A 60948-nucleotide genomic window follows, 5' to 3' on the forward strand; every position below is an offset into this window, starting at 1 on the left:
TGCTTAATGGCTCGCTTTTACCTCTGGTCTCCAGGCAACTTTATTTATTAACATACAAACAGAATCACATTTCAGCACAAATAAAATATCACCATATCAGGTCATTTTATATTACCAACCATTTGGATGTTCAGTTATTCTGCTATTCAAATATATTCTTCTGGATGCACTTCTGGCTATTTTCTGACTTATTGTAGCCTAGATTGTGCTATTTTGACCAGGCTGGCCTCAAACTCACAGAAACACATCTACTTCTGTTTCCAGAGTTCTGTGATTAAAGGTATGCACCATTGTGCCTGGCCCAAAATTTTTTGGTTTGTTTGTTTGTTTGTTTGTTTGTTTCTTAAAAAAACACCCTATAATTATTTTCATCCATTTGATTCCATCCATTGCAGTGACTGTGGCCACGTGGCATTCACCTCATTGAGTGCCCTCCTGGTTCTCCTTCCAATGCCATCTGTTTTATACACCTGAGTGGGGTGTTTGTGTAACACAGCCCTCTCCAAATTGAGTGACTTTTGGGTCCTTAGGATGAGAAGACCTGAGAAGATCCTCCCAAAACACTCCTAGCAAGATGAGGGAGTACAGACCATTCTGGTGTTTTGATGGCTCCACAGCTTTGAAGGCAGAGTCACTTCTAAGAACCATTTCCTGGGCCTGAATTGGAGCACCGTTTCCCTCATCGGTAGGCTCCAGCCTGTTGCCTCACCCTGTAGGGTGAAGATTCTCATTTAGGTCTTCCCTGGTGATTCCGGAAGTTGGGGGCTGCCTTGACTTACAATCTAGAAAGGAATCTGGAAGGGAGTTGTAAACACACTGAAAGAGCCCACTTTCCAGACATGAGGATTCCATGGCTCAAGAGGGCCAAATATCTGGGGACACACTCCATGCAGAGTAAGTCTAACATGAGCAAGGCCCTAGGCTCCATCCACACTGCCGAGTGAGAGAACAGTGGGCAGCTGAGAAGGAAGACCTCCAGTTTGAAGTCAGTGGGGCAGAAGGAGCCTCTGTTGTTGCTAAGCAATTGCCTGCAGGGGATTAGGGGAAGTTGGTGTTGGCAACAGAAATTTTATTCAAGTATTTTTTTTTTCCTTTTTACTACCCACATCATTCGTCAGATAACTATGGAGGATGTAATGTAACCAGGAGATGGAAGCGAAAATGAAAGACCATTCAAGCCTGCTTGTTTACAACTTACCTTCGGCATGCATGAGACAATGGCACACAGATACAGCTGCTGCAGAACCCTAAGTGCTGAGCTTGCTCTTCAGAGGCGTCTTCCTCTCAGTGTAGATCGGTGTCAAAAGCCACACTCCTCTTTTATCTCTGCCTTCCACAGCAGCAACTGCCCCAACAGTTCAGCATTTGAATATATTTAATCAGGTAAATAAAGTACAAACGTGTGTGCACGGACATGTGCAGTCTTATCTTGTTCCTGAGATAAATAAAATAATTATGTACATACTGTGCTGTCGCTTTCTCACTTAGGGCTAGCAACACTTCTCCATCAGGAAAGAAGACAGATCGGGTACTAACCATTGCCTCAGTATTGTGTAGCGTGTACTATTCCTCTTAACAACTTTGCCAGTGAACAATCCATATTATAAACAATATTTCAATAAATATTCTTATGCATGACCAGTTGTTCCCAACATTTGACATTATGACATGTTGTCGTCTACAAATTTCATGCTCAAGAGCCACACAATTAAGTCACTAAAGAAAGAAAGAAAAATCACAGAAGAATCGCATGTTTTTTTTTCTTTCTCTTATTTAAAATAGTTTTTTTTTTCAATGTGGTATGTTCTGATTATGGTTTCTCTGCCCCTAGCTCCTCAGATATTCCCACCACCTTCCCTCCCACTTGGAGTCACACCTTTTCTTTCACTCGTTAGAAAACAAACAGGAATCTCATAATGTTTTATGTTTATGATTTTGTGTTGGGCCACATTCATAGCTGTCCTTAGCTACATATGGGTTGGCGCACCTGTGGATTGTGTGTGTGTGTGCTTGTGTGTGTGTGTGTGTGTGTTAGTCATGACAAAATTCTACAGAATTAACTCCTGAGAGAAGAATTGCTAAATCAAAGAAAATGCATATGTTTAGTACTTGTTATGTAGAATATTCAAATTATCACACATAGCTTCTAAAAATTCCCTACTGATTCACATTCCCAGTTGCAGTATTGTGCCCTGTCCTCATCCTCCCACAGTGTTAAGTAATTCTGTTCAAGGGTCCCAGTGAGGGGAAAATTTCTAAAACCACTAAGTCAAAGCATTTCATTTCCTATCAGTCAAGCAAACTGACTATGCTAGCAAAGGCATTTCTGACTTAACTTCCAGAGACTGACTCGCAGGCTCCACGTGCCCACCTTCCCTGTGGGCACTGCAGCGTAGCGAGGGGTCATGTATCACAGCTCCCACAGGAAAAGGTCTTCATTTGATTATGTGTTATTGTTGCTTTGCCATCATAGTGCCGCTTCATTTTGTGCTGGTTTCCAATGTGAAAAATCAATTTGTTGATTTGTGCAAATAGACTCTGCTTGTTATAGATATTCAACAAGTATCAGTTCGAGCTGATGTTACCACCCAGATTCATAGCAAAGATATGTAAACTGTTTTGATTTAAAAGACGTATTTATGCACAGAAAGAATGAGGTGTGAATGACAAGTTACAGCACACAAACGTGAGGAGTGTCTGGTACAGCCACACCTCCTTCCCTTCTTTGTGACAACTGAGGCCATTTAATAAGGTCTCTCTTATTTTTGGAAGAGGATAAAAAATGTCAAGGCTGCTCATCAGAGCTTATCAATAGTGGGTATCTGGGTAATGGGATCAATGCTGGGCATCTTGGTGGTGGAAGCAGCAGGTAGAGCTAAAGATGCCGGTTCTGCCAGGCATGCTCACCCTCTTATGTTCACCCTCCTACTGGTATGCTGTATGCACCCTGGGACGACTAGAAATGGGACTTAAAACATTATAAGGTGGATATTTTGTGATTTTTTTAATTGCATTTTGTAGTTCCCAAGTGTGACCTCTACAGATGACAACACCGTGTTGCAATATAGAAAGGTTGGACACGATGTAGGCCAAGCCACCTACAGTTCTGGCCCTAGATTTGCAATAGAAACAACAGCATTTTGGGTAAAGGCTGTTTCTGAGCCACAACTGTGAAACTATTGAAGGAGTAATGGGAGGGAAAGGCAAATACTGCTTCATATGAGCAGCACTGTGAAATGCTGAGGTGCAGAAGAGCAGACACTGAGACAGAGAGGCAAAAACATGGCAGTGGTTTGACTCCTGGTCAGAGGCAAATACAAAGTAATATGATTTTCAAAGACATAAAGACAGGAATCCTTCTGCTTAAAGAGAGAATGAGAAATTATGAACTATGCTAGCCTCTTGGAGCATAACTAATGGCATGTGTGTATAATTAATGTATGACTCCTATTTCATGCCCTATGTTACCCACCAGATCCTGGCATGCACTTTACTTATTCATCGTGAGGCTTACAAAAAAAAAAAAAAAAAAAAAAACTATGTGGGGCAAGGTGCGGCCAGGAACATACTCCACTGCAATGCTCCATGGCTTATCTTCCAGCCTGCAGCCTCCCTCCAGCACTAGGGGAGCTTTTCAGTAAATAATTTCATCTTCAAATGTGAAAAGAAGTTTTAGCGATAAATGAGGGTCACTGACATTGGAGAAACTGATTAAAAAGGATTTTATCTATTTATTATTATTATTATTATTGTACACGTGGTGCCTTGTAGAGGGCAAAGGACAAGTTTGTGGGTTCTGTTCCCTCCATGGATTAAACTCGGTCATCAGGCTTGTGCAGCACATACCTTACCCACTGAACCATACCTCCAGCCTCCAAAACAAAACAAATTTTAGCCACGTATAGTTCAAGATTTTATTCATTCATAACAAGTTGATGATAAGGCAATTTAAAATAAAACACAAAGGGAAAGCATGGCAAGTGCCCATAAACCAGTAAATGGGTAAACAAAATGGAGTCTATCTGAAGATGTAAAATAATTCATCATTGAGAGGAATGAATGCTGGTGCATGGTGCAACAAGAATGAGCCTTTAATACGCTCTGCCATGTGGAAACGAGGCACAAAAGCCATGTGAGTTATGACTCCATTTCTTTAAAATATCCACTTTCTTCCTTATTGCTCAACAAATCACCTCTTCACTACAGTGGGTAAATCCATAAATGACAAAAACAGATTAGTATTTGCTGAAGTTGGTAGAACAAAAAATGGAGAGTAATCACTAACGGTGATGCTACTTTTGTGAGGGTGATCACCAACGTTACACAGCATTTGGAGAGATGATCACAGTGGCTGCGTAACTTGGTGAATATACTACATTTTAAAAGAATGAATGGTATGGTATGCCAACAATATCTTTAAAATGCTTTTATTTTAAAAATATCTTCTGAAAAGTATCTGGTACTGAAGACAGAATTAATGCAAAGATAACAAACATAAAAATGTTACCCAGCTTCTTACATGAATAAATCCACATCTGAACTTACACCATCAGTGAACAGAAAATCTGAAAACTGTCACTTGCAAGAGATAAGTTGTCTATACAAAGATAAAAGATGGGTAGACTTCACGATCAGCACCAGATGTAATGTGAGAGAAGACTGGAAACTGCCTTTTAAGGGAAAGGGCACGGGATAAGTGAAGAAGGGCAGCCAGTCAAAACAAGTCAGACAGCCACATAAACCAGTACTTAACAGTCTAGAATGGACACATTGTGAGCAACACAAATATTAAGAAAATAAACCCTTTTTGGAAGCCATAGTAAAGTAATAATTCAGCACAAAAATTGTGACTAGGGAAGAGAAGGGATGAGAGGAAAGAAAGAAGATAAATCAGAAGCAAGAAAACAAACAACAAAAAATTACAATCAATCAGCCTAAGACTCTAGAATATAACTATCCTGTTCCAGAAGCATCAATATAAATATGCACTGACTGTTCTAAAAATTTTTCATATTTTAAATAAAAATCCTATATGAAAATAATAAGGGAAACAGGCAATTTGTGGGTGCTAGAGGCAAGGCTGTTTTTAAGAGCCTGGAGGGTGTGAAACTAGGTTTTCTTTATGAGGCTACTGAAAATTGAAGCTGCTTTATTGGAGTGGGACTGTCAAATGATAACTTGCATGATGAATATTTTGATGAGTTTTTAGTGCATTCAACTGTGTAAATATAATCACAACCAGACTAGTGAACTTAACCGTATTAGTTTTCTAGCAACACTTTGCAATGCAACCTTTCTTTCCCGACCTTGCCTTCCCACATCCACTGCTTCATCCATAATGCTGCAAGTATCAATCATTCGTCGATTTGAATGGGTACACCACAATTTGTTTCTCCACGTAGCTTTTGGATAATTTATTTGTTTCCAGGTTGGAGCTCTTACAAGAAAGTGCACATGGACACTGTGTGCAGGTCATTATAGAGATGTGCTTTCATGTCTCAAGGCAACGCCAAGCAGAAGAATTGTGAGGTGTGGAAAGTATTCAACTCTCCTGCCAGCCCTTCCACATGCTCACTGTTTTGCACATTTAGTTCCGGTGCCTCTTTTTGTATGTTTTTGTGTGGACAATGTCATCTGTGAACAGGTCACTGGATTCTCCTTTCAAATCTGTGTGCACATTATTTCATTTCCTTGCTTTAGTGCACTGGTTGCACTCTATACAAGTGATGACAGTAGTAAGTGAAGAGAAGTGATGTGAGGACACAGCCTTGTGTGACTTCAGACCTCAGCACAAATTATTCTGATAGCAATGTTTTCCAAAGTTACACTTAATGTGTTGAAAACGTTTCCTTCTATTTTTCATTTGCCATACATTTTAAGAAGGAGGAATGCTGCATTTTATTGACATGCTCACTGTGTATACTGAAAGTTTAGTATGGACTTTTCCTTTAGCCTGTTGATGTGGTAAGTTACATTTATTTATTTGTTTGTTTATTAGTGTGTTTGCACATATGCACACCAGTTTGTGTGCCTGTGAGCACATGCATGCCATACCACGTATGTGGAACTCAGATAACTCAGATGGTCATTTATCTCCTTCCATCGTGGGTTCTGGGGGTTGAAATCATATAGTTGGACTTGTGCAGCAAGTACTTTTATCCACTGAGCCATCTCACAGGCCCTTATGTTGCTTCTTGTTAAACTAGTTTTTCATTACTGGAATAAAATAAAAAAGCAAAACCCATGATGCATGATAAATTCTGAGAGTGGATATGAGCCTCTAGCTATGATTGAATTTGCCTATTCTCCTTTCAGTGTAACTGAGCTTTGCATCATTTGTGTCAGTAAGCATCTGTAGTGGCTGTAACGTCTTGATTAATCAGCAATTTTATTATTGTGAGCTGATCCTCACTGTTGCTTGTTCAGGCACCAACTCTGTCTCATGTTAATATGGTGATTCTCACTTCTAAACTGACGGTCAGGGTAACCTGTCTCGTTCCGCCTTTTTTGCCCCTGTGTCATTTCATCTGAGTTGTGTTCATTTAAAGTGAGATTTTCATACATATAACATGCAGCAGGGCTTTGTGTTTCTTTCTCCAACATGATGGTCCCTGACTTTTTAAATTGAGAAGTCTAGATCCTCAGAGTTTAGATAACTATGTATGCAGAAGAATTTGTGTTTTCCTGTTTCGAGTTGCAATGTGATTGTCTCAATTTGCTCTTTGTTCTCTGCCTTTGAGATAACTGAATATTTTTAATTGTTCTTTTGTTTCTTTTACTAGATTATTAGTAAATCTGTTTCCTTTTTCTGACTTTTCTTAAGCTTCTCGCAATATAGCTTCAAGCAACATTGCATTACTTTATGTATAATGCAGGACCTTTCAACACACACCCTCATTGCCTTTCTGTTGTTACACATTTTGCTTTTACACATGATATAAACCCTATAATATATTGTCATTTTTTCTACCTTAAAGGATCGATCATCTTTTATTGAACGTTAAAAATGCTTGTCTTCTATTCCAAATTGTTTTTGTTGTTGTTTGTTTGAGACACCCAGTGTGTGACACTTTACTATGGCAGCTAAAACCAAACATCATCAACAATATATCAATGCAATTTTCATTTCAAAAATCTATGGATATTTACTCAAGAAAGTTGCAGCAGTTTATAAAACTGGAGAACTTACAAGTTCTTACAAGTGACAGCCATATGCAATTTGTGATCTTAACATCCTGGTATCTTTATCACAAGATACTAGTCAAATACATATTCCGCTGTCTTTGGTACCCAGTGGAAACCAAAATTCTATTCATACATTAGAATCATATTGAAGCTGCAGACTAATCTATATAGAATAAACAATATTAGAACATGGATATTCCCACAAATGAGAAAGTATCTTTACATTTAGGCTCATGATAATGTCTTATAATGTTTTACAAACACCTCTATAAAGATTTTTTATAATGTTTGTGCTTAGGTAGCTATTGCTTTGCTGAATTATCTGTTGTTAAATTTCTTGTTTATCCCTTATGCTTATAAAGTCAAGCTAATTTTTCTACTTGATTGTAGCCAGCAAAATTGTGTGTCTTTTCTTAAACATAAAAAAGTTCAAATTGAGTTACCCTATAACAAAGCAACAATATCTTTAGTAGATATCAGAGACTAACAAATAAGCCCAGTGCCATGAATGGTTTACCTCTTTTGGAGTTATCAGACAATAAGGTCTTATAGATCTCCAAACATTACAGGCAATTGCCAATGCTTTTGTTTGATCTTTTTGCTGACTAGATGACATATTTAAGTCATAAAAAGAACACAGAGAAATCAAGCTGGTACTCACCTAGAAGCTTTATACCTAGCTTTCATATTGTTGGAAGGTATTATAGATATTACCAGAATAGAAAAATAATCATCAAGCATACTCATCTGTAAATCCTGAAAGCTTCAATAATGATCAGCCTGGCAAGGCATGCCCATGGGTGTAATAGTGGCACAAACATCAAGGGAGTAACCAACCAGTTCATGCCTGGATTTAAGGCCTTGTTTGCAAAATGAAACCTATATTATTGGGCCAAGAATTTATGGCTAGACAGACAATAGGCCATTAGGAAAGAAGCTACTACTATTACTCTGTCAAATGGACTTAACACCAAACCAATTCCTAATGACTTATCTTCATACTCATACAGAAATGCAGCTGTCAATCCTCCTCCAACAAACAGTAGATGGTGGTTAACACAATGTCACACAACTGGCCAGGGTACAGCAAATAAGAGACTTAAGAATCCTCAGTCCTAAATGGAAGACATATGCCACATTCCTGCTTCCAAGGCTCAGGTGTCACTGTGGAACAGGGGGCAAAAAGAATGTAAGAGTCAGAGGCAGCAGATGACGACAAGGACATGGTGTCTTCTGGACACAATAGGACAGCTGCATGTATGAACTCAGAGTGGTTGCTACAACATGCACAAAACAAGGGCAAGACCAAGACAGACCAAATCTCATAATAAAGATGGGAGCCAAACATGAAATCCCACCCTAGATGTGGAGATACTCCTGATTGTTAGCTTCTGGGAGAGGGAGAGACAAATATGTATTTTTGAAATCATGATTTCAAAGTATAAATAAAAAATGACTCTTACAGGCTAAATATTATAAAAACATCTATAAGAATAAAGAAAGCACTTACTAATAAAAAATTTCAATATTTCTTTGTTAATATGCAGCAGAGCAAAGATATACACTGTTATCAGTTCTATATAAAAGTGTGCAAACACTTAATGAAATAAGACAACACCAATAACATAAAAATGGAAAAGAAATAAATTAATTCTGCCATATCAATAGATGCTATGATTGCTGATGTGGACTAATTTCTTTTTTAATAAATATTTTTATTTTATAATTAATTTAATTTTACTTATCAGCCATGAATTTCCCTGTCCTCCCTCCTCCCACCCCCAGCCTTACCCCTCAACCCACCCTCCATCCCCACTTCCTCCAAGGCAAGGTCTCCCCTGGGGATTCAGCCCAGCCTGGTAGATTCAGTTGAGGCAGGTCCAGTCCCCTCCTCCCTGCACCAAGGCTGAGCAAAGTGTCTCACCATGGGCCCTAGCTCATGCACCAAGGACAGGTCCCAGTCCCACTGCCTGGGGGCCTCCTAAACAGTTCAAGCTCATCAACGGTCTCACTTATCCAGAGGGCCTGATCCAGTCGGGGGCTCCTCAGCTATTGGTTCACAGTTCATGTGTTTCCACTAGTTTGGCTATTTGTCTCTGTGCTTTTTCCAATCATGGTCTTGATATCTCTTGCTCATATAATCCCTCCTCTCTCTTGCTGGTTGGACTCCTGGAGCTCCACCTGGGGTTTGGCCATGGATCTCTGCATCTGCTTCCACCACTCACTGGATGAGAGTTCCATCATGACAGTTAGAGTGTTCAGTCATCCAATCACCAGAGTAGGTCAGCTAAGGCACTCTCTTGACTATTGTTAGTAGTCTATTGTGGAGGTATCTTTGTGGATTTATGGGGACCTCTCTAGCACTCTGCTTCTCCCTATTCCCGTGGTGTCTTCATTTATCATGGTCTCTTTCCTTGTTCTCCCACTCTGTTCCTGATCCATCTGGGACCTTCCGCTCCTCTAAGCTCGCTTTCCACCAACCCTTGCCCTCCATTACCCCCCTCACTCCCAGTTTGCTCATGTAGATCTCATCAATTTCTCTGTTGCTGGGTGATCCCTGTGTCTTTCTTAGGGTCCTCTTTACTAGGTAGCCTCCCTGGAGTTGTGAGTTGCAGTCTGATTTTCCTTTGCTTTATATCTAGTATCCACTTATGAGTGAGTACATACCATGTTTGTCTTTCTGAGTCTGGGTTATCTCACTCAGGATGATATTTTCTAGTTTCATCCATTTGCCTGCAAACATCATGATGCCATTGTTTTTCTCTGCTGATTAGTACTCCATTGTGTATATTACCACATTTTATTTATCCATTCTTCAGTTGAAGGGCATCTAGGTTGTTTCCAGGTTCTGGCTATTACAAACAATGCTGCTATGAACATAGCTGAGCAAGTGTCCTTGTGGTATGATTGAGCATTCCTTGGGTATATGCCCAAGAGTGGTATAGCTGGATCTTGAGGGAGGTTGATTCCCAATTTTCTAAGAAAGCACTGTATTGATTTCCAAAGTGGCTATACAAGTTTGCATTCTCACCAACAGTGTAGGAGTGTTCCCCCTTACTCCATGTCCTTTCCAACAAAAACTATCTTCAGTGTTTTTTATCACAGTCATTCTGACAAGTATAAGATGGTATCTAGGAGTCGTTTTGATTTGCATTTCCCTGATGACTAAGGATGTTGAGCAATTCCTTAAATGTCTTTCAGCAATTTAAGATTCTTCTGTTGAGAATTCTGTTAAGCTCTGTAGCCCATTTTTTAATTGGATTGTTCAGTATTTTGATGTCTAGTTTCTTGAGTTCTTTATATATTTTGGAGATGAGCCCCCTGTCAGATGTGGGGTTGGTGAAGGTATATCCCATTCTGTAGGCTGTCATTTTGTCTTATTGGCCATGTCCATTGCCCTACAAAAGCTTCTCAGTTTCAGGAGGTCCCATTTATTAATTGTTGCTCTTAATGTCTGTGCTATTGATGTTATATTTAGGAAGTGGTCTCCTGTGCCAATGCGTTCAAGATTACTTCCTACTTTCTCTTCTATCAGGTTTAGAGTAACTGGATTTATGTTGAGGTCCTTGAGTTGACTGATTTCTTTTTCATAGCTTTTCTGTTTCCTGAAGGGCTGCCTTTTGGATTCTTTACTAATTTATTTAGTAGTAAGAAATTCTCTCACTTTTGTATTTCGAAAAAAATGTTTACATTGTTTTTGTCTTTGAAAATATCTTATCTGGGTATATATATCCAGTGTGATGGGGTTTTATGATATTTTCTTCTGTACTTTAGAGATCTCATTGTTTTCAGGCATGCATGCCTCTTCAAATACATGTGTTATTGTCCTTATCTCTGATCTTGTATATGTAAGATATATTTTCCCTCTGACTGCTTTTAATAATTTCTCTGCATCTCATTTTAAACAATTTGATTTTGATAGCCTTAAGTGTAATTATGTTTCTAGTCCTCAGAACTAGGATTTTTGGATCTATAGTTTGATAGCTTGTACAAGACTTGAGACCACCATGTTTAATCTTTTTCCCCTTCCTTTGGAGATTATATCATATATTTGACTGGCATTATCCCACAGATTACTGACACTCTGTTAATTTGGTTTGTGTGATTTTATCCCTGTGTCAAACATAGCTAAACGTTTACATCTATCACCTCATTTTCTCTCACAACCAACTTATGAATTGGGTAACACTATTACCCCATTTAGGGCACCTGAGGTTATATGACTTGCTTAAGAGTGAATTGTTTCTGTAATAGCAATGGTGTAACCTACACATTGAAATTATCTTTATCTATTGCAAAAGAGAAGAAAGACAACATTTGGGCAGAGGCCTGGGAACCAAATACCACTCTCTTTTTCCTGTTTGCCTTGGAGACATGCTACTTAACACTCCTCAGAAGCAAAACCTCCCACAATAGCTCAGGAGACTCTTCAAGTCTTTGTAATGCCCTCCCCAAATTATCCCAAATGTCTAAGACTAAGTGGTGTCAATGAGCTTAAGCCTCCTCTCATGTCCATTCTAGAGCTCTGCTGAGGTCACAGAGGAGCTGTCACTAGACTCAGAACATAAACAAGTCAACCCTTGAGCTTTTTAACCCTTAAGTAGAACTTCAGAAGAAAACATGAGAAATTTGATATTAAAATACATTAGACTTGTGCTTCAAGATCCATAGTCCTCTCTCTCGTTTATTGAGATATAGTTTTACAAGGCTCAGAGAGTAGCTGGCAAGTCCTAAAACAAGCCTTTATAGCTATAGGAAGGAGCCTAACATGAGCTGCCACATCTGGCAAGTAAAGGTTTATGGGCATAATAGCTACATTGAAAATACACTCCACAGGTGCCAATCCAAGGGAGAAGGTAAAAAATTCTTTAAAAGAACACCAAAGTAAGGAAAGGTTGGAGACTCCAAGTGTCAGTATTCATATATGTGCCCTGTTCATAAGTCTTCTTCCCACCCAATCAAAGTAGGACAGAATGAAAATACGCACCAAAGAAGGCTGGGAAGGCTATTTACCAAGGAAAAACTTGGGCAATGGGAATGAGAATGCTGGCCAAACCAGAGTGGCAGGCTAAGCAGATGATTCTCCAAGTCAGGACCACACTCCTTCCCTTAACAGATAGTTAACAAATGTTCTTCTAGGCCATACTAACTTGGAAGGATGTATTCAAAGGGAAAGTACTAAGCCATAGGCCAACATAAAGTTTCTCTGAGAGGAAGGGTAAGAAGCCAAAGAGTGGGCCAGACCAAAATGTTATCAGACATCAGAACCCTTTGCCTTAAAATAAGTCATGTTTTACCTGATCTGATGATGATACCCTACCTCTCATGATGACACCTGCCTCTTTCCAAGCATTCAGTTGCATTGTAGACCTGTGAGTAACCCTCTGGAGAGCACCCTACATGTGGCACATTTCCATATATGGCTTGTGTGTGGTTTGCCTGTATTAATAGTCATGTTGAAATATTTTTGAAACTGCACCTCATTCTATGGCCTAGGTTGTCTTTGAACTCTTGATTCTTTTGCCTTAGGCTCCCAATGAAAATTGGATTTTTTTTTTCTGGAATTAAAGGAGGCCTGTTTTGTTATGTTGAAATTTAATTCTCATTTTCAAAAGCTGAGATGAGACCACATAAGAGGTCATTATGGCTCTGTCCTTACCAGTGAATTAATCTATTCATTTGATTAGTGTATTGAACTAGTACAAAGGTCACTTTGGATAGGTCTCTTCATCCTAAATTGTCTCAAAACTACTAGGGAGAAGGCAACCACCAGGTATATCCTTGCTCAGCTTTGGGCTAGAACTGTAAGCCAAAATTCACTTCTGGGTGGCATTTGTCAACTACTTTGACAAAATATCTGAAATATCCAGTTTACAGGAAGGAAATGTTTCTTTTAACCAATAGTTTTTAAAGTATCAGTCCATGGCTGGTTGATCCCATTGCTTTGGGGCCAGAGGCAAGGAAGTACTCCATGGTGGGATTCACCATAGGCAAGGCTGCTTACCAGGCAGCAGCCAGAAAACTGAGAGAGAAAGAGGAGGAAGCTATGTTTCTGATATCCATCTCAAAACATGTCCCCCCAGTAACCTAAGTTCTTCTTTCTAGCCCCCACTTTTATAAGGTCCCACCTTTCCCAACAGCCCTACAGGCTGGTCACCAAGCACATTAACACATGGGCTTCCGTAGCGCACATGCAAGTGATGGCTACCTCTTTTCTTTCTACTTAGTCTGTGATGTTAGAGTCTTAGCAAGAGCGCACTGAGAACCCACCATCCTCTGCATCTCAAGTCCCCCTCCCCTCCTCGGCTTGTAACCAGGGGGCTCTGCCTCACTGACCACATCACTGGGCTGCTTTGCTCCCTGGCACGCCACTAGCCTTCACTGAGCAGAGGGCACTGGCAAACAGTCACTGGCAGACTTGTCATACCTCCAGCTCCCTCACTGCAGGCCTCCACTGGCCGCATGGGCACCTGGATTAATTCGATTCCAGGAGGCAGTCTTCTCCATGCTGCCTCTCTGTCTTTGGTTCTGGTAATATTCCCTATTTGTGCTACTCTCAGATCTGGAAATGACAAAGCAGTCTGCTGTCATCAGTCCCTGGATATCACATCTCCCCATCTAGCTTGTTCATGCCTTCCCCATATCTCTGTAATTATTATCATTATTAAGCTATTTGAATCACCCAATTTTTAGTATTTCTGCTGGAATTCTAATAATATGACTAGAGGGACTTAGTGTGCCACGATAAACAACTGAAAATCCCTGAGATAAAAGAAAAGCTCTCAGATAAACAGAGCCATGGTGTGTGGATCCTATGATCAACACAGGTTGTCCAGTAAGGGTGGCATTTGCTCAGCAATGCTAATCACAAAGTCAAGAAACTGAAGAATTACAAATTCTTCAGACAACCAGAACTTTCAAAACTGGGATTATTCATATCTTCGAGGTAACCAACAGTTGTCTAATTGGCCTCATGCCCTACTCAACAGGAAGGAAACCTTGCCTGTTAACCCCACTTTACTAGAACAATGTAATTCTTAACTGCATTCTAAAACTTATGTCCACACATAAGTGCAGCTCTCACACCTCACCAAAGAAACTTCTCTTCGCAAAGACAGAGACTATTAGAGAAAACCACACTGGTTATAATGCAGATATCCACTGATTGTACAGTGCCCAGGCCCAGTGGATGCAGCTATCCAACCGCTGCACGTGAGGCCCAGGGGACATCCCAGAAGAGTGCAAAAACCATGCAGCCAGGGGAACAGGAAGTCCATTGTGAGACTATTTCTTAGAGATGACAGGGAACTACACCCATGACACCACAAAAGTATAGATGCCAAAATAAGAACTGATCGATGGCAATTATCAATAGACATGCTAGCCTGGAAGGGGGAATTCTCATGGTGTCTCATCCCTAGACAAAGAACTAAAGACAGCTAATGACTGACGAAAACCAGAATGTCTTTCCCAAGAATGAGGCCCCAATTGGTCATCCAATACCATTTGGTCAACCTTGAAATCATATACACACAAGCAACCCTAAACAGACTCAATTGGCTTTTTTTATATAGTGATGCATGTATAATAATAATAATAATAATAATAATAATAATAATAATAATAATAATAATGAGACCATAAATTTGAGACGGGGTGGAAGGGACAGGGAAGGAGATGAGGGAGAAACAGGAAGGAGTTAAATAATTATGTTTCAATTTAAAACATTTTTTAAAGTTCTTAAATATTGGGAATAGATAAAATAAAATCTGCTTTAGGTCATTATTCCCTTTCTTAGAGTAAATTAGAATATACCACACAAACACTCAGAGCTGCTCACAGGATAGTCATGGTATTTTATGAATGAAAGCATACATGTGATAATTTAGTGGATTTTTTCATGAATACTGTCTAGTGCTACTAACTCCTTGTAATTATTTAGATACTAATTGTTATAGATTGATACCACCTGCAAATTCAGTTTCTCTTAAATGAATTTTGTCCACTTGGAGTTTTTACCTATATACAAGCTTTCAGCCTCATGCATGCACTCAGCACCTTATCTGCAGTCTCACTTTACAGGGTTTCAGTCATCTACAGCAAACTGTGAACTGAAAATGTAACACTTGTTGGTCTTGAATTTTCAAGAGAAAGAACACATTCGAATAGTGTGGTGATATATTATCTGTGTACTCCAATAAAGCTTACCTGAGGATCAGCGGGAAAGGCCAGCCATTATATTAAACATAGAGGTCAGGCAGTGGTAGCCCATGGCTTTAATCCTAGCATTCGGGAAGCAGAGATTCATCTGGATCTTTGTAAGTTCAAAGCCACACTGGGAACAAAGCCAGGCATGGTAGCACATGCGTTTAATTCCAGCACTAATTAACCATAAAGTTCTGGAGGTCTGTACAGATAAGACAGGAAATGACAGGGCTAGGCAGAAAGAGGAAGTGATGTAGCTGGGCAGAGAAAGGGAGTGAGATGGCAGGGACAGAAAGGCAGATAGGCGTGGGAGGCTGAGGAGTCAGTAAGTTGAGGTTGGGTGTGGCTTGTTCTACTCCTCTGATCTCTCAGTTTTTCACCCCAATATCTGCCTCTGGAGTTTTTATTAGTAAGACTGTTTAGCAATTCGTCTTACAACATAGCTTCTAGTATAGTATGTTATTGTAATCATTCCATTTTGTAATTATATAATAATATTTGTGTTATTATACTGAATTTATAAATTAAACTTTATCATAGCTGAAGAAATATATGCATAGGATTTGGTGCTGTCCCTGGTGGTGGGAGGCAGCCATGTGAGTTCTTGAACATGTTTACAATGGAGAACTATTACATTTAATTTCTTTCCAGATATAGTGGGCTGCAAAAAAGGAGTGAGCTATGAGTGAGAGTATAGGGTTTAGCTTTGCATGAACCTTGTGCTTTGTATGTGACCTTGCTGAGTTCCAGGTTCCTTATTGGTCAATGAAGAAAGTACAATATTGAGGAAGAAACACCCTCAGTACTGAGAACAGGAGATGGGAACCGGTTCAAACAGGATGTGGACTCCCAAAGAAGCGCCTCAGAGAATGTCAAAGAGTCCTCCCTCGGGGTCCCATATTACCTGTTACAGTGGTGTGGAGCTGTGCCTGAGAATATGGCTGAATCTAAGAGGAGGCACCTGGCTAGGTTTATAGCACCAGGGATGGATTCCTTCCTTTTGAGCCAGCATCATGTCTAATTAGACAGCTGTGGGTTACCCCAAAAACGTAAGTGCCACTATTGCTCCATTGGCGGCCACCATACCAGTGTTGTGGTTTATACGCTTTACAGCTTCATAGGATTATTGCTTTCTCCCTTGGCAGTTTTCAAAGTACCATCAGATAAAAAAGCTAGTCTTCTGAGAGGAGGCATCCAGGTCAGTTCCAGGTCCATTTCTCCAAGACCTGTGTCTAAAGAGTGTGGTGTTGTAGTGGTTTGAAAGAAAATGGCCCCTAAAGAGAGTGGCACTATTAGGAGGTGTGGCTTTGCTGAAGTGGGTGTGGCCTTGTTGGAGGAAGTGTGTCACTGTGAGTGTGGGCTTTGAGGTCTCTTTTGCTCAAGCTTTGCTCAGTGTAACACTCAGTCTACTTCCTGTTGCCTGCATATCAGCATGTAGCAGCTACCTCTCCAGCACCATGCCTGCCTAGATGCAGCCATGCTCCCTGCCATGATGATAATGGACGGAACCTCTAAACTGTAAGCCTCCACCTCAATTAAATGTTTTCCTTTGTAAGAGTTGCTATAGTCATAGTGTCTCTTCACAGGAGTAGAAACCCCTAGCTAAGACAGGTGTCTTCAGCAATATGGTCTACATTCCATGTTCTGGGAAGCAACATCAACAGCATATATTATTTTAAGAGTATCTTGTGTTCACCTGACCAACAACTTGAAGAAGTTTCCTGTGCCTGGCACTGGGGTTTTTGCTAGATAGGCTATGACTCTTGAAGGAAGTATTATAACCCCAAGTGGTATAATTTCAATAATATATATATATATATATATATATAATATGTATTTTAAGTAAACATAAAACAATGTTTCACTATAGCTTTTTCAAATGTCCTTAATGTTATATAGACCTCCTCCCTCTCTCCTTGTCAGTATTACTCTCTGTCTCCTTCACCAGTTAATCTCCTTACCTTGTTTCTTCCATTTCTTCCCAAAGTAATGCCCTTCTCTGAAAATTAATTTTACCTAGTTGTGTCTTATCACCATTAATTAGTGCAGCTAACCCATACAAAATCCAGTTATTATTAACCCATTATAATAATTGTCTATTATATAAATATCTAGTATGCTGTTAAAATTTTCAAAAGGACTTGCACAATCAAGAAAATTTACTACAGACCAAGATGTTAAGTATTCTATCTAGGCTTCCAGAACTCTTTATAGCAAATCCAATTTTTAAGGGAATGGCTTAATTATTGAATTTTAGACCAATGTCAAAATTCTGGAGTAGAACAAATAATTTAAAGGATCCTTTACAGTTCTGCAATTCCATCAGAACAGTGGGAAATAGCTCAGAAAATTCCAGAAGGTAAAAAGAACCAAATCATTATGCATAATAAATGTTTCTTTAAGGATAAAATATTATTAAAATGTTTATTTTTTAATATATTATCAACATTAGTCACATGGTATGAAGAATGATACAAATCAGTTTTCCCATTAACCAGTTAATAAATAAATGTTGTTGAAATAATGCAGCAAACAATATTAAACAGACTGATGAGAGCCAGTCATAATCTATGTCACCTTGGATTACTGGGATGTAAGGAAGCCTTGGTGGCACACAGGGAGGGACATATAACATCTGTATAACTAAACTAGTGCACTCAGAGTTTAGATGTACATCAGCTGACCCTCTTATGTCAGCCTTGCACAATAAAACTGTTACCTGAATCAAATAAATAAATGTTGGAGACCTACCATGTGAAATCATGTAAAATATGACAGATAGCAAAATACCACCACCTCCCCAGGGAATATCTGCTTTAGATTCTCTGACTCTACAGTACATGTGTACCTGTCACATGTAACTAATATCAAATGCTCATGCTCAATTAGTTGTTTTCTATCTCCACCAAACCTTCTGAGAAGCAACACAGTCTTTACTTGTCCCACTGTGCCCCAGGAGCCCAGCACACAAGACTCAATGGAACAACCATTTTAAAAATTATCTGTTAAACAAAATGAATGGCTTAAAAATTAAGCCATTTGTGGGGGAGGAAAGGACACACAATTGAAGTTAATGATCGAAAGAAGTAAAAATTCACCTAAGTAGAGCTGACCCTGTTTTCCGGGCCGGGGGGTGGGGGTGGGGGGGAGTCAGGTTATCCAGTGCCCCAAACACATGTGGAGATCTGCCATGTGGTAGAGAGGGAGAAGGATAGATGATCTCACCCCTGCACTGCCCCTCACAGCCTGTGGTGGGTGGGAGAGCTGGCCCTGAGGTCATGAGAGTGAGAGAATTGGCACTCACCAGCAGCAGCACTCAGAAGAGGGGGTCCTGCGCCTTGCCCAGGCAGCACAGTAGAGCTGACTTTGTTGGCCAGGGTGCAGGTAAACCAGCCCTGAAGGCATGAGAGCAGCAGAGCCGATGCTTCCCCCTTCTCATCTGCCATGTGGTGGCATGGGTGAGGGAAAGGTGTCACACACACACACACACACACACACACACACACACACACAGTTTGCTGTCTGCAGCAAGTAAGAAAGCTGGCCCTGCCCCTCACCAGCTGCAGCACACGGGAGAGTTGGCCCTGGTGGTGTGAATGTGGGTGACCTGGACCCTAAGGCATGAGAGCAGGAAAACTGGCCCCACTCCTTTCTGTCTGCCTTTGAAAAAATCCAACACCCTGCTGTGGATATTGTTCTATATAAATAAAACACTGATGGCCAATGACCAGGCAGGAGGTAGGTGGGACAAGGAGAGAGGAGAATTCTGGGAAGCGGAAGGCTGGGAGGGAGACTGCAGCCACCGCCAGGACAAGCAACATGTAGAGACTCTGTCTGGTAAGCCACCAGCCACGTGGCAAGGTATAGATTTATAGAAATGGGTTAATTTAAGATAAAAGAGCAGTTAGCAAGAAGCCTGCCACGGCCATACAGTTTATAAGTGATATAAGCGTCTGAGTGATTATTTTATAAGTGGATTGTGGGACTGCGGGGCTTGGGGAACCTGGAGAGAAGCCCTCCAGCAACAAATGGCGCCCAACGGCTCGAGTTTCCACCTTAAACCTGAGAATATTTAATAACCAATTCTAAACAGAGCCAAAACCAGGTTCCTGCTTCTTGTCTCATACGGGCAGCTAGACAGCGCAAAACGCAGGTTTGAACACTGGCGGGTTCCTGGCGGGTGCGTTTGACCGGCAGTATGGCGGAAATGAGGCATCTGCCAGCGGCACATTAAGCTGTGTGGTAGATTTAGTCTTTACTAGTATTTAAAAAAAAAAAAAAAAAAAGAGGTTTCTGGGCTACACGCTGCTTTGATAAAAGCTTAGACCCACTATTTCTGAGACTTGATGATTCCCAGAGCTGGCGGAAAACGTACCACTGCCATGTTGGGAAGCTGAAGTGGGCGGAGCCAGCAGCCACAGCGCCGTTTCAGGCTTACAATGGTACAGTTTAAAGCAATAGGCTCAAGGCTCAAGGTAATATAAAACATAAGCCACATAAAGATGGCTACCACACAGATAATCTGGATTATGTTCTCTTTGATATTCATAACTAAAGAAAAACATTTGATTACAAAACCTGTTGAGTTATGCCAAAATGTATATTTTAAAGGTACCTTGACTTCAAAATTTGGATATAAGGATATGTTACTTTGGAAAAGAGGTTCTGCTTTTGTTTCCACAGAAAGCCAGAGGCTGTGGACTTGTTCCAGATTAAGATACATCAGGTTTCACCAGCCAAGACCCCCTGAAAGGACTCCGATGACACCATGGCCCAGATGATCCAACATCCAGATCGGTTTCAAGGCAACTGGTTCACACAATACAGCCTCACGGACTACCCCATAGGTCTAAAATTTTCTTTGCATCCCCATAAGATACAGCGCCCCCCTCCAGCAGGAAGTAGTAAGAGATGCTACGCCCAAATTCCCAAATATACCAAGCTGGCTTTAGAGGTGGAATTGGCTCACTCCCCCTCTAAACCCAGACATATTGCTTTAAAAAAAAAAAAAATGGTTAAGTGATTCTTGTGTCCCAAATCAGAAGAGCCCTCTGGTGTGGGACAGAGAAAAACCAATATTTTTATTTAAAACAGGTTGATTATAAATGTGATCTCTTTCTAAAAAAGAAAAGGGGATATGATATGGATATATAGGATATGGAGATGATAAGATAAAAGGGTAGATTAATGAACCTACTTTTAAAGAACAACTTGTTTAAAATGTTTTACATTGGTATAGATTTTAGTTTATGTTTAAAATGTTTTACATTGGTATAAATTTTAGTTTATTGATACAAACTTGAAGTTAATTTTGTTATACTGTATATATATATATATATATTTCTATTCTTGTTTGAGATATTATGTTTATGTAACTCATTTAAAATTGTAATGGATAATTAAAAATAGATTAATAATTAGTCATCTATGATAATCATATTTGTAGCCATGTTAGTTAAGTCTTCTAGGTATACATAGATATATTTCAGATAGATAGGTAATCTTCAAACACTTCATAGACCTAGAGAATATGGCATTTAAATAACTTAAAATTCTGTTGATGTGAGACACAATTGCTCCTGGCTGCACCAATTGATCCCGAGAGAATGTTGGGCTTCTAAGACATTTCCATTTGGAAGTTTGTCTTTTTGGCACAAAATGGCCTACTGGACAAAGAACTGCCCTTGCCTTGACGGCTGACAGTACAAATGCAATGCTGTCCTTTCTGGACAAGCGGGACACAAGGAAAGCGACCACTGTACTCTGCCAAGACAGGGTAAGATGGTCTCTCAGAATTCCTGCTTCTGAAAATGGTCTGTCAGATACTCTAGGCCTGTAGCCAATTTGAATGCACCAACAATGCTGAGAAACATCAGGTGACTGTCCAGGCTGCCAGCTGTCTTGGTCTACTCTTGCAAGATTCCCGAAGTTGCTTGCATCCATCTACCATTTCTCAGGTACCATTATGTTCCTTCTCAGGTCTTTGATGTGGTTGAAAACTAGATAGTTGTAATTTCCTCAGTTATGATAAAAGATAAGTTAGATATAAAACCTTAAACTCACAAATATAAGATAGATAGGACATCTTCTTTAATATTGTAACTATAATTCTTGCTCAGTAATTGTTTTGTTATATGTAATTTTACCATGTTAAAGTTAAAACCTTCCTTTTTAAAAAAAAGAAAAAAGGGAAGTGCTGTGGATATTGTTCTATATAAATAAAACACTGATGGCCAATGACCAGGCAGGAGGTAGGTGGGACAAGGAGAGAGGAGAATTCTGGGAAGCGGAAGGCTGGGAGGGAGACTGCAGCCACCGCCAGGACAAGCAACATGTAGAGACTCTGTCTGGTAAGCCACCAGCCACGTGGCAAGGTATAGATTTATAGAAATGGGTTAATTTAAGATAAAAGAGCAGTTAGCAAGAAGCCTGCCACGGCCATACAGTTTATAAGTGATATAAGCGTCTGAGTGATTATTTTATAAGTGGATTGTGGGACTGCGGGGCTTGGGGAACCTGGAGAGAAGCCCTCCAGCAACAACACCCCTTCATGATGAAAGCATTGTAGAGATTAGAGACACAAGGGGCATACTAAACATAATAAAGGCAATTTACAGCAAACCTATAGCCAACACCAAATTAAATGGAGAGAAACTCAAAGCAGTTCCACTAAAATTAGGAATAAGATAAGGCTGTCCACTCTCTCCATATCTATTCAATATAGTACATGAATTTTTAGCTAGAGCAATAAGACAACTGAAGGAGACCAAGGGGATACAAATAGGAAATAAAGAAGTCAAGGTATCATTTGCAATTGTTACAATAGTATACATAAGTAACCCCAAAAATTCTACTAGGGAATGCCCACATGTGATAAACACTTTCAGCAAAGTGGCTGGATACAATATTAACTCAAAAAATCAATCGCTCTCCTATATACAAATGACAAATGGACTGAGGAGGAAATCAGAGAAACAACACCCTTCACAACTGCCTCAAATAATATGAAATATCTTGGAGTAAATCCAACAAAGCAAGTGAGAGACTTGTATGACAAAACCTTCAAGTCTTTAAAGAAAGAAATTGAAAAAGATATCAGAAGATAGAAAGATCTCCCATGCTTATGGATTGGTAGGATTAACATAGTAAAAATGACCATCCTACCATAAGCAATCTACAGGTTCAATGCAATTCCCATCAAAATCCAAACACAAATCTTTGCATGCCTTGAAAGGGCAATTGTCAACTTCATATGGAAAAACAAAAAACCCAGGATACCTAAAACAATCCTGAACAATAAAAGAACTGCTAGAAGTATCACCATCCCTGATTTAAAATTGTACTACAGAGCTATAGTAATAAAAGCCTCATTGTATTAGCATAAAAACTGACACATTTTCCAATGGAATTGAATTGAAGATGCAGACATAAATTCACATACCTATGCACACCTGATTTTTGGTAAAGAAACCAGAAATACACAATGGAAAAAAGACAGCATCTTCAACAAATAGTACTGGTAGTACTGGTCGTACTGAATGTCTGCATGTAGAAGAAAGAATTAAAAAAAAAAAAAACAGAATCCAAAAAGATCCAAATTCATCACCCTGCACAAAATTCAAGTCCAAGTGGATCAAAGGATCAAAGACCTCAACATAAAACCAGACACATTGAACCTGATTGAAGAAAAAGTGGAGAAGAGCGTTGAATGAATTGGCACAGGAGACAACTTTCTGAACAGAACACCAATAGGGCAAGCAGTAAGATCAGCAATTAATAAATACGACCTCAAGAAACTGAAAAGCTTCTGTAAGGCAAAGGACACCATCAATAGAACAAAGAGACAGCTTGTGGAATGGGAAAAATTTTTTACCAACTCCACATCCACTAGAAGTTTAATATCCAAAATATATAAAGAACCCAAGAGACTAGATATTAAAACAAGTAACCCAATTAAAAATGGGGTGCAGCTCTAAACAGAGAATTCCCAACAGAGGAATCTCAAATGGTTGAGAAACACTTAAAGAAGTGTTCAACGTCCTTAGCCATCAGAGAAATGTAAATCAAAACTTTGAGGTGCTATCTTGTGCCTATCAGAATGGCTAAGATCAGTAACACAAGTGACATCTCATGCTAGTGAGGATGTGAAGCAGTCTTTCATTGCTGGTGGGAGTATAAAGTCATGCAGCCATTATGGAAATCAATATGGTGGTTCCTCAGAAAATTGAGAATTTATTTACCTCAAGACCCAGTTATACCACTCTTGGGTATAGTATATACCTAAAAACCAGTCCATCCTACCACAAGGACACATGCTCACCTGTGTTCATTGTGGTTTCTTCTTAATAGCATGAAACTGGAAACAGCCTAGATGTCCCTCAACTAAAAAATAAAGAAATTTGTGATACTTTTACACAATAGAGTATTACTAAGAAGTTTAAAAAATGACATCATGAAATTTGCAGGCAAATGGACGAAACTAGAAAAAAAAAATCATCCCAAGTAATGTAACCCAGACCAGGAAAGACAAATACAATATATGTTCACGTATAAGTGGATATTAAGTATTAAGTAAGTTATAATCATGCTATAATCCACAGAAGACCCAAAGGGGTTAGGTAAAGAGGAAAGCTATAGGGGAGAAGTATAGCTCTCCCTGGGAATGGAAAATAGATGACTCTAATAGGGTTGTTGACTGGGATGGGTAGAGATGGGAGTGGGAGGAATCAGGTGGATGGAAAGGAGGAAAAAGAGAATGACAGAAGAGACAGCTGGAATTTGGAGACATTTGGAGGGTGGTATGGAAACATAGTTGAGTAGAAACTTCCTGAAATCTATGAGGGTGAACCTAGTGAGGACTCCTAACAATGGAGGATAAGGCATCTGAACTGGCCATCTTTTGTAGCCTGGTAAGGCTTCCAGTGGTGGGACTGGGTTATATTTGGTTGAGTTGTTGGTCAAAGAGGATCTGTGGAGATCACTAAACAATCCAGGCTAATGCTAGGACAGAAAGTTGCCCTCTGAAAACTGACTGACAACAACTTCCTTTGCTGAGGACAACTTCCACTCAGCTCATTGAATGCAGAGAGGTCAAGCTGGTGTGGGCTTGGAGCCTTCACCCCCCCATTCTAGTCTCTTTAGCAGAGAAGGTACTCTGTAGGTTATGGAAAAGGAAATCTGGACACCAGTCCAGCCATAAAACCTCCCACCTCTCCTGCCTGCAGTATGTGCTGGGGTAATGGCCATGTGGGAGTGGCCAACTAATGTCTGGTTTAACTTGAGGCTCCTCTCACAAGAGGAAACCCATGCCCTGTATTGCCTGGATAGCCAAGAACCAGAGACTGGATTGTCCAGAGACTTAGGGTAGAACAAAAGAGGACTGTCAAAATAATAATAATAGTAGTAGTAATAGTAATAATAATTTTTTAAGTCAATGAAATTATTCCTAATGATGTCCCGTTATAGATCAAGAGCCTTATCCAATCATCATCAGAAAGATTTCCTCTGACAGTAGACATTATGAGGAGAGGTAGTCTAAATTGGAGGTCCCTATTGGGTCCCTCCCCTTGGAGACTGGGGATCCCCCATGGAAGAGGAGGAGAAAAGATGGTAGGAGTCAGAGGAGATAGAGGACAGCAGGAGAATCTGGCCTACTGAATCAACTAAGCAGGGTCCTTCTGGGCTCACAGAGACTGAAGCAGAAAGCACGGGGCTGCATTGGTCCACAACAGGTCCTCTTTGTACATGTGACTGCTGTAGAAGTTTCCTAAAATATCTGCATATGTGAAAGTGATCTAAACGAAATTGCAGAACAATGGGGGAGACAAAGCTTCAACTGGACATCTCTTGCACCAAATGAAGCTTCCAGTACAAGATTAGATTACATCTAATTAAGTTGTTGGCCAAAGGAGTGCTATGGGAATCCCCAAACAACCCAGACTTTTGCCAAGACTATACAGCTTTCCACAAACTGACAGCAAGGCCCTATTGCTGAAAACAACATCTACACAGCTCACTGAACATTGTGATGCTGAGCTGGTGCCTTTGCCCATACTTGCTAGCAAAAAAATATTTCATAGGAATGTAGTAAAGCCCCTAAATCTAACTTGGAGTTTGCAAGAGACACATAGTATGAAACTCTAAGTAACTAATACATAAGAAAAAGAAATCAGAAAATGTGAGTCATCTTTTCAATAAAATTTAATTTATTGGGGCAGAACCCTTTTAGTTAGGCAAAAGGGTTCTAAAGATATAACCAAATGCAGTGCATGATTGTTATGGCTATTCAGGTCAGGTAGGAAACTATGAACGTGGATCAATAGCAGGTGTTGATGTATATTTAATTTTATTAGGGCAAATAATCTTACTGGGCCTGTGTGATGTGCCCACCTTGTTAGAAGAGATCTGAGGACACTCAGAACAGAACTATAACCTCTGAAGGTTACTTACAAGTGATTCTGCTGGAGATCGAGAGGAAAAACAGATGCAGTAAAATGTTTGGTCTAGTTGTTTGAGCTAAGTGTATGTTCTTAAGATATTTATATGACCTTTTCTCAAGTTTTGTAACTGCTAGAAATTTTCCATAATAAAAACAGGTGGGGGGCATAAAATGCATCCTGACCATCAAATTGTTTACATGAGTTGGCAACTTTATTCATATTTACCTTACTAAACTAAAGAAGTGTCTGCATTCTGTGTAGAAATGGTTTAAGGCACACAAAAAGGGCTGATGACAAAGGCAGAATGATACCATGAGAAAAGACAATCAAGCAGAGAATGTGAGTATTCCCTCACAATGCTTACACAGCTCTCCACAGCTTTGGAGGGCATGTTTTGTTTATTTATTGGAGAAGAGCTTTGACAAGCAAAGGCACATCTCTCACTCCAGGCCACTTTGACAGCTGAATTTACAAGATATGTGCCATATATTGCAGCACTGAGAATATGGAGGAAGCAACAGGCACATTCCCATGGTTGATGTATCTGTGTCAGGTGCTAGACAGGTGTCAAAAAACGTGGGAGGACCCGGCAAACAAACCCACGTGAAGCACAGCTTCGAGCTGTGACACAGTAATGTTTGTTTCCGCTTCATTGAGGACATTTTTGGCATCTGTCTTAGTTAGGATTTCTATTGTTGTGATAAAATACCATGGCCATGAGCAATTTGGGGAGGAAGGGGCTTATTTTGCTTACATTTCCATATCTTAGTTTATCATTGAAGTAAATCAGGGCAGGAACTTAAAGACAGGAGCTGATGCGGCGGCAACGGAGAGACTGCTTACTGGCTTGTTCCTCATGGCTTGCTCAGTCTGCATTCTTACAGCATCCAGGACCATCAGCCAAGGAGTGCCACCATTTAGAGAGGAGCTGGACTCTCCCACATTGTTCATCAATCAAGAAAATGCACCACAGGCTTTCCCACAGGCCAGTCTGGTGGGGGTTTTCTCAGTTAAGGTTTCCTCTTCCAAAATGGTTCTAGTGTGTGTCATGTTGACATAAAACTAGCCAGCACATGATTTGAATGCAACATTTATTTAGGTATAATTAGATCCTTTGGTTCCTCAGCACATGCTCTATACCCTTGTTAAGAGCTGGTTTTTCTGGGTATGACAGCATACATTTTCTGGATGGGGCAATGAATTAACATTTACTGTCTCCAACAGCTCATTATTATTCCTTTCTAGTAGATTTCCCTTGCAAATCTCTCTTCCAAGTGCTCCAGGAGAGTTTCATCATTTAAGTCCAGCTGGAAACCACAGAGATGTTTCTCGTGTGTTGTTATTGGGCATATTTATGGGTGGATGACAGCAAATCCACTGTCATCATCAAAGAGGGGTTTGTGAAAGGGACAAAAACTACTACTAGCAATGAATTTGCAGTTGGAAAAATTCCTTTTTCATATGCTATTTCATTGCCTGTTGCATTCATAGGAAGTCAATAGTTTGCTTACCTCATAGATGTGGAACCCAAGGTTCAAAAAAGCTAAGCATGTCTGAAATCTTCAAGGAGTAGGCAGCACTGGTTATTACTTATTGACCTAATAATTACAGCCTCAAAACCCATGTGAAAGCAGTACCAATGACTACCCCAGTCTCACAGTATGTCCTTCAACTTGAAGCCCTTAGCACATGGCTAAAGAAAAATAAAGGAAGGCCTTCATGTGTTAAGGCCCAACTTATTGAAATTATTTGAAGAGGTTGTCTGTGCAGCAGTCAGAGAAGAAAGGGTTCTACAATCATGGAGTATGGGCTACAATCCAAATCCATTCATGAGTGGTGCAACCTTTGGTTAGTTGTATACCCACGTGAGCATCCTTGTTAATCCTCTGGACTGCAGAGTGTTAAATAAAAATAAGGCAGGGAAGTTAAGTAGTGACAACTGGCACTTGATGAGTGTTTACTCATCACAATGCTTCGTGACATTTTTCTGATTTCTTGGTAGCCCCAAGTGTCCAAGCACCCACCTGGGAATAATAATTCTTATGGCCATCACTAGCTACATCAGGGTTTGTGTGCATTTCTTAAAGTTGGATCCAAAATTGAATGCTTTCTGCTCTCTAGAAATGCAGTTCAATGGACATTTAAATGATGACTCCTGTCTTAAAAATGCAAACCTCTTATCCTCTAGGTAGTTCCAAGCCTAATATGTTGCTGAAGTAGCAAGATAAATTTATAGCAAGATAAATTGGGTTCCTTTCCAGATACTTCAAATCATATACTTTGAGAATCAGCACTCTGAGAAGAGATCATTCTAAGGCAAGCCCCAAACTTCACTTGTTCTCTCTATCCTGTTTGGTCCAATGCCTCTTCTCTATCATACCTCTAAGTGTTTTTATTAGAAGATCAGATATGGGTTTCTTTCATCACTGAAATGCAGGACATGTGATTTGAGGTTGTGCTTGACCCAGAAAGGACTATGCTTAGAGAAGACGATGGATTTTCTCTATCTCAATCTTTTTCCTAAGTAGAAACTGGCAATCAACATGAACTCTAAATTCAAGGTACATCCAAATCCCTAGGAAAACAGAATAGTCTTAATGTTTTCAGTAAATCCAGGTAAGTTAATGGAAATGATCTGTTCTATCTTGAAGGAAACCTTCTAGATAAACTAAAAGCCAATCTTATTTACACACTTACCTTCAGTCCCCTAAGAAGCATTCTCCCTGTCACTGCCCTCTGGGGCCAAGCCATTTGCTAAGGTGACACCCTGTACCACTTACCTTGTTGCAGCCTTGTGTTTTGCCTCCTTCTGTGTCTCGGAGCTCCACTCTCTTCCTCGATGGTATAGACTGTAACTCAGCATCTTTAAAACACACTTATTATTTGAACCTAGCTTCCTTCTTCTTTCTTCCCCTCTAAAGTCCACATAAATATTTACAGTGATGATTTGGGGATGAATTCTTCTCTTTCCATCATCTCTCAGTGGAAAGTACTTGCAGGTTAGGGCTAATAGCAAGGTGACACCACCTTGGGTCTTTTGGCATCCTCAGTAGGACATCACCAAGTTAATTCTTTTTTATTTTTTTATTTTTTCCAAGTTAATTCTTGACTGTTGAAAGACAATTCTTTTTATCAGACTCAACTTTTGTCTTTTGCAGAGGATGGGAAATTGTGTGCCATCACATATATTTAAGGACATGGACACTGAAATCATGATGTGGAGTCAACCTCTGTCTCCTTTATTACTAACTGGGGTTTGCTTAGCCTCTTATTGACTGCACTTTCTTCAGTAAGATGGGCATCCCCTGTGAAACTTCAATGACTTCCTGACTGCTAGGCACTGGGATTTGCCTGGCATGTGAATTCTGTAGCATTAACAACCATGGTTGATAACATTGTCATCATCATTACAGTGGGTATTCTGTTGAGGTGCTCTGGCTTAAGTACAGATTTTATATGCTCTATAGCTAATGGCTCCATAAAATGATGGTGTGGGATCACTAAAGTATGACAGAAGAAAAATTATCAAAAATCAGGAAAATGTGACAAGTATAAAATCATCTAACTTTTTTAAGAGGGTCGATGTGGCTAAAGGACCCATTAGTCCCAAGAACTGCCTACTCTAGTTGTAAAGACGTGGAGAACAGTTAGGGAGACTTATGTTCGTGATTAGACAGCTGTGTGACCCCTTCCCCAGTGAGACTACTTGATATTTGCTGTTTCAGTATCAAATAGCAATACTTGTCTTGTCACTCTCAAAAATTATTATCAGAAGTAGTTGAAAAGACATGGAGGCTTTATTTGTAGTACAATATTATTTCTATATTCTTGTTAAAGAGCTGCCAAGTGGGCATGCATCTTTGTTAGATCATCAGGTATAGCTGGGCTTGGTGGTGCACGCCTTTAATCCCAGCACTTAGGAAGCAGAGGCAGGTGGATCTCTGTGAGTTTGAGGCCAGCCTGGTCTACAGAGTGAGTTCCAATACAGGCACCAAAACTACACAGAGAAACCCTGTCTCAAAAAACCAAACAAGAAAGAAAGAGAGAAAGAAAGAAAGAAAGGAAGGAAGGAAGGAAGGAAGGAAGGAAGGAAGGAAGGAAGGAAGGAAGGAAGGAAGAGAGGAAGGAAGGAAGGAAGGAAGGAAGAAAGGAAGGAAGGAAGGAAGAAAGAGAGGAAGGAAGGAAGGAAGGAAGGAAGAAAGAAAGATCATTAAATATGTACATTTCTGTGCTGGCTGGTTTTGTTTGTTTGTATTGTTTTGCTTTTTCTTTTCTTTTTTTTTTTTTTTTTTTTTTTTTTTTTTTTGTCAACTTGACACAAGCCAGTGTCATCTGGGAAAAGTGAACTTCAGTTGAAAGAAATGCCTCTATCACATTGGCCTGCAGGCAAGTCTGAGAGGCATTTATTTTCTTGGTTAATGATTGAGATGGGAGGGCCCAGCCCACTGTGGGTGGTGCAACCCCTAGGCAAGATGGTCATGGATTGTGTAAGAAAGTAGGCTGAGCAAACCATGGTGAGCAAGCCAGTAAGCAGCTCTCCTCCTTGGTCGGTCTCTGCTTCAGTTTCTGCCTCAAGTTCTTACCTTCAATTCCTGTCCTGACTTCACTTCATGACAACTGTAAGCCGTAAGGTATGTTAAACCCTTTCTCCCCAAGGTTGCTTTTGGTCATGGTCTTTATCACAGCAAGAGAAAGCTAACTAGGACAAGATAGTAGAAAAATGACTGGACCAAGTGTCCAAAGTCATGATTTACTTATCATGTAAGGCTGAGGGAGTCAAGGCACAAAAACTTTATGCTCTTAACTACAATGCTGTTCTTATCAATCAGATTATCTGAAAAAAAATCCTATTAATTAAGATGTTTCTTGTTAACACAAAATGTTCTTATAATTCTTGTTTATATAATTTACAACTCATCAAGTTTGACAATTTCTGCTAGCCACATAATTTGAATAGAAAGCCCTTGCTTTCAATGATGCTCTGTGCTGCAGCTATTGTAATGAAATGGACTCACCAGCTGCTTTTCTCCTTAGGAGAACATTCCTTTCTACAATCAATCAACATGAACGCAGTAGCAGACACAGCCGTGTTTTTTGGAAAGTTTCTATATTACTTTTTAGAATCTGTAATTTTCAAGATAATTCCTAAAAGGAAAAAGGATGTTACTGGAGAGATTGTCCTTATAACAGGAGCTGGAAGTGGACTTGGAAGGCTACTGGCCATGCATTTTGCCAGCCACGGAGCCATTTTAGTTCTCTGGGATATCAATCAAGAAGGCAACATGGAAACATGTAGACTGGCCAAAGAAAAAGGTGGTGTGAAAGTCTTTGCCTATAAGTGTGACTGCAGCAACAGGAAAGAGGTGTACAGGGTTGCCGATCAGGTGAGCTTAGCACTGCTCTTTGCTTTGACTCTGAGAAAACTGCTTTTAGCCTGTACTTTCCCCAATCCCGGGGGAGTGATGGGTTCTCCCAAAGGTTATTGTGTACTTCCAGTTAAATTCTCTTCGTCTTAAGTATGACTTCACAGCCTCCAAAAAGCAGGCACAGCCTGAAACAGTGGGAGTAGGGCTTGGTCCGGCTTCAGGGCCGAGTGCTGCCCAGCTGATTTGTTTAGCGACTCTCTCCCTCCAGGGCCCCATCCTGTCTGGTGGCTCTGCTCAGTGACTCACTAGGCATCCTCGGTTGCAGATACTCGCCAGCCCAGCTCTTCTGCTTTGGTTGTGCGACTTTTACCAAGTTATTTACCTTTCTTCACCCCTGTTTCCACATCCGTGAAATGAAAAGCCAGTTGGGGCAAGAGCATATGCAGCTCTAGCTTCCTACGGTTCATGACTGTAATGACACTGAAATCCCATCCCATCTTACGGCAAGTCCAGTGCCGGGTTGTGTTGTTTGAACATAGTATATGGAGCGTAAGGGGGGAAGCACTCGGCATATAAAAGTCCTCACACGTCACCTACCTGTGTTGTCTAACTTCCCGTGGGATGTTCCCCCTTACCCACAGTCCCCTTGGCAGACACAGCACAGCACAGTACATAGGGAAATATCAGTGTGGCAGGAAGCAGGAGAAGGGAAACTGTAGGCAGTTTATTATTCTTATTATTCTCTATTATTGTTTCCACAGAAAAAAAGGAGGCAGGCTATTTAGTAACTGGACAATTTGAATAATTTCAAAGGTCTCTAGAGCATAGGGACATCTTGGTATGCTAGTTGATGACTCTGGCATAACTGAGATAGACATGTTAGTAGCTTAGACCATCGTAATCCTATTAAGGGAAGCAGTTGGACATGTGGGATTAATGGCTTTCTCAAAGGTTAATGTACCAGCCTCTAGTCAGAGTCACAAAGAGCAAAGACAAAACAAAACAAACAAAACAAAACTTGCACCTATATTATCTTTATCTCATTAGTTACTATTTTACATAGTTTGAACACCTAATTACTCAGTTAATCAAGGCACCCAACCTCCTGAGACTATGCTGCTGCCATCATTCCTGTTAAGCAAGATGTCGAAGCCAAGAGCACCAAACATGCAGTTTACCCAAGATCATGAGGCAGAAACTGGCAAGACACCGTATCCAGGTAGCTGGAATCCACAGGGACAGACAGTTTGACCACAGAATCTCCAAGGGATTTCTCTGCAACCCAATTTCTATTTGTGGAATTCATTTTTTGATTTATTAAAAATCAATTATTGAGTTTCCACATGGTGATACTTTCTGAACCTTTCTCTTCTTTGCTTTCTTCTTCAGACTCTTTGTATTTGGGGACCCACAAGATTTGGTTTTTGTAACTCACTGACAGCTAATAGCAGTGTGGGCATTATAGTTCCCTGAATCCATTTTGGTAAAAGAGGGGAAATCAGGGTTACTCCTCATTTTAGAAAAAGGAAAGAAACATGACATGAAGAGCTCCCAGAAGAATACGTTTGGGGTGAACTTAGTGTGATCTGCTTTTTCAGGAGCTCCTGTCTCAAAACTAGGCGCCATCCAGCTCAGGGTGCCTGGAAAGGCCTTTGCTTCTGTGTCTGATCTTATATAAACTTCACAATGAAACAGGAGCTGTCATTTTGCTACTTTGTCAGTGACAAACAGAGGCAGGGAGAGCTGAAGGAAGTCAGCCAGGTCATGAACCAGGAAACTTACAGAGCCTTAGGTGGTCCTAGAGCCCCGACTGCTTTATCACGGGAGCGTCTTCCGTCAAGTGCAAACAATGAAAACATCGCCCAACCTTCCCCTATGCCAAAAAGCACCATCATCTACACCACCACCCCAGCCCCCTACAAAACATTCTGTTCTGGTTAAAGTTTTTTAGTATCCAGTAGGAAAACATCCTAAAAATTTGAAAATATTTGCCGTTGGAATATATCTGAAAAGTTTCTTCTTTGCTACTCTCTTACATGTAGCTTTTTCTGAGTGTATCACTCTATCTCGTTTTCTGCTTGTTAGTTATTAAGTATTGGGAAACCCAAGTGCTTTATCTGTAAGACTGTAACAAGTGGCACACATCATCCTCACCCTTGAGATGAGTTGACACTCAGCATGGCAGCATTCCAAAAGGCACACTAATCAGCTCTCCACAAGCAGATGAAGAAAGAATTTTCAGTTCCAGCATACAAAGTCAACATATGCAGTCAAACACAGCACACATGCTTATAATCCCAGCATTGGAGAGATTGAGGCAGGAAGACTGTGAGTTCATGACAAGCTGAGGCTATATAATCTTGGTGATGAAGAAGCGTAAATTTATGTAAAAGCAGGTATTGTATGTGCTGCCAGATTGGATGTGAATCAATGTTCCTCTCAGCAGTGAGTCTTTTGGCAGATTCTTAATTTCCCATAGCCTATTTTCTAATCCATGAGCTAGAATAATGCCTTCCTAAACGTCTTCTTAAAGTACAGCAGACATTAAATCCCATAACCTAGATCATCCTCCTGCTGCTATAGTGTCCCACAGAGGCAGGGCTTCTCTTGGAGTGACCTGAGTGACCATTCATTCCCTAAGATGTTTAGAGATTTTACACAAAAGACTTCATTTCCTCGCCATTTTCTTTTTGACCAGGCATCCATCTCTGACCTAGGATTGAGTCCTTGTTTACACTCATTGTCCCAATAAACCTGTCTCTCACTGATGTTTCCTTAGACTTACCTTCCTCCAAAACACGGAGGTCTAATCCCAACATCAAGTCAGCATCACTAAGTCTCCCTTTAACAACTCACCCCCTTACCGGTATCAACAGCGGTGTTCTCCCCATCTTTCCAAAGCAGTTCCAACTGGTAGGTTTAGCATATAACATGGACCAGGAAAAGAAAAGTCAGGGTGGACAACGCCTCCTGTCTGGAGGAAAGAAAGAGCAGCTGCATCTACCAGATTTGATTCAGGAGTTTTGGAGTTTTCAAGTCATCACTGAACCTGTTTCCTGCTCTGCCCCAGCATCACCTTTGTCACTGTGACCTACAAAGGCGTAATCTGAGACAACATGGTAGGCAGAGAAACAGTTGCTCAGTGCTTCCTGGAGCATGCTTTGCTCCAAATGGGACTCATGCTTACTAGGTTACATAAGCAGAAGAAGTGGGCTATGTGGGAGGGAAGAGATGAGAGCTTATAAAAATGTTAGTGAGAGATAGCATTTAGATTAGAAGTAGTCTTTAGAGCAGAGTGCCCAGGATCACTGAAGTCTCTGGGCACTAGATCAAATACATCATTGTATGGGATGTCTTCATCCCAAGTGCTGACTTGACCTGGTTAGGGAAATGATGCCAATAGAATTAATCATCAGGCATCCACATGCTGACAGTAAGCCTAATGGCTACACGAAGGAATATGCTCAGAGATACACAGGCAGAGAGTGTCCTCACACTTCACTGTCACTAAAGACCGGCAGGGAAAAAAAAAAAAAAAAAAAACAGAGCAACAGAGATGCAAGAAAGCAAACTGTGCTGGGTCTGCTGGGCCACTAGCTGTTTTCCCAGCTACCCAGGAAGCTACAGTGAGAGGATCACAGGCTCAGATCCAGTCTGGGCTACAGAGCAAGAGCAATGCCAGTCTAAGCAACTTACTGAAGCCTCAGCGTAAAACAAGGGCTAGGGAAATAGTTTGAGAGTAGATCGCTTGCCTAGCATGCACAAGACCTAGAGTTTAATCCTCAGTATCAAAAAGAGAAATAAGAACAGAAGAGAGAGAGAGAGAGCTGCCCTATATGGCAGGCCATCTTCTTGAGGAAATCATATTAGCAGGTTTATTATGGCTCACGGTTTCAGTCAGAAAGCAGCACTGCACCACGCGGCACAGGGCACTGCTGGCAACCTACCTGCTGCCGCGTGGCCAGGAGTGGAAGAGGAATACCACATCCCACCATCCCCACTGAAAATCCCTCCAGTGGCTGAAACTTCCCACTAGATCCCACATCTCAAAGCTTCTCCCATGTCCCAAAAGCACCAAAGTGGATCCCAGGTCTCAGGGAACTTTCCAGATCCAAAATACAGCACATAAGTGAGACATACAAAAACTTTTGGGGTACTGGAAATGTGTTTTCTTTGAAGTAGAGGTTATATAGATACATGCATTTACTAAAATTCATCCAACTTGGCACTTAAATGCTACATTTTTATAATGTCATATATGTTTATAAACACATCAAGAGTTTTTGCTGTTTTGTGGTTTTTTTTTCTTTGTTGATATTAAAATATAGTTATATTATTTTCCCCTCCCCGTTCCTTCCTCTAGTCCCTCCTATGTTCCCCCATTTACTTGTTTCCTTTCAAATTCATGGTCACTTTCTTTTTCAGTGTTTTATACGTGTACACACACACACACACACACACACACACACACACACACACACACTTATATACTGGATAACCAATTAGGGGACTCACTCCTGGGGAAGACTGTTTTTCCTTCTCTCAGCATTCCTTAGTTTCTATAGGTCTTTTATTAGGGGTGGGGCCCCATGAGATATCCCCCTTCCCTGTTAGCACATCTGCTGGTGGTGTTCTTGCTCAGAGGTCTTATGTAGGCAGTCACATTGCTGAGATATGTCACGGGCGTTGCTTCCCTGTCATATCTAGGAGACAGAATCTCACACCAGACTTTTCAGTCCTCTGGCTTTTATGATACTTCCGCTCCCTCTTCCTCACTGTTCCCTGAGCTGTAGGTAAAAATGGTACATTGTAAAGTATCAGCTGGAGCTGGGTAACCCACAATCAGTAGTTCTTTGTATTTTCACCAGTTATGGGGTTTTTTTCGGTGGGGGTGTTTTTGTTTTTGCTTTTTGTAATAGTCTCCATCTGTCACAAAGAGAAGTTTCTTACCTATAAGTTTAAGGACAAATTTCAGAATCCTGTTAGGTATTACTCTGGCTTAGTAAGTGGAGGTGGTGGGTTCTCTTCCCAGATCCCTGATCTCAATAGCCCCTGGTAACTGATAGGCTTCTTGTACCAGGAATGATTTTCTTCCTGTGAAGTTGGCCTTAAGCTCAATTAGATAGTTTTTGGTTACTGCCAAGATGTGAGTGTCATTGTTTCACCTTTAGGAATATTTTGCCTGCTGGTCATTGTTGTGGTTCACCGTTGTCACAGCTGGCTAGTAATATTGGTTGTTCCCTCACTTGGCAGCTTTCAAAGCACCTTCCATTACTATGTAAGCTGGTCCTCAGGGAGGGGGGCTTTCAGGGCAGATCTGGCTCAGATTCTCCAGGTCCTGTGTACAGAATGAATGGTGTCTTCACCAAGATAATGTAGGTGATATGAAGAAGGAAATGGTAAAGATGGGGATGGCTTTAATTGGGTGGGGTGAAAGATCGATACAGAAGGAGAGGGATGAAGGAAGGAAAAAGTAACACTAAGGATGTTCAAAAAATCCATAAGGAAGTGCATTTTTTTATGTATCTAAAATCACATGTAATACATATAAGTGTATATAAACGTGCACAGTCAAATGAAGTTAAGTCACTTGTGCTGACATTGCTCCTAGTGAGAGCCATAGAGTTCCTAACATTTGCTCGGCCTTGGTGTAGGGAGGAGGGGACTGTACCTGCCTCGGCTGAGTCTACCAGGCTGGGCTGACTTCCCAAGGGGAGACCTTGCCTTGGAGGAGGTGGGAATGGGGGGTGGATTGGGGAGGAAGATCTAGGAGGTGGCTGGAGGGAGGACGGGGGAATCCGTGGCTGATATGTGAAATTAAGTTAATTATAAAATCAAAATTTTTTTTTTAAAAAGCCCCAGTTCCAGACATGAGAAACCCCTTTCAAAGTGTTCATCAGAGGACTCTGAGACTCTCAGAACCATAAAAGCTGCTGCTACAGCCTTTGTCACCTTCCAGAGGAAACCATGTTCTTTAAGCAATATTTCCAAATTGAAGTGTTCTTTTCAAAGATTATAATTGATCATAGGATTACTTTTGAATTGCTGAATTTCTTTATGAGAAACAATAGCAATAAATAGTTTTAATGAAGTAATACTCAAGCATGGTTGAATGATGGAGGTATGTTTTGAAGTTCACACTACCAAGTGATTTCATAGTAGTGGGTTCTTCATGGTCTCCTTACGCAAGCAGATATGACTACAATGTCACTAGACAATTTAATCTTGGGACTACCTTTATCTGCCATAGACTGACACATTGTGCATTCCACAGCTAAGCTTGAGTAATATAAGTGAAAATGTGACGTAGGAAAAATTCAACACTTCAATCCATGTCATGTTTCTCTCGTTTCTGGCTAGGTTAGAGAAGAAGTTGGTGATGTCACCATTCTCATTAATAATGCAGGTGTTGTAACAGGGAAACCCTTCCTTGATATCCCAGATCACATGGTAGAAAAATCATTTCTCGTCAATGCCATCTCTCATTTCTGGGTAAGTCTCTCTTTCATTTTTATTAGTGAGTGTAAAAATCTCAAGCAACTGTTCAGTCACTTGTCTACAAATATAGCATTTGGTTGTTTCCTGTTGACAAGTGGTGGAAGTCTCACCCTCACAAGGCTCTACTGTACCTAGCCTGGATTAGTTTTTCCTGGTCTCACCCTAGTCCAAATCGCCTTTGACAATAAAAATGTTTTCTATCTGCTTCCTCATATGGTAACCACTTGAAACATGATTGATGGGAATGAAAAGCTAAACTCTTAAATTTATGCCCTTTAATAATACTATATAGTTTATAACAATTAATGTATATTTAATTAGCCACAAATGCCTAAAGGCTAAGGCCTTGGACAGTGCCACTCTACAGAGTGGGTAAGAGACTGAAGGAAGCTGGGATTACCAAAGTTCTTTCCACTGGGAGGGATTACACTTTTGTGATAGAAAAATGATTACTGGTGGTGCATGTAAGATGTGGGATGTTCAAGTAACTGGAGCCAGGGCCATGGATAAGATGGAGACTCACAAGGGGTAGCAGGGCCTCAATCCTTTTTGTCTCTGAGAGACCTTGGAATGGATTTGTTTCAAGTCTCCTAACTCCTACTTATTGTTGCTTAAAATTTTTTCGATCTTTATAATCTTCATAAAATGTGTCTTCTTCCTTGGTCACCAGGAAGTGGTGCGAAATGACACTGGAGCCCACAAACTTATTTCAGTCAATACCAATAAAACAACTAACACGGTGCTTACATACTCTAGGTTTCCTGTGAACATTTCTACAAGTCATTGGTTTCCTTACCTGCATCATTGACATCCTAGGTTTTTGCCTTGGTTGATGGCAAATACCGTGTTGGTAGATGGAACTGGGATCCACACACTCCTGATCCCACCGCAGACCTAGAAGTCACCCTTGATTCCCTCCTGCTTTGACACTGTCCTGCCTGTTATACAACTCATGTTCAAGTGCATGTCTCTCCACCCTTGATGACAGCTGTTCAAACCACCTCATCCCTTTACTGGCAGCTTACCATGGCTTTTCATCTTCAACACTGATACCTTCTAACTTATCTTCTTCATATGGAAGCAAGTTGATATTTCTACTGTATTAATCAAATAATCTCATTCAACATATGGTTCAAACAACCCTCATTCAGAGGGTCCCAACACATTGAGAGTGAAGTCCACTTACATAGCACAGCTTGTAAACCCTAACATGACATGATAATAGCCTCTTATCTGTTTCCCAACTCTCACCTTCTCCACTTCCTGGTCATGTTCAATTAACTCCTAAGACCCTGACTAAACCCCAGTATGTCAAGCCCTCCTCAAGGGGTCTTGGCATGAGCTGTTCTTTCCCCTGACTTGCCTCCTTCTGGCCTCCTGTAGTCACTGATCCTGTACTTTTATATTGTGTGCAAGCACAGTCATGGCCTTAACTGGTTCACACAATTAACAGCGAAGGGAATCAATAAACACACAAAAGCTACTGTGGTGTATATCAGAAAATTTAGATGTGATTCTGAGCAACCAGTAAAACCAGGGAATCCACTTCCATCCAAAAACTAGGGAGAATCATCACTCATTTCTAAAATTTGAGAGACTCATAATTTTGTATATTTCCCCCTTGTACTGGATTCACCTGCTCCAAAGCTTGATGGCCAAGCTCTCCATAGATATCTCCAAACACTGTGCCTGTAGCACTTCTAGAGAAAGATTTCCTTTTCTCAAACCTGTTAAGCTTCCTGGTCTGTCAAAAACTGCCTTCCCTTGTTGCCTACAAATATTTTTCACTGGGTTCTGGTCGTACCACAAAAAGAATTCACAAAGAATTTCACTCTACCTTGCGAGTACCTACAGTTTCACTAATAGAGAATTATAAATAAACCAAAACTGCAACATTTAACTTACATTACAAACTCATTCAAAACTGCCCTTATGTAAAAGTAGTATATGTAATAATTTTTAAAGAAATAAATCAAGAGTAAAGGGAAAGTGCTTCCTCACACACCTACCAATATACTCATCAAAGAATAAAACATTAATTGCATTAAATATCTCTCACTGATTCCATATTGCAGCCCTTTACAGCCTGTCCATATTTACAGATTCAATCAAGCACTAACTTAAAATATTTGAAATAGAATGTTGCATCTGGAGGGAACATGTATAAACACTTTCTATCATTAACTAAATAATACAGTATAAAAATAATATATTGATAGCATTTACATTGAATCATGTGTTATAGGGGTTGGGGATTTAGCTCAGTGGTAGAGCGCTTGCCTAGCAAGCGCAAGGCCCTGGGTTCGGTCCTGAGCTCCAGAAAAAAAACAACAACAAAAGAATAATGTGTTCTAAATAACAGAAACATTTAGAATTTACAGAAGAATGATCACAGATTATACATAAACACTATATCATGCTATATAAGGGACCTGTATAGCTTTGAATTTTAGTATCTATGGGAGTCTCGGAACCAACATTCTTCCAAGACCTGGTCAGACTCTACTTCTCCATAGTCACTAGTTTGAATTAAATTCTAAGCAGTATAACTACAAAAATACTATTTTTATCTTTCAATGTAACTTCAACAATTAATCTTATTCCATTAGAAGATAAGATATATACAACATTGAACTCATCATCTCAATTAACAGTTGCTTTTAAAAATGAAAACTGTGCTTGGTGGCTCAATATTTATTTACTATTGTTCTGGGGTATCCACCAGAGAAGACTGCTCAGACATGGGTTTAAGCCAACAGAAATTCTTTATTAGCTGGCAGGCAACTATACTAGATGTTCAGACTCCCACTGTAGCACCAAGTCTTTCTCAGGGTGAGCTTAAGGACAAAAACCATGTTCTGGGTTGACTTACTTCAATTAACAACAGTCAAACAGAAGCAGAACTACAGAAGCCCAAAAGCAAGACTGGTACATTTAGAGACTTTCCCAGAACTACAGACTTTGATGGATTAGGACTTTGTTTTCATTTTGGCAAGTGGCACTGTCTATGTGCTGAGTTTTAGAGCCTGAGTGGTATTTCCACAATAGAGTCAGTTGTGCTAAGGTCTAGGAGCCTAGTAAGGTCTGAGGCCCAGTTATACCATGAATTTTTACTTCTTTTAAAATATTATGATTAAGATTCTCATCTAATTACCCAACTAACAGTGTCTCTATACTTCCTACTTGTGTGCTGCCATAGAATTTAACACACCATGAGGGTTAAATAAAAATTGACTTAGTGGATTATTAAGTTCATCAAATGCTTACAGAATACTGAAAATAATTAGTTAATCAATTAATGTGCTTATATTTCCCAGACTTGTAAGGCCTTCCTTCCTGCCATGATTAAAGCTGACCATGGTCACCTGGTCTGTATTTCAAGCATAGCAGGATTAGTGGGTATTAATGGACTATCAGGTGAGTATTTCCATTTACCACACATCCTTCTATTCTCCTAGAGATGGGGCCCTTCCAGAATGCAGAGAAGCTCTTCCTGTCCCAAACAGAACTCTTTTTTTTTTTTTTTTTTTTGGTTTTTCGAGACAGGGTTTCTCTGTGTAGCTTTGCGCCTTTCCTGGAATTCACTTGGTAGCCCAGGCTGGCCTCGAACTCACAGAGATCTGCCTGGCTCTGCCTCCCGAGTGCTGGGATTAAAGGCATGCGCCACCACCGCCCGGCCCAAACAGAACTCTTGAAACATTCAACCCTACTCATAATGCCAGGTGCATTCCTTCCCATTTCCTACCTCACAATGGCAGACTAGGAAAGGTATTCGCCTTCTTTTTTTTTTTTTGAGATGGGGTTTCTCTACGTAGTTTTGGTGCCTGTACTAGATCTTGCTCTGTAGACCAGTCTGGCCTCAAACTCACAGAGATCCACCTGGCTCTGCCTCCTGAGTGCTGGGAGTAAAGGCATTTTCCACCACTGCCCAGCTTGGTACTCTCCTTTTTAATAACACATAAAATAAAGTGTGTGTGTGTGTGTGTGTGTGTGTGTGTGTGTGTGTGTGTGTGTCTATTGTTTTGTTGGTATTCTTGAGTTAAGAAAAACTGAAAAAAAATCACTGTTTTTATTGGCCACACAGTGTAGAGATACTCTGTCCTCAAGAATAAGCCAGAAAGAAAGAAAAGGAAATTTATTTTTAAATCATTATGAGAATTTCCCAAGCTGTATCACTAGTGGCCCCTCACTTTATTTCAGATTATTCTTCAAGCAAATTTGCAGCTTTTGGCTTTGCTGAGTCCCTCTTCCTTGAATTAACTATGCTAAGAAAATCTAAAGTTAAAAGCACCATCGTCTGCCCATATTTCATCCAAACTGGAATGTTTGAAGGCTGTACAACCAAGTAAGTGAGTGCTTTCAGCAATCTTTGCTTGTATATAATATTAAGATATAACAGAAGTTGGCAATGAGAATTTATTAAGATAGCTTTGTTTTATTGAGAAAATAACTTGCTTCCTATATAAAATATTAAATTATAGATATCCACAAATATAAAATATTTTGAAAGGTTTGTGAAAGAAATGTTGCAAAATGATTTTTAATATGAAGATAAAATTTATCTAGAATAATTTGAACTAGAATGCTAACACAGCGTGAAGACTTTTGCACAGAGAACAGTGGACTACAATGACCTTATTGTGAGGACTGTGCCACTATTACCATTGTTAGATAATGAACTCACATGATCCATAAGTAGCACATGATTCGCCTGTGTTTGGAGAAAGACAGAGCACCAGCAAAGTGACCTTGAGGATATTTTGAGTCCACTGAAGCTATAAAATTAAGTTTAAAAACTCCAAGGCATGTGGTAAAGCATTATTTGAAATGCACAGGGTTAGGGGGAGTTTTCAGCTAAAGGTTTATTGATTAAGCTGCTGAAAGTCATAAGGACAATCATTTAAGATTTCTGGGGACTGATCAAAGAACATACTGCAGTGGAGAAAACTGTTCAAAGAATTTTTTTTTAAATCCCGTAATAATCCTGAGAGGCCATGACATCAGGAGCTCCATACCGCACCAGACTGTACTGTAGCCACTTCAGGGGGCATGGTAACTAAGTGACAATTCCCACCTTTCCTCAGCTCCCAGGACAGAAGAGTTATTCTCCACTTGATGGCAGCAGTAAGTCCTTGTCAAACCTGCTTTGAGCCACTCTGCAGAGTAGACTAAGTAGACTAACTACACTGAATGAGTAGTCTCATCTAGACAGGGCTTGTTCCTCTTACACCAACTGTCCTAAGTGGAGAAGCTCAGAAGAGGCCTTTGGCAAGGAGGGCAGGTCCTGTTTCTAGAGTGGCAGCTTGTTGTTACAGAGCCCCAGGATCCTTAGCAGTCGAACATCCAGCTCCCATGTCTTCAAGTCTCCTAAAACAGGCAAATTTTAGGTAGACTTGCCAGAGAGATGATGTCGGTAGATGTTGTCTTCCTGGACTCTAGGTTATGTAAAATCCACACAGGACAGTGGCAGCAGCTGTGAATTCCAGTTCCTTCCACCCTTCTCCAGAATAAGATGAATTGAACGGATTTAGTCAGGGAAAAACAAGGACCCATATGCCCTGCTCTATAGCAGAGATCCTACCCAGGTGAAGGCGAAAGACAATGTCAAAACAATGCATCTCTTTCTCTGTGGACCTGGCTTCAATTAGACAGGACCATGGATTCAAATATTTTTTAAGAATAGCACAACCACTTGGCAACCTTTGGAACTGGATGTGATATGATAGCAGCAGGCTATAAAGTTAACTGTCAGCAGAAAAGCTAGAAAGTCTGCTGGCTGGGGACTAGGAAGCTGACTCCAGGAGTGAAGGACTTGCTGCATAAGGAGGAAGAGAGTTCAGATCCCTACCATCCATATACACAGCCAGAGTGACAATGTGTACCTGCAACCCCAGTGCTAGGTGTGAGAAAACTGAATCCTGGGGCTTGTGAGCCAGCAAGCCTGTCTGAAATAGTAAGCCCCAGGTTCAGTGAGTTCATATCTCAGAAGAATAAGTAAGATTGAAAGACAATAGAGAAGGACATCTGATGTCAACCTTTGGCTTCCACATGCTTACACACACACACACACACACACACACACACACACACACACACACACACACGAGTTTTGGTTAAAACCACAGTCATTGGTGCCATTCAACAGCTAGGAAAATTTTGTTATACCCAAGACTACATCCTCTGGAAAATGACATCAAAATTACACATTGACAGCATTCAGTCAGAAGAGATGGACTTCCCTGAACTAATCCAATAAAGCCATTAAACAAAAACACAAGCAAACATATGTACAACAGGCCCCACAGGAGAGCACTGGGCGTTGTTGCATTTGTTTGTGTGTCTGGGACATAATATCATGATATAGTTCACACCAGCCAGAGCTGGTTGTGCAACATGTGCTAGCCTTGAACTTGTGGTCCTCCTGACTCAGATTGCAAGTGCTATGATTGTAGGCATGTGCCACTACACTCAGCCCGCAACACTCACCCTCACCTAGGCAGTGAATCATTGACCATCCAGGACATCAATTTGTGTGGCATCTTATGTGGCTGGGGCACAGGATGTGGGGGCAGTGGGGCCCACCCACCCACTCCCTGTACATGAACATGGTGCACTGCCTTGGTGGGGGTAAGCAGCCATGGGCAGTGGAGAGGACAATCATGTGTCGTCCGTGTGCAACAGAGATCAATAACTCAGTGCTTCCGGCTTGCATTTGTTATCTTGGTCAGGAACACTGGTCTTCTTAAACAGCAGCACTGAAAACTCTGAGTAGCTGTTCACCCAGTTGTGCCGTTCCTTTGCTGTTTGTTTCCGGGCTGTTCGTATCTACATCTAATGATGGGTTTCAGGAAGCTCTCACCAGAACAGTTTCAGAAACTACGTAAAATTAATCTGGACTAGGGGACTCACAGACATCTTTATTAGGTGCTATAGATGGATAAATCACAAAAACCATGAGCCCTATTCTGAAAATCTTTATTCCACCAAACTTTCTGACATTATTGTACAGCAGCTGTAAACACCACCGAGTGGTGTTTATATTGAATGACTGGCAAAATTCAGGTTCCAGATGACGTCATCAGGAGCTTGAATTTGCCGCCACTGCAATCAGTTGCTGACTTTGTTAAGGATGTCTGAAGTGTGTTGGCAGGCAGGCCATCCCTACCCAGCCCTTCTCTTTCATCCCTTTGTGGACCACGTAGGATGCAACTGGGAGAAAACATCGGGAATTTTGGGAATCAGGACAGAATTGAAAATAGCAAGTAAATCACCCTCCTGAAGTGTTCAAAAAAGCTGGTTTGTCATTAAGCTTTCAGGAGACTAATACATGGACATGAAAGGTGGCCAGTGCAATGATTACAATGTATTAGACCATAGTGGCTTTGTTTTTCCCAAGGCAGTTTCAGCACACAGGAGACTCTACCCTCCAGAAGAGGAGCTGAATGCAGTTATGTGACAAGGGAATTTCTGCGAACTGCCATTCCAAGTATCAGATAGGAAGCTAAAAGATTAAAATACTAATTATTTCCACGTAGTGTATAAAATGAATATTTTTTAAAAACAAAAACAATGGATTTTAATCAACTGTTTACCTAGGATCACTCGACAATTGGAGGTATTTTAGAGTTGTTTGCTAAAACACATTGGTTCCTAGCCAAAGTAATAGTCATGTTATCATGGAACCAATAAATGGATCTTTTAAACAAAGTGAAGACAGGAAATATAGCTATGCATTCAATTACAAATATTGGTTATGAGATATAGCCCCTATGATGTCTTCATGTCTAAAACTCCTTGTTATTATTCAAGTAAGTTTTAATCATGCTAGTAAACTTCATTAGAAATTTTCTAAAACCTCAGTGAGCTCCAAGAAAGGTAAGCACTTGGTGTTCCACACACGGGTACGGCATAGTCAAAACATTGAAAGACACAACAAAAGATAATCTTATAATCAGCAAGAAAAAAAGCATCTCATCAATAAGCAAGTCAACTAAGGTGTGATTAATAGCTGAACTTCAACAGAAACAATGAAAGACACAAAAGACTTCAGATGACACAGTCAAGAAACTAAATGAAAAATCAACCAAGAATCTTTTCCAGCAAAGTCATATTGCAAAAATGAAGACCACTAAAAACAGAGTTCATACTCCCCGCTACAAGAAACAGAAAAGGAAATACTTCAGGATGTAACAGGTGACACCAGAGAATAATCAGAATTCACATGAGAAAACAATAAAAAATGCACCAAAGTAGATAACTGTGTAAAGGGCAGTAAAGATGTGTATTTCTTTTCCTTCCTTGAACTAATTATGAATACACTGTCATAAACAATGTATACATAATAATATTGTTAAAATATCAGATGAGATGAGTGGGAACAAAGCTACATTAGACTTAGAAAATGATAGCAGATAGAAAGAACCAGAATGGAGGCATTCTGTAATGTGTACCAGCTCTCCCTTGTCCCTTCACCTTCAAAACAGAGAACTTAGTAATAACCACAATGTTGTGATATATACACAATTATATATTATAGTATTTCTATAAAGATATTATTGTAGCATAAAGAAAGAAAAAGTAGTAGAGCTTTGTAGGAACAAAATTTCTATATCACACCCAAATTAAGGTACTATATATCAAAAGTAGATTTTGCTAGATTAAAATATGTAGTATATACCTCAGAAAAACTAAATGGTAAATAACTTCAAAAATAAAATTTTAAGGTATAAAGAACATCCTTGATAGCAAAAGACCCCAGTCAAGCAGATGTAACAGACGTTGACAGTCACTTTGCAAAACAGAAACAGAGTGCACACTGGTGCTGAGCATGAATAGTGGAGTACACACTCATACTGAGGACGCCTCAAATATTGCCCAGAAGGAAGCATCTGCCTGGCTATGAAGCACCATCAATAATATCTAAAAGAATAAAGTCATATAAATTATACTGTCTTGCTAAAACAGATAAAATTATAAATCAAAACAAAAGAAAATTTGAGAAACTTCCAAATATGCTGAAATAAAAACCTACAAACTTTTATGAGTTTCAACTATTCAGTAACATTTATAATTGTAAATTACTATATAAAATATTGGATTAATACTTCATCTTCTGCCTTCAAAAACTGTGTAAACTAAGATCACAATGAATCCAATGAAAGCAGAAATATTAAATCTCACTACAGAAATAAATTAGAGTAGAAAATTAGTGAAAAGTGATTAATCCAAAAGCTGGTCCATTGAAAAGATGAATGAAACTCTGGCTGTACTAACAAAAGGAGAGAAAAGAGAAGACTCATGGCCGAAAACAAGAACTGAAGAGAGAACACCACCATCACTGCCATTCCAAATAGGAAAGGAGCATAAAAAAAAGAGTATGAGAACTCACACATTATCAAGCCAGGCGTCACCAATGCAAGAACAAACTGTCTGGGGATATGAGCTGACTGGGAGGAAAATACTGAACTAGTAACCTAAAAGTTTCCCAGATACTAACAGCCCGGTCAAGATGGCCTCCTGGAGGAATTATATTAAGCCTCAGAAGAATTAAACTCCTAAATTCTAAACACTGTTACTGCAATTAGATATAGACCATCAGACATTTTACAACTCACTCACTGAATATAATATTACCCTGATGCCAAAGCCAGACAAAACACCACCAGAACATAAAACTAAAGATCAACACCTCCTTACAAACAAAACAAACAAAAATCCTCAATAAGATACCAACAGACCAAGTACAGTATCATCCACTGATGGACGTGTGCCATGATCAAAGGGGTTTATCCTGGGGATGCCAAGTTGAGGTCATACTTCAGATAATTTCATATAATACATTGTATCAAAAGATAAAAGGCAAAAACTGCGTGGTCATCTCAATATTACAGAAAAGGCATCAACATTAACAAGATCCAACCCCTTTTGTGACAAGAGCACTCAAGAAACAAGAAATAGAAGGGAACTGCTGCAACCAGATAATCCCCTCTGTGAAGAAGTCACAGGTCGCCTTGTACTCAGTGCTGGAAACATTGCTTTGCCCCTAAGATCAAGAATAAGGCAGGGGCTGTACAGTGCTGTGCAGTGGCAGAGTGCTTAGCTATCATGTGCAAGGTCTATGCTTTATCTCCAGCACAAGAAATAAAGGACAGAGAACAAAGCAAGTGTGTGAATACTCACCACATAATACGAAATCAAAGACAGAGAAGTGGAAAGGGAGAAGAAAACCTGTTCTGAGATGACATGATATTGTGTGCAGAAAATCCTAAAGTGTACGCATGAACACACATGTTGAAGTGCGCGCGCACGCACACACACACACACACACACACACACACACATTTGAAAATATCACACACAAAACTATTACATCTAAGAAATTAATTGAGCAAGATCAATATACAAAATCAAAATGAAAATCAGTTGCATTTCTATACATTTATAATGAACAAGCTTAAGGTGAAATTAATAAAAGCAATTTCATTTATAACAGCATAAAAGTAATAAAACACATAGAACAGATTTAACAGAAGGTAACCAATTATACTGTGAAAAAATATTTTTAAAACATCTTTGACAGAGATGAAAGCAGACAAAATAAATTCCATGTTCGTAGACAGAGAGACTTAGTGCTGTTAAGATTCCACTTCTCCCTAGACTCAGTGCAATTCCTAGAGGAAACTCCAAAGGCACCACCGACTCTTAGATGAAGAGTGGCAAGTGCCCAGTGGCTGCTGTGAGAGGGGAATCAGCCTTCTCTGGAGATAAGCTCCCTGATAGGTTCTTCCATCCCAAGTGGTCAGCCCTAAACATGCGTGCATACAAATAACACTAAGTAGACTTGGCAGATTATAAATACATATAGGTATATGTGTGTGATATATGTGTGTATATATTGTTGATACATATACACATGTAACAATAATAATTACAGGAGAGGTCATGAACTTGAGAGGGAGGATAAGGGAGAAGCTGGAGGGAGGAGAAGAAAGGATGAAAATAATGGAAGTACAATACTCATGTATGAAACACTAAAAAATAAAGAGCCCAAACTAACTTCTTTTCAGGAATTGCCAACGTGTTGCTAAAATGTATGTGGAGATGCAAAGCACTGAAAAAGTTGACTGAACCTAAGCTACCCTGAAAATGCAGAAGAAAGATAAACTGAATCCATGGTTCTAATGTTCAAACTCAGTAGAGGCTCAGCAGCACAGAGAACATGCTCTGACAGGACAGACTGACAAATCAACAGGACAGAGTTGATAGTCAAGAAATACTTTACATTAACCCCCATTAAATCTCAATAAGGGTGGCAAGACAATTCAGTAAAAGTAACAGCTTTGGGATGAAGAGATGGTTCAGCCATTAAAGGATAGGCTCACAACCAAAATGTCAAAAATAACAGTTTTCAACAAATAGTGCTGAGACAATGGAAAAAAAGCAAAGTTGAACTTCAAACCCCATCACACAAAAGTCAACTGAAAATGCATGAAAGTTAGAGCATAAAGAAAAACTGGATTTTTTGTAGCCTTGGACTATGCGGTGACCTACCAATTGTGATACCAACTGTGACCCCAAAGGTACAAACAGCAACAGAAAACAAACTGGACCCATCAAATTGTAAAATGTTTGTGCTTCAAAGATAATCAGTAAATGAATTCAGTCTCTGTGGGTTTTCTCATTTGTGTATCCTAGATTTTACATAGATACATAAAACCGTGTGTGTGTGTGTGTGTGTGTGTGTGTCTCACCCACGTGCTAACGTGTCTGTTCTGAAAATAGAAGTGAATCTGTCTAGAGAAAGGAGGTTGAAGATGGGAGGGGAAAGGTAGAGAAAGAGGAGGGGAGAAACGTGTGGAGAAGTGTGCTCCAAGTACATTATATACTTGTTTGAAAATGTCTTCATGAAACCCAGTATCATATGCAATTAATATATGCCAGTTTAAAAACTTACTGAAAAAAAACTTCTATGCTCCAAAGGACATCAATAAAGTATATATATGCTCATAAAAATTATAAATCCTATAGGTTATTAAGGACTTCTTTCTAAACTACATAAAGAAATTTTAACAATGGACTAGTAAAAAAAAGTTGGCAAATCTCAGTAAACATTTCCCCATGTGTGAGTAGAGACACATGCTCAGTATGTCTTTGCCATCTGTCTTAGTTAGGGTTCCTATTGCTGTGATAAAACACCATGGCTGTAAGCAATTTGGGGAGGGATTGTTTCTCTTACACCTTCATATCACAGTCCATCATCAAAGAAAGGCAAGGTAGGGACCTGAAGGCACGAACTGATGCAGAGGCCATGGTGGAGTGCTGTTCACTAGCTTGCTCAGCCTGCCTCTTACAGCACCCAGGACCAGTTTCCCAGGAGGAGCACCACCCAGAGTGAGCTTAGCCCTCCCATATTAATCATCAATCAAGAAAATTTGCCACAGGCTTACCCACAGGCCAATTTGCTGGAGGCATTTGCTCGACTGAAGTTCCTTCCTCCCAAATGGTCCTGGCTTGTGCCAAGTTGACTTAAATCTAGCTAGCACAATATCTTAACTATTTTATTTCTAACATTAATTTAAAGCAATATCAGTGAGAACTGATAGTAATGTGAGTAAATACTTTTTAAAATTTTAGGTTCAACTATTTTATTTTATGTGTGAGTGGTTTGCTTGCATGTATGTATGTACATCATGTGTAAGTAACCCTGGTGCCTAAAGAAGTTTGAAGAAGTCATCAGATCCCCAGGAACTGGAGTTAAACAGGTCTATGAACTATGATGTGAGTGCTAGGAACAGAACAAAGCTCCTCTGCAAGAGCAGTAAGTGTTCTTAACCACTGAGATACTCTCAAGGACCAAGTATATGATTTTAATGATAGATTGTCAAGGTCACACAAGGAGTATAAATGCCAGGAAATTATAAAATGGTAGCAAGTAAAGGCTATGATGTTAAACAATGGTTTATATAATCTTGGAGTACCTATGTACATAAAAGACAAAAAAAAAAAGAAGTCTCCAGAAAAAAAACCCGAAAGCTCCTTAATCCTAAGGTGATGTTTAAAGGATGAAACAACCTGGTCTGTAGAGTTTCTATATAAATGTGTTGAGCCCCTTAAGCTGGAGCACCAGGGACTTTCAAGAGTTGTCAAACTTCAGTCACAGAAAACTGATTACTTTCCAAAACTCAGAAGAGAAACAGTGTCTGAATGTATATGGTTCAAGTTATTGAAAAAATATAAAATATGAAAGAAATAGAATCTTTACTTTCAGTCTAGTCCACCACCTCCTATTGCTTCATAAATCATTTCACTCAATGATGGAACTACCATCTGCCTAAAATGATGCATTACTCCTGCTCAAGAGATAGTTTTGGTAAATTATTTTGAAATTTTACTTCTTAATAACATATGGTTTTATGTCTATTATAATTCTGTATGTTTGTGAGGAAGGAGAGGAAAGAATGATACAAAAATCTAAAAATAATTGCATCATTCTTTACATTGTGTGTGTTGCATGTGCATGTTTCTTCAAGTGTGGGTACACACTCACATGTGTACATGCAAGCTTACGGTTGACATAAGGAATCACCATGACCACATTTCCATCTTATCATTGAGGCAGACTCTTTGAATCAAACTCAGAGCTTGCTGATCTGGCTAGTCCTGTTAACCAGCTTGATCCCATCTCAAACTTCTGGGGCTGGAATAATAAGTGGTCTGCTCTGCCCACCTTACATTTATGTGAATTCCGGGATTCAAACTCTGGTTCTCAAGCTTGTGAAGCAAGTACTTTAACCGCTGAGCCATCTCCCTAGACTAGTAATTGCATCTTTATATCCAGAGCATAGAGCAGAAAAGAAGCAAAGACTGGGCATTCACACGAGGCAATAAAGGATATCCACAGTGCTCCCAGTGTTGGCCATGAGAGAAAATGCAAGTAACCCCAAGTATTCATTGTCTTTTTACTGTTTGCAGTTATCGTTTCTACTGTAATTCAGTATCTAAAATCTAACACTCGATACTGATCACCATAGAAAAGACCACTCCACTGACCCAACCTCTGCATTTTCATTCCAGGTATCCACTTCTGTTACCTCTACTGGAGCAAGAGTATGTGGCTCAAAAAATTTTCAATGCGATTTTAGAGGAACAAGTTTACCTCCTCATACCCAAGTTTGCATATTTCGCATTGATTCTCAAACAGTAAGTTAATGAAGTTAATTGGGCTTTGGGTTGATTGTGAACAAGTTGTCTGGTCATTGTTAGTTTTTCTATCTATAAGGTAACTTCACTGTTACTTAAAATTATGACAAATAATTTTAATACTACACAAGGACAATTTATTGGACTATTGTGAACTATATCTTTGTTGTTTCAGATACTAATTAAATTAACGCATTATTTAGACCTCTCAAGAACACACTGTATTTATTCCTACACAGAACAAAACAGCACACAAATTCTGGGGTGGGGGGCACTGGAGAAGTTTTAAGGTTGTTTCCTTTTGTTTTGTTGTTGTTATTGGTGGTGATGATGGTGGTGACGGTGGTGGTGGTGGTGGTGGTGGTGGTGGGGGGGTGTGTGTGGTGTATGTGTATTTTTATTCACTTACTTGGGTTCCTTGAGATAACAATCATATTGCATATTCCAGGTTTTCAACCTCCTGCCTCAACTTCCCTAATTACTGTATACAACACCACATTCAGCTTTTTATTGTTGTTTTGTCTGTATTTTTGATCAATTAATTTAGTTTATATAATACAGAGTTATATTTTTGCAATAATGCATAAAAATTCTGATTTTTTTCGGGGAAACACTAAGTTATTTGGTAATTTCTCCATTTCACTCTGTGAAAGAATTCCCAAAACTTCCTTGAAGGCCAACACGGTGAATTCTAGGGTATTTCTGCGTAGACTCTCATAGGCCCACAGCAAGCATGGAGATATTGTCTTCTGTGTGTTGCCTCCAGCCATGATGGATGTTCAGGAGGCTTGCAAGCATAGCACGTCTGGAGTCTAGAGAGGACAAAGAAATGACAAGATGAAGTGGAGATGCTGAAGCTTTCACATCAGGCCCTCCCCCTGCTGTATGCACAAGATGGATTGCCCTTCTGAACAGTGCTTGGGATCAGAAGTGCTCAAAACTTTAGATTTATTCAAATTTGGATTAGTTTATCTTGGAGATAGAATCTAAGTCGGAACAGGTATCCATGTGTTTCCTGCATAACTACACAGGCACACAACTCAAAGACCATCTCATGAAGTGCTTTTATTATGACTTGTCATATGTCATGTGTGGAGTTTTCCCCTCCTGGCATCACCAAGCTTTGACAGTTAGAGCACGAGGAAGGATTGTGTTCCTGGGAAACTCAGTACTTCCTTTACTATTTCTATCTACCCCATACATTCCCTATTCTTCCTCAGCTGCCCTAATTGCTTAAGAAAGCCAACATTCATCTTTGTATGACCCATCACACTTGTCATGGCCTTCTAGCACTTAACACACTGGACACTTGTGTGTGTTCTCTGAGGGCACACTTTCTAAGTTCTTTCCTGGTCTATGCTTACACCCAGGATAGGACCTGGTAAACATGCTCGGTTAAGTTGAGCAGAACTAAACTGATCCAAGTAGAAGTAATCTGAAATTCAGCATTATTCTTGATCTAAGCAATGGTTCTCAGTCTCACATGTGCATTAGAATCATCCTCACACTTAAAGTTAGTCTTCTTAGTTGGTATGCTTTTATTCTAATTCTTCCTATTGTTGTCAAGAAAATAAGGATATTTGGAGTAAATAAGGAACCATCTGGTCTCTCCAAAAGGCCAGGGAGCATAGCATGTGCAGAAACTGAGGGGTTTTTTTTCAAACATTGAGGATGATTCTAGGGTGTAGGAAGGGCTGAAAGCATCCACCATCATCCATGATGTTGATGGCCCTGAACTATGATTGGTGGCGTCCTCCCACCATCCCTCCCAGTAAGTGACAGATGCACAGCATGACCTTTCACCCTTGATTTTATTTGCACTTAGTCTTTGCAAAGTAGTCCCTTCAGTGACTTTAAGAGTCTTAAAGGATCACAACTTTTTCTGCTTTTCTCTAGAATGATATCTCCAAAAATGATGATTGCCCTTGGTGAGTACCTTGGTGTGGATTCCTGTATGACGTCGTTCAGAGGGAGAACAAAGGCAGAAGAACTGCAGGCTGAAACAGAAAGGAAACAGGAATAACCTAGGTCACAGACATGATAATCACATGCAGAGATGAGATGGTATCCTGTTTGGAATCCCCCTAGCAGTTGCATCATGCCAGCCTACCCAGGCTTCAAAAGTTTGCAGCTTCTCATCCCAGGAGACAGTTTGCACTCGGCTCTTTCTTTTCTTCTCTCAGTTTTTTGTTGTTGTTGTGTTTGTTTGTTTGTTTTTAGTTCAAACAGGTTCTCAATATACTGTCTAGGTTGTCCTTTCAAAATCCTCCCACTTTAGCCTCTGAGGGCTGGATTTGTAGACATATATCACCACACTGATACTTTTCTAAACATTTATATTATTTATCCAGATTCCCATGTAATTCTTCAGTTTCCTAAATAAAAATGTCACAGTGCTTCCAGTGATCTCTGATCACACAGATCATATATTTATAAAATGTTAATGCAAATTGGCCCTAATCTTAATCAAAAATAGAATATAAGACACTTCCAGGAATGAGGTAATTATAAGTAATGAGCTTGTAAATCAGTGTTGTGGACTGATAATTCTTTAATATCCTATTTAAACATACATATTAATTTTGTAGTTAAAAATGTTTACTTCACAAAATGAAGGCTGGTTTGTATTGCCTAATTAACCCTACTAGGTTTAAATGATCATATGAAGACTGTGAGTGGGACTGAAACTGAACATGCTTATTGGATTGAAAAAAATCTGTAACATCAGTTTTGTTTGCATCCCAATATGTTGAACAATTCTTCACTGTTTCAATCCATAAGAAAAATAAACACTTTAGATCTTCTACTCTCTGCTGGCTTATAAATAAAACTTATTTTTGTAACAACCTCAAAAATACTACCTTATTTAATATATCTTAATTCAACTTATTTTTCAAACACCTAACATGGGAATTTATACTTCATGTCTTGCCATTTCATACACAATCCTAACAACGGCACTTCTGGTGATATCTGGGCTAAAGATGCTTCTTTAACTGTAGTTACTACATACTGATCCCATTCACCTCTCCTACATCCAAGAACTAGTGATAGTGATGCCAGAAATTTACATTTCTACTGCATTACAATATGTCTTCCATTAGTGAGAGAGCTTATTACTAATATCTATTCTTATTTTACTGGGACACGGTCCTAATACATTCATGCAACTAAAGCATGGTTTACCTTGTGGCAGAAAAAGAAGGGAAAGGTGGCCTAACAGAAAAATAAAGCAGTAAGGTGAGAGGATGTCGGACAGTTTTGTGAGTTTAAAAATGGACATGATTTGCTTTCACTGTGTACTCTAGGGAGAGTCTTTTTATCCACTGGTTCAACACATATTTACCAAGTACCTGATATCTATAACACTATAAACAGAGAGATGAGTAAGACACTCACTAAATATAGAACAAGAGCTTCAAGGTGCTGCTAACCACACAGAGACTTTGGTTTGGTTTAGTTTTGCCCTTTTCCTGGTCAATATTGTTCGTCAATATTGTAGACTTAGAGTATTTAAAAACCGTACAGTCTGTTCTCCTGCTTTTTATTTGTATTGACATATTCTGCATGAAAAATTAATAAAATCTTTACCTCTCTGCATGAGAATTGCCTCAACTCCCTAATTCTATTCCCCCTGGTAATCCAGTAAGCATCACATATCATATATGTTTCTAAGAAACATTGCTTATAAGGATCCCTAGTTGGTAGTTGGCAACTTGATGGGAGTGATAAATGGACAAGATGTACCTGGTAGGGAATGACGACGTACTCTGGGCTTCCTGGGGCTGGAGGATTCTGCTCCCTTGCAATGTGAAGGCTTTGTCCATGGAAGTATTGAGTCTATGAGGTTGTAAGACAAACATCACATGTGCCCCATTCCAAAGCTAAAGAGAAAATGTGTCTGACCTGTGTGCTGACTTCTATGTGGATTATTGCTGGTCCTGGATCCTGGCAAGGGGATGTAGAAGGAGGGCTATCACTACCCAATGGTATAGTGACTTCTCCCACCCTTGGTGCCAATTCATACTCTTGATTTTGCAATTGAATGCTGTGTTGAACATAAGAAGCCTCCATAAGACATGGTGTCCATGGATAACAAAATCCAAGGATGCCTCAACCGTGTGTGTGTGTGTGTGTGTGTGTGTGTGTGTGTACATTCTTCCACGTGTTTTCAACCATCTTCAGAGCAACAGTAATACCCAAACCTCACTACCTCAGTGTGAATTCAGCAAAGTACTCAGCGTGTGGCAAATTGAAGTTTCACCTTTGTGTCTTTCGGGGATCTCTTTTTCCCCCAAATCTTTCTGTCTCGGGGTATTTACATCTGAACTTTTGAATCAGGAGGGCCTACTACATACAGCAGGCACCTGTGTAATGTTGCCCACGGTTTTACAATCGGCCGTGAAAACTAACAAATTCACCAACACTGAACTGAGTGGGTCTGAGACTTAGTCACATACGATTTCATTCTACCCACTTCTCAAAAAGTAACTGCACTTAAACATTTCATATGCTGTCTGTCTGGGAAGCAGGGGCTTGTGGGAATGGCAGTCATTAAAACACAGGGTTCTCTGTCTCTCTCTCTCTCTCTCTCTCTCTCTCTCTCTCTCTCTCTCTCTCTCTCTCTCCTCTTTCTTTTTTCTACAACACTGTAATTGGCAATTACCATCATCTTTCAAAAAGAATTATGCATCCACTGGTGAGCCCACCAGTGTCCAGAGCACAGCTCCAAACCTGGGATCATGCAAATTGTCCTGAATAAACCCCACAAGAAGGGTTTGTGGGAAGGAAAGAGTGGACAGGGATGGAAGGGAGATGAAAGGGGGTAGGTGAGAGTGGTCAAAATATATTAGATAAATCTCTGAAACTGTCAAAAATGATAAACTTAATTATTAAAAATTATCAAATATGCTAAAATTTAAAAAGTAAAACTAGTATTTAATAATGAGTGGACCACTCAAAATCAAATGTTTGGGGAAAATATTAAGAGCTAATGAAGTAGAATTTTGCTGTCATTGCACTAGAATGTCCCAGGGGCTTTAAAAATGAGCCTTTTTTTTTAATACGGGAAAGAATATTTGTCTTCGCACTAAAAAGAACTTCTTAATAATAACACCTGCTCAAGATTAAAGGGTGTTCTGAGTGTGAAAGGAGTTTTCCAGGAGTCAAAGACAGTGAGTGACCCGTCGCCTAGACCCACCTGACCCTGAAAACCTGAGTGACAGAAGTAAGTTAGCTTTCTTGCAACCATCTTTACTGGGAGCCTGAAAGCAACATTATTTGTGAAATCACCGAATGTACTTGGCCTTATAGGCAGAGTTTGCTTTGGAAAAATAAAACAGAGAGTCTGAGATAACTTTGCAGGACCTGAAAAAAAAGCAAGGGTTGGGCAGAGGAAAGGACAATGGAAAGTGGAGATAATCTTCAAAGAATTACGCCTTTTCCCAAAAACACTGCAGAAGCTTGAGTAAGGAAGCCCTCCTGGAATGCAGGAGTAGAGCTGGACTAGTAATAGCTTCTCTTGTCCTTAGGTTTACTCGAGAGTTCCTGGAGACAGTGTGGGAAAAAAAAAAGATGTGCCACATAGCTGGAGAGAAGAGGAGCTTCCAGTAGGAAGCAAGACATCCTATTCACCAACAGTGCTTCTGCTGGGTGTTGGTGGCACAGGTGATCTCTAAGTCATTTCTAGCAGTCTTGGGGCCCAAGGAGACCCATGTGCTTTGAGTGAAGAGACTAATAAGAAGCACAAAGTATGGCCTCCAAATGCAACCAAGAAGTACTTGCCTCATGAAGACCCTACACTCAAACCATACAGTTGGTGGAAGGCAAAAACAGTCACTGGGCATGGTGGCACCAGCCTGCAATGCCAGTACTGGAAATGGGGATCTTGAATTCCAGGGCAGTCTGGGCTACACAGTAAGATGCCGTTGGGAAGAGAAAGAGAAGGGGAGGTAAATTAGAGGGAGAGAACTAGAGGCAAATCAAAGAAACACTTGGAAAGGAAAGTACGAACTATATACAAGTTTCCCCAAATGAAGAAACAGTGCCTCCAGCGAGCACCACAGTGTCCGGAGCAGGGGCCAGCTTGAAGGCACCCTGCAGAAAGACCCAGCAGCCAGGGAGAACACTCATGCAAGGCTGGGACAGACGGACCACTGTCTGAAAACCAGAGTGGAAAAAGATCACTAAAGTAGAAAGCTGATTCCTCTTTTAAAATATAATAAAAGTGTGTACTAAGCACACTCAGGATCACTCTAATACATGATTACCAGACACTGGTGGTTAGAACAAATGTAAAAACCTGGCTTTGTGATCTTATGTAATACAATATAGAACAAATGTTTAAAAATCTGGTTATGTAATCTTAACACAGTCATTCATGAATGTGAAAACTTGACTGATGTTAAGAATTTTCTGTCTCACTTAGCCGGGCGTTGGTGGCGCACGCCTTCAATCCCAGCACTTGGGAGGCAGAGCCAGGTGGATCTCTGTGAGTTCGAGGCCTGGGCTACCAAGTGAGCTCCAGGAAAGGCGCAAAGCTACACAGAGAAACCCTGTCTCGAAAAACCAAAAAAAAAAAAAAAGAATTTTCTGTCTCACATTTTCTCCAGGTTTATTTCTAAGGACATAACAAACTGCTCTCTCAGCAGCTTTGAAGAGAAAATTTCTGTTAACACAATTGTCAAGAGGCTGTGACAATGTATATATTCCTATGTGTATATATTCCTACTCAGTTTTTAATTTGACTACATCTGTAGCAAATACATATTGGGAATAATTTTTCTGCAAAGATTGTCTTTGTACACATTTGCTGCACTGTGTGCATTTATTGTAATGAGCATTTGTTCCTTGGCAGAAGAGTTTCCCTGTGACTGCTGAGTGTTAGATAAAGAGCCCAAAGTGACTTTGTGACATTTTACTTAAATGCCTGTTCATACATTAAAATACCTTCAATTGTAAGGGAAAAATTTATTTCAAAAGTATCTTCCTCACTTCTCATTGGTTCACATCAAGTTTCAAATTAAAATAGTGTTTTTGCAGCCAATGAAGATCTTTACATTCAGTTTCTATTTCTAAGCTTGTGGACCTGTGCTTTGCAATAAATTGCGAGCTTCAGAATTGGGAATTATAAGTCTTTGAATAATTCTGATAATGTTTTGACTTACTTTACTAAAAGGTCCAGACATAAAATTTTAATTTTACTTTGTAATGATTTATTTCAAAGGTTTACTGCCTAAGAACTGACAGTTCCTTTTGTGCCTCAAACGTAGTGTGGCTGCTACAGGGACAGACTCTAGATATGACTGGCAAGCTTGCCACACAGATCTTGGTGCCACTCCAGTGTAGAGCCGTTCTCTCTCCTAAAGGGGGAGCCACTGCCAACATGAATTATGTTAATATTGACACTGTGAGCACTGCAGTCTGGGCCAAATCCAGACCAGATGCGACCTTGGGACCCAGTGGCAGTCCACATTTTCCCAAGAATTCACTGCTGTGTGTGATTGCCCATTATGCCCATAAACCAAGCTCTACTGTGAGGATTTGCAAGGACATCCACCATGTGCATGCTAACCCTGGAACACATCTGTGTTCCTACACGAGCCCCATTGCCCCACTGACTTCACTTTCAAAGCACAAGTTCAAAAACAGGGTGTGTAGGATGTAAAGACAGTGAAGGCAGAGCAGTAACCTGGCCCTTCTGAGCACAGGGGCTTGTGTAGCCTCCAAGCCATCCCTGCCCTTAAATGTCACATACAAAGCCATATTTTCTTCAAAGAAGCTTAAATGGTGGAGTCTAAGATTAGGAACTTGGTGATCTTCATCAAAGCCACTGAGTCTCAGAGATTTTACATGTAAAATGGAAGCTATAACATATCACAATTGAATTGCTATGTTAAAAGGCTTTACAACAATCTATATTAAAACTCATGTGACACATTGTAAATGCCAAGAAAATTATAGCTCTTGATACTTACAAGAGGCAGAACATCATAACTCTGTTTGAAACACAATCACATAACTCTGGGCAAGTAAGTGTTTCAGGACCCTTGTCTGTAGTGAAACTCATGAATTAATACATACAAAGAACTCAGATAAGTGCCTGGTATGTATTAAATACTCAATAGGTACTATGTAGGTATATTTTCATTATCATAGTTCATTTCTAGTAACAACTAAAGTAGGCATGTGATGCCACTGCCCAGGTGAGCAAACTGAGCTCATAGAGCTCCAACAAGAGTTTACCCAACATCACACTGACAGGAATGGGGAGATTTGCACATCAAATACAAGACAACTCAATTTCCTTCCAGGTCAGGTTGTTCCAGAGGCTAATAACTCCTCATAACTCTTGCAATTCTCCAGAATAGAAAGCATGGGAACAGAACTGATCTGGTTCGATTGGTGGTCAGGGTCCCACAGCTCCCAAGTTACTTCTGCAAACCCACAAATCGAAAACTTTCAGACAACATATTTGCAAAATTCTTCCCAGTTCTAACGTGGGAAATTTGTTCTCTATCACATCCTTGGTTCTCTGCTTGTGAATTTCGGCCACTTGCAGTCTCCTGTATACACAGACACTGCTGACTCACCCTCAATAGATATCAGCAGACAAACAATGATGGTGTTCTCAACGATGTTGCTCATTGCCTCTGAACACGGTTAATGGTACGTTTCCTCCAGGGCTTCTGCTGAGCCAGTGTTCAATAACTGCTGTGTTGGGCCTCTCTTTCCACCTCTTCTTCCTCATCTCTTATAGTTTAGATGTTAAACGTCCCCAAAAGGCCACTGTTGAAGGCTTAGTCACCAGCCTGTTGCTATCAGGGGGCAAGGCCTCATGGGAGAAGTTAGGTGGTTAGGAGTATGTCCCTGAAGGAATATTGGGCCTCGGCCGCTCCTCTCTGCTCCCTTGCTGTCACAGACAAAGCAGTGTTCTCTCCATTAGGTGCTCTCCACGTGGTGTGTGCTGCCTCAAGAACATCGGTACTAACCAACTATCGGCTGCGTGCTCTGAAACTCTGTCAAAGTAAACTTTTCCTTTGTTGAATTGGATGTCT

The 60948-nt window shown here is 40.1% G+C and overlaps 1 protein-coding gene across 1 annotated transcript; it reads left to right on the forward strand.

Annotated features, from left to right (window-relative positions):
• Positions 1-30358: 30358 nt before the first annotated feature.
• On the forward strand, positions 30359-55495 carry LOC114710232 (short-chain dehydrogenase/reductase family 16C member 6). Its single transcript, XM_037202439.1, has 7 exons — positions 30359-30460; positions 30864-31213; positions 37556-37687; positions 41011-41110; positions 41894-42038; positions 51767-51892; positions 53789-55495. The coding sequence occupies exons 2-7, from the start codon at positions 30893-30895 to the stop codon at positions 53913-53915; spliced, it is 951 nt and encodes a 316-aa protein (XP_037058334.1). The 5' UTR covers positions 30359-30460; positions 30864-30892; the 3' UTR covers positions 53916-55495.
• Positions 55496-60948: the final 5453 nt, after the last annotated feature.

This window comes from Peromyscus leucopus, chromosome 2 (genome assembly GCF_004664715.2).
Source record: "Peromyscus leucopus breed LL Stock chromosome 2, UCI_PerLeu_2.1, whole genome shotgun sequence".
NCBI classification, from domain to species: Eukaryota; Metazoa; Chordata; class Mammalia; order Rodentia; family Cricetidae; genus Peromyscus; species Peromyscus leucopus.

What these genes read in the sequence shown, in the direction of transcription:
- LOC114710232 (XM_037202439.1), top strand. Translation starts at nt 30,893, where the DNA reads ATGAACGCAGTAGCAGACACAGCCGTGTTTTTTGGAAAGTTTCTATAT. An exon ending in TGTACAGGGTTGCCGATCAG is followed by an intron (nt 31,214 to 37,555) that starts GTGAGCTTAGCA and finishes GTTTCTGGCTAG; the next exon opens with GTTAGAGAAGAAGTTGGTGA. An exon ending in GGGTATTAATGGACTATCAG is followed by an intron (nt 41,111 to 41,893) that starts GTGAGTATTTCC and finishes ACTTTATTTCAG; the next exon opens with ATTATTCTTCAAGCAAATTT.